The sequence below is a fragment of the Nicotiana attenuata genome, unplaced genomic scaffold (assembly GCF_001879085.1).
Source record: "Nicotiana attenuata strain UT unplaced genomic scaffold, NIATTr2, whole genome shotgun sequence".
Classification (NCBI taxonomy): domain Eukaryota; kingdom Viridiplantae; phylum Streptophyta; class Magnoliopsida; order Solanales; family Solanaceae; genus Nicotiana; species Nicotiana attenuata.
In genome coordinates, this window is record NW_017670254.1 from 535,683 (window position 1) to 601,181 (window position 65,499).

General features: G+C 37.8%; 3 protein-coding genes across 7 annotated transcripts; 1 reads left to right on the plus strand and 2 right to left on the minus strand.

Annotated features, from left to right (window-relative positions):
- The first annotated feature begins 31,661 nt into the window (after positions 1-31,661).
- On the plus strand, positions 31,662-37,793 carry LOC109236758. Its single transcript, XM_019402974.1, has 7 exons — positions 31,662-32,170; positions 34,812-34,858; positions 35,166-35,274; positions 35,364-35,526; positions 36,241-36,370; positions 37,114-37,290; positions 37,379-37,793. The coding sequence occupies exons 1-7, from the start codon at positions 31,987-31,989 to the stop codon at positions 37,538-37,540; spliced, it is 972 nt and encodes a 323-aa protein (XP_019258519.1). The 5' UTR covers positions 31,662-31,986; the 3' UTR covers positions 37,541-37,793.
- Positions 37,794-40,789: 2,996 nt separating this feature from the next.
- On the minus strand, positions 40,790-44,939 carry LOC109236751 (putative Myb family transcription factor At1g14600). Of its 3 annotated transcripts, none has more exons than XM_019402968.1 (6): positions 44,427-44,939; positions 44,230-44,306; positions 44,075-44,111; positions 43,719-43,866; positions 42,691-42,811; positions 40,790-41,112 (listed from the first exon to the last, which is right to left on the minus strand). In XM_019402968.1, exons 1-6 carry the CDS (start codon positions 44,554-44,556, stop codon positions 40,861-40,863), a joined length of 765 nt encoding a protein of 254 aa, XP_019258513.1. In that variant the 5' UTR covers positions 44,557-44,939; the 3' UTR covers positions 40,790-40,860. The 3 variants fall into 3 exon arrangements, with proteins under 3 accessions (XP_019258513.1, XP_019258511.1, XP_019258512.1); XM_019402966.1 differs by having other exon boundaries at positions 42,691-42,937; positions 44,427-44,937; XM_019402967.1 differs by having other exon boundaries at positions 42,691-42,937; positions 43,719-43,863; positions 44,427-44,935.
- A 7,042-nt stretch (positions 44,940-51,981) lies between these two features.
- LOC109236759 (NADH dehydrogenase [ubiquinone] 1 beta subcomplex subunit 7-like) lies at positions 51,982-60,420 on the minus strand. Of its 3 annotated transcripts, XR_002069550.1 has the most exons (3): positions 60,022-60,407; positions 53,289-53,338; positions 51,982-52,242 (listed from the first exon to the last, which is right to left on the minus strand). XR_002069550.1 is itself a non-coding variant. In XM_019402975.1 (2 exons), the coding sequence occupies exon 1, from the start codon at positions 60,330-60,332 to the stop codon at positions 60,045-60,047; it is 288 nt and encodes a 95-aa protein (XP_019258520.1). In that variant the 5' UTR covers positions 60,333-60,420; the 3' UTR covers positions 51,982-52,242; positions 60,022-60,044. The 3 variants fall into 3 exon arrangements, 2 of the variants coding, with proteins under 2 accessions (XP_019258520.1, XP_019258521.1); XM_019402975.1 differs by lacking the exon at positions 53,289-53,338 and having other exon boundaries at positions 60,022-60,420; XM_019402976.1 differs by lacking the exons at positions 51,982-52,242; positions 53,289-53,338 and adding an exon at positions 53,876-55,269.
- Positions 60,421-65,499: the final 5,079 nt, after the last annotated feature.

Genomic DNA, 65,499 nt, shown 5'->3' on the forward strand with positions numbered 1-65,499 from the left:
TGCCCAAAGTTCACCTTCTCAGATTCCATCAGTGCAGTCCGCACAAAATGGTAGTGCGGACCACACAAGGGCACCGCGGACCGCACAGAATTGACCGCGGTCCGCACTCAGTGCGCAGTTTTGGCACCAAACTAGGGTTCGTGAAATTTTTCTTTTAAGTCCAATTTTGCACCTAGTAGGTGTTGCTAAGTGATTACCCAGTCCATTACACTAACTAAGTCTTCATGAATTAAGATTTAAATTAACTTAGCATGGAAATTTAAGAATATAGGGGAGGAAGAAGACCTAAAAGCAAAGAAAAACAAAAATTAACAAAATTAAACAAGTAAAAGGAAGATTGTGGTACCAGATAATGAGATGAATTGAAGCAAATACGTTCCAACAATTAATTATGAGCAAAGGGTGTGATGAACAGTGTTTTACTTAGGTCTGAGAGGAAAAAGTGCAAAAAGAGTAAAAGGAGGCCCCAAGGGTCTATTTATAGAGGGAACCCTAGGGCCCATTCTCACCTACCAGTGCGGACCGCACAACAATGGACCGCGGTCCGCACTGCCCTATTTTGTTCAAGTTTGAGAAGGCAGCCCTCTGCGGTCCGCACAAAATGGAATGCGGCCGCAGAGGCCCACCGCGGACCGTGCAAAATGGATTGCGACCGTGGTGGAAAACTTCAGAGAACTTACTTCTTCACCCTCTGCCAGTGCGGTCCGCACAAAATGGTAGTGCGGCCGCACTGCAAACTTCAGAGACCTGTGTATTTTTTCAATTATGTCCCGCACTGCATCAACTCAACCCTGTAACATCTGACAACCAGTTAGTCCAAAAATCATTCCTATACTACAAAGAAAATCAAAGAAAACAAGAAGAAAAACACACTGATTTAACGTCGCGGCACGACGCATGTTACCATCCAATCATTTGAAATGAACAATAGCCACCACATGGCTATCATCAAACTTTCCAAGATAATGCTTGACACGGTGCCCATTCATTCTAAAGACTTCACCATTTTTGTTTTTCAAATCAAGAGCACCAAAAGGGGTCACACACACTACTTCAAATGGTCCACTCCACTTTGATTTCAGCTTTCCCGGGAACAACCTTAGACGAGAATTGAATAAGAGCACCAAATCTCCTACCTTGAATTCCTTGCCCCGAGTGTATTTGTCATGAAGGTATTTCATTTTATCCTTATACAGGGACAAACTGGAGTAGGCATGGAACCTAAATTCATCAAGCTCATTGAGTTGCTCCACCCAAAGATTAGCAGCTATAACCCAATCATGATTCAACTTCTACAAGGCCCACATGGGCTTATGCTCCAACTCCACTGGTAAATGACATGCTTTTCCAAACACCAACCGGTACGGCGACATACCAATTGGGGTCTTGTAAGCGGTCTGGTAAGCCCATAGAGCATCATCTAACTTTTTAGACCAATCGGTTCTATTGGCATTGACAGTTTTGGACAAAATTCTTTTGATCTCCCTGTTAGACACTTCAACTTGACCACTTGCTCGAGGATGATAAGGCGTAGACACTTTGTGGTTGACACCATACTTGGAAAGCAAGGTATCAAAAGCTCTATTACAAAAATGCGATCCTCCATCACTAATAATTGCCCGAGGTGTACCAAACCTTGTGAAAATGCTCTTCTTCAGAAATGCCACCACACTCCTTGCTTCATTATTGGGCAAGGCCACGGCCTCAACCCATTTTGACACATAATCAACCGCTACAAGAATGTAGGTGTTTCCACACGAGCTTACAAAAGGGCCCATAAAATCGATACCCCATACATCAAAGATATCAACTTCAAGAATGGTGTTTAGAGGCATCTCATCTTTCTTGGAAATCCCGCCCGCTCGTTGAAATTGATCACATCTTTTTACTAGATCACTTGCAACTTTGAACAAGGTTGGCCAATAAAAACCACAACTCAAAACTTTCGAAGCCGTCCTCGCCCCTCCATGATGGCCACCATAGGGGGAGGAATGACAAGCCTCTAGAATGCTAAATTGCTCCTCCTCAGGTACACACCTCCGGATGACTCCGTCGGTGCAAATCTTGAACAAGTATGGCTTGTCCCAATAGAAGTCCAAAAAATCCCGCTTGAGCTTCTTCCTTTGGTTAGAAGAGAGCTCACACGGGATGATGCCAGTCACAAGGAAATTAGCAATGTCCGCAAACCATGGCATATCACACATCGACACAGAAAGTAGTTGCTCATCGGGGAATGTATCGTTGATCTCTAGGCCATCACACAGCCTACCTTCCTCCTCCAAGCGGGACAAATGATCCGCCACTTGGTTTTCACTAGCTTTCCGGTCCACTATCTCCAAATCAAACTCTTGAAGTAATAAGACCCATCGCATCAGTCTAGCTTTGGAGTCTTTCTTTGTCATCAAATATCTAAGAACTGCATGATCGGTGTGCACAATGATTTTGGCTCCCATAAGATATGGCCGAAATTTTTCCATGGCGAACACAATAGCCAATAATTCCTTCTCTGTCACCATGTAGTTCCTTTGAGCCTCATTCATAGTCTTGCTCGCATAATACACTGGATGAAACATTTTGTTCACTCTTTGACCCAAAATTGCCCCAACCGCAACATCACTCGCGTCGCCCATAAGCTCGAAAGGCAAGCTCCAATTGGGTGCGGTAATGATCGGGGTAGTGGTCAACTTAAGCTTGAGAAGCTCAAATGCTTCCATACATCTCTCATCGAACACAAACTTGGTATCCTTTTCTAGCAACTTGCAAAGAGGATTCACTACCTTCGAAAAGTCCTTGATAAATCGCCGGTAGAACCGCACATGCCCAAGAAAACTCCTCACCCCCTTGACAGGAGTGGGGGGGAGGAAGCCTTGAAATCACCTCTATCTTGACTTTGTCGACTTCAATCCCATGCTTTGAAATTTTATGGCCCAACACTATGCCCTCTTCAACCATGAAGTGGCATTTTTCCCAATTTAGCACAAGGTTGGTGTCTTCACACCAGGCCAAAACTCTATCCAAATTTCCCAAACACTCTTCAAAGGAATCACCAACCACACTAAAATCATCCATAAAGACCTCCAAAATGTCTTCCACCATATCGGTGAAAATAGCCATCATGCATCGTTGGAATGTCGCCAAAGCATTGCATAACCCAAACGGCATCCGAGAGAAAGCAAAGGTGCCATATGGACAAGTAAAGGTGGTCTTCTCTTGGTCCTCCGGAGTGATTAAGATTTGATTATACCCCGAATATCCATCCAAAAAGCAATAAAAGGCACGCCCCGCAAGGCGATCAAGCATTTGGTCAAGGAATGGCAAAGGGAAATGATCCTTGCGGGTCACCTTGTTTAGCTTCCGGTAGTCCATGCATACCCTCCATCCAGTAACGGTCCAAGTGGGAATAAGTTCATTGTTGTCATTTGTCACCACAGTCATCCCACCCTTCTTTGGTGCACATTGCACCGGAGAAGTTCACGAGCTATCGGAAATAGGGTACACAACCCCGGCATCCAACCATTTTATCACTTCTTTCTTCACCACCTCTTGCATTGCCTCATTCAATCTTCTTTGATGCTCCAAGAAGGGTTTTGCATCATCCTCCAAAATGATTTTGTGCATGCAGAATGCGGGGCTTATTCCCCGAATGTCGGCCAAAGTCCATCCAATTGCCCTTTTTCGCCTTTGAAGCACCGCCAATGTGGCATCAACCTGCATGTTAGTAAAACAAGAGGAAAGAATAACTGGTAGAGTTGAATTAGAGCCCAAGAATCCATACCTAAGGTGTGGAGGCAGTGGCTTCAACTCCAACACCGGGGGTTCCTCAATTAAAGGTTTTGTTGGTGGAGTTTTCCGGTTTTCAAGATCCAAAGACAATTTTCTAGGCTCATAAGAATAAGAGCCCATCCCATGTAAAGCATTGACACACTCCACTCTGCCCGCATCATCATTGGCATCCATATTCAACAATACGGCTTCCAAAGGATCCTCAACATTAATCATTGCACTTGTGTCATCAATTATCATAGCCGTGACTAAATCCACGAATGAGCACACTTCGGTACAATTGGGCTGCTTCATTGACTTACACACATGAAAGACTACCTTTTCATCACCTACCTTGAAAGTGAGTTCCCTTGCTTCCACATCAATTAGAGCCTTCCCCGTAGCAAGGAAAGGTCTCCCTAATATGATCGGGACCTCATAATTTACCTCACAATCCAATATCACAAAATCAGCTGGCAAGATGAATTTGTCCACCCGGACGAGCACATCATCAACAATACCCAATGGTAGTTTCATAGATCGGTCTGCCATTTGCAATCGCATGGAAGTTGGCCTCGGATACCCAATACCCAAAGTCTTGAAAATTGAGAAGGGCATTAAGTTGATGTTTGCCCCAAGATCACATAAAGCTTCGACAAAGTCTGCACTACCAATAGTACAGGGGATAGTGAACGCACCAGGATCCTCTAATTTCGGGGCCATTGAATGTACTATACCACTAACTTGGTGGGTCATCTTGATAGTTTCACAGTCCATTGATCTTTTCTTTGTAACCAAATCCTTCATGAATTTAGCATAACCAGGCATTTGCTCCAAAGCCTCCACCAAAGGCACGTTGATGGATAAGCTCTTCATCATGTCAATGAAATTTTTGAATTTATTCTCACTTTTCTGCTTGGCTAGCCTCTGAGGATAGGGGGAGGTGGCCTAGGCAAAGGTGCCTTGGCTTTTGGCACAACCGGCTCCGGCATGTCAATTACGTGCTCCCTAGACGGGTTCACGGCCTCTTGAGTTTCCACCTCGGTTTCATTAATGCCAATCCTCACTTCATTGTTCACATTGTCATCAACCACATCTTCAACTACCAAAGGAACCACATCTTCTTGCAACTCAACATCATCTCAACAACTTGCTTTTGTTTCGAGGCATTCACATCACCGCCTCTCCCACTTCTTATTGTAACCGCCATAACATGGTTGTTCCCACCCTTTGGGGTTCACTACCGTATCACTTGGTAGAGCACCCTTCGGGCGAGTATTCAATGATTGAGAGATTTGGCCTATTTGCACCTCCAAGTTTCTGATAGAGGTATTGTGGGAAGCCAACATGAATGAATCCGAATCCGCATATCATTGTTCGCATCATTTCCCATATCATATTGGAAGAACTAGCACCTTGAGAGGAAAGGGGGTGGATTGTTTGGTTGTTGGTACATTGGGGGCCTTTGAAAGCCTTGCCCCCGGTTTCCTTGGTTCCCATTGTTCCATCCACCTTGATTGTTATTGTTGCCCCAATTGTTGTTATTACCATTCCAATTCCCTTGGTTGCCTTGATGGTTGTTCTGATTGCCCCAGTTGTTGTTTTGGTTGTTGTTCCCCCAATTACTACTGTTTTGTTGTTGATTGCCCCAATTGCCCTAGGGTCGCCACTGTTGTTGGTTTGAAGAGTTTCCCTGTTGGCCTTGATAGTTATTCACATATTGAACCTCTTCACTCTGTTCATCATAGCCATCATTTTGAAACCCATCACAATCATCATCAAATTGCTCAGCATTCCCTTGGTTGTGTTGTCTTCTTTGCCTTCTCTTGTTGACAAGCATATTAACACCTTCCATGGCATTCACTTGGCGAGGATTTTGGACTTGTTGCAATTGTGCCTTAGCCAATTGGTTCATAGTAGTTGTCAACTCCGCTATAGCTTGCCCATGGTCATGTAATTCCTTATGCAAATGAATAACCGTAGGGTCACCTTGAGGAACATTGGCCCTACTTTGCCATGCGGAGGATGTATCCGCCATCTCATCAAGAATGGCACAAGCTTCATCATACGTCAATTTCATAAAATTACCCCCAGCGAGTTGATTGACTATGCATTGATTTGTAGTATTGGTGCCCCGGTAGAAAGTTTATTGCAACATATTCTCCGTCATGTCATTATTGGGGCATTCCTTCACCATCATTCTATACCACTCCCAAATCTTATGCAAAGGTTCCGTGGGCTCTTGCTTGAAGGCCAATATCTCATCTCGAAGTGCCACCATGTGCCCGGGTGAGATTAATTTAGCAATAAACTTATCCGCCAACTCATCCCAAGTTGTGATGGAATGGTTGGGGAGTCTCTCTAGCCAATCCAATGCTTTCCCCCGAAGTGAGAATGGGAAAAGCCTCAACCTAAGAGCATCCTCGGACACATTCGTCTGCTTGCTACCCCAACATGTATCCACGAACCCCTTGAGATTTTTGTAGCATTTTGATCTGCAGCGCCCGTGAAATACCCACGCTGCTCAAGTAAGGTCAACATCACATTGGTTATCTGAAAATTGCCCGCCCGGATTCTGGGAGGGACAATAGCACTTGCATAGCCTTGGTTCGGTAGCACCCGAGGAACCGCTCTTGGAGGTGGCGGAGGAGGGTCTGGAACGTTTTCATTAGCATTGGCCTGGCGGCCTCGTCGTGGTCGGGAGGTACAAGAGGCACCTCATCCTCTCCAATTTCATCAACCTCCTCCCCCGCAAGCACATTTCCAAGAGGGTCATTAGCATTTAAAGCCATTTGGTACCTGTAGTATTCACACACACAAATTAGTAACAAAGAAGGAAAGAAGAACAACACACAAAACTAACTAAATAGATAGCCAAAACCGTTAGCTCCCCGGCAACGGCGCCAAAAAGTGATCGCAGCCAACTCCGCACTACTAATAAGTAGCAAGAGAGGGTCGCAATAGCTTTTACCCGATTTTGGGTCGGGATCGAATCCACAGAGAGCTAGGATTGGAATCGAGTATCTATCTAGTTTAGGATTGCGTATGTGCTCTTAATTGGTCTTCTATTCATTTTTGGATTTTCTTTATGATTCTATTTTTATCAAACTACAATTGAAAATGCAACTAGATTAGCTAAGAGTAAATATTGCAAGTTGTATCTAATGGTTTAAAAGGCACTAGGGTAGTGACTTTCACCTAGGTGGCCAATTAACGGGTACTTGCATCCAAGGCACGATTGACATGATTGGGGAATATGTTATAACCGTTGCTCGATACTACCCACTCTACACCTCTCGGTAGAAAGAGTGATTTTGTCCACTTGACTTTCTCAAGACCAATTGGGTTTGCATATTTGTCCAAGCAACTAGGGTTTAAGTCGGGTATTACTCTCTCGAGGTTTAACCCTTTAATTGGGACTATCAAATCTCTTGAGTCCATCCCAATTCCTTGTTGAGTCAATTTTGGAGACTTAGGCTCTTTTTCTCAAGAAGAGCCCAAGTCAACTTAGCACAAACTAGTGTTTGCAACCACTAATTCATAAATTAAACAATAAAATTGACCCAAATAACAAATACCCATAGTCAATCTAACCTTAAATCACAACACCCATCAATTACCCACACTAGGGTTGAGCCACAACCCTAGCTAATGGGTCTAGCTGCTCATGCTTGAAGAGAAAATCAGAGAAATAGATGAAGAGAAAGACATATTAATTAATTACTAAAGTAAATACAACGATTTAGTGATTAAAACTACGTAAAAGTGCCCAAAATGGCTAAGAAAAGTCTTCTCACGAACTCAGCTTACGTAATACAATATCTGATACCCTAACTTGGGCTCCGCGGACCGCACTGGGCTCCGCGGACCGCACTGGGCTCCGCGGACCGCACTGAATGGACCGCGGCCGCGGAGGCTTTAGCGCGGTCCGCACAAAGTTGACCGCGGACCGCGATGGCTCAAAATTCTGAAAACTGATCTCCCTGAATCTTCACACCGCGTACCGTAGAGAATGGACTGCGGCCGCGGTGCCTTCAGTGCGGACCGCACAAAATGGTGTGCGGCCGCACTGCCTTGAATTCTGGAAATCAGCTCTCTGAATCTCCCAGTGCGGACCGCACAAAGTGGTGTGCGGCCGCACTGGGCCTGTTCTGCATGAGATTGCCTTGTTTTTGGTACTTGTGCAAGTTTCACTCCTTTTGAGCCGATCTTTGACATTTTGTCACTTTGTTGATCAAACCGGCAATCAAGCACAACTTGTGGGCCTTTTAGGACTATTTTGTATGAATATTTGATCAAAGCATAAGCAAGAAGGAGTATAAAATGCGTCAAAATCCCTAGTTATCACTCCTTATCAAGAAGCTTACACATCTTAGTACACACATGATCTGCTGAAGACCTCGCATTTACTCATCATAAGCATGATGCAAAATCGAGTTCCTCTGACTCAACTCTTCCACGCAACACACCATCTCTATCATGCAATCATATGAAAAGTACGAGAACTCCATAATCCACTCTAGGTCACAAGCAACTACATACTCAATTAGCCAAGAACCTTCCATTTAATCCCATCCAGGAGAAAAATTGCAATACGCAACATGTTCCGCACACCAATAGGAAATATACACCTCGAACCGTGGTAGAAAGCATTAAGAACTCTTCGAAGCCCATTTGCACATAACCAACCCGACAGAACTGAACCTCTCTAACTCAACCAAGCCACACAGGTGACCAACAACCCAAGGGCATTGCCACAAAACACCTGTAGAGACTGGCTATATCAAAAACACCTAAAGAACCATTCATATTCGTTACCATGCTGATCCAACCTACTACCAAGCTGTCCCATTTCTCCGAGTTCCTTCTGAGTTACCTTCAAATTGATACTTCTCTTCGCCATATAATACCACAATCCTCAACCAAAACTCACCACACGAGACCTTAGCATAGAACCACACCGCCCTAAGGCTCATAAGCCGCTGAATGCTCTCTTAAGCATCCCAAAAGTACCACAACCGAGATACCCACTCTGAAGAGACCTTCTATGAATTTAAAGTTGTTCGTTTTTATCTTCCAGATACCGAAATGTAAAGCCCATAATGATTTAGAAATACTGGGAGTCTCGATACCATCCCATGTAACTCTCAATTTCTAGCTATATACAAACCCGCAAGGTTCTCAATTACCACATATAAATCTTGAATTCATTGGAACCATTCTCGAGAGTCGTCCACTCTGCTCAAACCTCAATTAGACTGACCAAACGGACTGACGACCTGTGCCCCATTAGCGCACTAACACCCAAGGAAGTGACTCCACCTTAATGCAACCAAATAAATTCCTGCTTCAAGCACATTACATCCTTTACCAATAACCACTCAAATCATTCCATGATTCTCATATACCCATAAAGCCTAATACAACCCGTACCCAGAAATTCCTTTAATCGAGTCATCCTCGATCTTACCCTCTGCAGACCATAAATTATTCACAAGTATACCTTAAACCGAAACCAATACAACATATAACCGCGTAATCAACTTATCAATCGAGGACTTCCCACTTGGCTCAAAGCCATAGATCAAAAAACACCATAACTCACAATGCCCATACTTTACTACAGCCATAATACCGCAGTGTGATTCAACTAAATTCCCCATAAGCTCATGTAACACAAGTCATCAAGTATCTCAAATCATCTGCAAATCTCGCATTCTCCCTTGTAACAATCAAGCCAACTCTCATAATGATCCAAACTCAAATTGCAACACATATAATTTACTGGTAAAAAAGAACTCTCAACAAAGCAACATATGGATCACACGACCTCAAGACACCCCGCAGGAGATAACTCGCCTGTTTAGCCTCAAATTGACTTCTTTCTATACACCTCCACAGTCACAACTACTACTCAATCACTTTATCTTCCTGACTCTAAACTCATCAACAAGACATGGAATCTAATTCGTTCCACAATTAAACAACATGAAGGATCCTTCAATACACTCATAACTCGAGACTATACGTCACATCAAGATAAAAATCAGGCCCCCAATAGTTCTTTCTACACCTCAAGCAAATCCTTCTTGTCACATTCAAACCATATGAACATATCAGTCACATAATACTCATCACGTATCCATCCAACCACAAATTCCACTAATAGAGACACTATCGGACATATAAATTCAAAAGCACGTGCCCGCACAATCAACACCTCTATGCTCAAACTACAGTCAAAACCCAGCCTCAAGTCCTTCAGACTGGCCCATCATCAGCTTACCGAAATCACATCTCGCACCCCATCCATGGAATCACAAGCTGTCAATGCACAGCTGATACTGGGCGCTCATGTGCGCATACAAATGCGTGGAAGGAATTCAAGAAGTTACGCTTCAAGCTGAATCAATGTCGCACGATAAGGAAAGAAAGATGGGAAGTATATCCTAAATGTCCTGTAGCCTCTCGAAGATAGGTATGGACGTCATCATACCGATCCGCAAGACTCTACTAGACACTTGCTCATGACTTGTAGAACCTATGAACCTAGGGCTCTAAGACCAATCTGTCACGGCCCAAAAATCCACTAGTCGTGATGGCACCTAACCCAACCCGCTAGGTAAGCCAACTAATAACTATCCAATTTCAATAATATTAATAAGACAATTAGTTCAAGGAATTATCTGAATCTTATACATTTCCCAAGGACTAGTAGTACAAATCATGAGCTTCTACGAATAGAATTTACAAAGCCGATATGAATTAAATACATCTTCTGTTTGAAAAGTACATAAACAGAGTTTCTAAATTGAAGGCTACCATGAATGAGAGGCAGCTACAACAGGGATGCATGTACATCTTCCAATCCATCTCCCATCGAACACAGCAACATCGGCATCCGAAATCTACACGCAATGTTAAGGAAGTGTAGTATGAGTACAACCGACCCCATGTACTCAATAAGTAACAAACCTAACCTTAGGTTGAAAGTAGTGACGAGCTGGAACATAGGTCGGGTCCAACGCCAATAACCAATAGCAGTTCATAATAATCTAAAGCAAGTAAATAAGGAGTAGCTCAGAGATAAAATGTTCAGCCTTTTCATAGTTTTCCGAAAACAGTTCCGCCTTTCAGTATATTAGTGAAAACTCAAATCCTTTACCAAAATTGTTAAACGTATGAGTAAGTTTGAAAACTAAAAATTTCCCAAAAACTTTTCATCGGGTAAATGTTTCATTTCAGATAGCATGAGGAAAGTGCATCTCTATGCCTACATGTCAAGGTACAGGCAAAAATCATGAATGTCACCAAATTCAGGCAGCAAAAAGAAATACATCTCTATGCATGTATATCAAGTACGTATGTCAAATGCAATTCCTCTCAGTGATGAACTCATGTGCTCACACTCTCAGAGTACTCAACCTCACTATCTCGCATTATCTTTTACTGTGCTCAATACTCAGCGCACTCAATCACTTAGCACTCTACAATACTCGTTGCGGCGTGCAACCCGATCCATATATATATATATATATATATATATAGCCATAAGGCTCATTGAGGTGTGCAACCCGATCCGTATACATATAGCCATAAAGCTCGTTGCAGCGTGCAACCTGGTCTATATATATATATATATATATATATATATATATATATATATATATATATATATATATATATATATAGTCGACTGCGCTCACTGTGGGTGTGCAGACTCCGGAGGGGCTGCTTCAGCCCAAGCGCTATATCACTGCAGCGTGCAGCCCGATCCTATAAAAATGTATTCAATATAACATGCTGCAGCATGCAGCCCGATCCCATAATATCACTCTCACTCAGGCCCTTGGCCTCACTCAGTCATCAATCTCTCTAGTCTCACTCACGGGCTCACAATGTCATGAAACTAGCCCGACAACAATGATATGATGTATCAATAAACAACAACTGAGACTGAGATATGATATGAATGCATGAATAAGACTGAGTACGAAATATCAATGAAATCAGTGAGACGACAGCAAGAAACGACCACTATGGGTCCTAACAATATCATCATAAAGCCTAAACACGATATCTAGCATGATTGACAGCTCAGTTAGGTAATCACATGGTAAAAACACGGATATCAATAAAATATGGCCACTAAACAGTGCCATGGAAGCAATGGAGTCACAATTCACAGGGTGCACGCCAACATGCCCGTCACCTAGCATGTGCGTCACCTCAATACCACGTAATTTGGAGTTTCATACCCTCAGCACTAAGTTTAGAAGAGTTACTTATCTTGAACAAGCCAATTCCAACACCGAGCGAGCTAAGCGATGCTCCAAAATGCCATCACGCGCGTAGCGACCTCAGAACGGCTCAAAACTAGCCAAAAGCAACTCAAATACATCAGATAAAGCCCAAGGTACAAATGATAAAGATAGAATCATACATCAAATCCCAAATTCGGCCAAAAATCAAACCCGGGCCCACACCTCGAAACTCGACAAAACTCACAAATCCGACAACCCATTCAATTACGAGTCCAACCATACTAGTTGAACTCAATTCCGACTCCAAATTGATGTTCAAAACTCAAAATCCGTATTATGAAACTTTAGGCCAAAACCCCCAATTTCCTCTTTAAAATTCATCAACCAAAAGCTAAAATCGAAGATAGATTCATGTAATATAACCAAAATCGAGTAAAGAACACTTACCCGAATTCATATGGTGAAAATTGCTTCAAGAATCACCTCAATACGAGCTCCATAGCTCCCAAAATGCAAAAATGACTGAAACCCTCGAAATAGAGTACTTTATAAAGCTGCCCAGGCCTCCTCTTTCGCGAACGCGGCAATACCATCGCGAACGCGAAGACATATCCTCCACTTCCTCAATTTCAGCTCTATGCGAACGCGATTCCCAATCGTGAACGCGGAACCTAATCAACTTACCTTTCGTGAATGCATTCCATATATCGCGTCTATGAAGAACAATTTTGCAGCAGGCCCAATCACACTTCGGGATTGCGGTTGGACCTTCGCGATCGCGAAGAACACCAGAAACACCAGGTAGCAGCAGAAACCAGCAATAACAACATGGAGGAAAATGATCCGAAATAAATATGAAACACGCCCGAGTCCCTCGGAACCACGTCCAAACATACCAACAAGTCCTATAACACAACACGGACTTACTCGAGGCCTCAAAACACATATAACAACATCGAAACGACGAATCACACCTCAATCCAAAAATCAATGAACTTGAAACTTCCACAACCGATGCCGAAGCATATCAAATCCCGTCCGATTGACCTCAAAGTTTGCACACAAGTCACATTTGACATTCACACCTGCTCCAACTTTCAAAATCAAAATCCGACGCTGATATCAAAAAGTTCACTCCCGGTCAAACATTCCGGAATTCTAACTTTCACCATTTCAAGCCAAATTCTACTACGGACCTCCAAATCACAATCCGGACGCTGTCCTAAGTCCAAAATAACCCAAAGGAGCTAACAAAACCATCAGAAATCCAATCCGAGGTCAAATACTAAAAAGTCAAACTTGGTCAAACCTTTCAAATTTAAAGCCTCTAGCTGAGAATCATTCTTCCAAATCAATTCCGATTAACTTGAAAACCAAAACCGACTATTCACATAAGTCATAATACATCATACGGAGCTACTCATGCCCTTAAACAACCGAGCGAAATGCAAATGCTCAAAACGACCGGTCGGGTAGTTATAATTTAAGGCATGAAAGCAGTATATAAAAGACATGAACGAAACATGGAGTAAAGAACTCAACTGAAAGTCTGAACAGCTCTGTGAATCATGAAATATTTAGAATGTCATGCATATGCATATAGATGTCATATCATGTATAGGTATATGCGTACATAACATCATCAAGCCTCTGAGGGCATCCCATCATATCATCTCGGGCTCTATGGGCGAAATTATCATCGTATACTAGCTGATCAGGTGGTGTTTAGTATATAACGCTGTAACCTTCCCCATACCCCATATACATATAGTATACGCATATATAACGTTATCTGGTCATGGGTCATATACATGTATAAATGAATGCAATGCATAATGAAGTAAGTCAATAAGATCTCTCGGGATGTCATAAGATCAATATGCCTTCGATTAATATCACAAAATAAACTTTATCACTTATGTATTTTCTGAGACCCATGAACAGATGATATAATAATAGGACATATGGTGAATAAAGAATATAGGCAACCGTACTACTTCTAAGAATAGAGTCATTTGTGAAAGTTGCATGTTTGCTCGTTTCGTTGTATCATATGGATTGTGCCAAAAGGAAAGAAGGGATAGCCTTAACATACCTTAACTCCGTTGATTCCTTAATACCTTCCAAAAAAATCTTCGAACAACTCAACTCAATCTACCATAGCATAAAGAGATTCAAAATCAGTGCTGAGTAAAGGCTAAGTTCGCAACTTAAACTAGTAGCTCATTTATGTAAATTTGGGCAGCATCTCCCCTGTAACAAGGGCCTCCACCAATACTATATACCAACAACAAAAACCAGAGCAATACAATCAGTAATTCAAAACAACCTAACTACAATTCGTAACCTTTAATACAACAAAAACCCCAAATATACCATAACCACCCCGTCAAAAAGTTATCAAGTAGCCTGAAACTGCAACGACGAGGGACCAGCCCAGTACCCTACCACATGTGGCATTTCTCCATGCCCTTTATCCTTTCAAACCCCATAAATCAGCAGCACAAGAGGCCAACACGAGTGGACTACAAACACAGCCCACTAAAAGTGGAAGAAATTGAACTCACGGCTTTCGATCACCGTCCCGTGAGTTCTAACTATTAGGAAACGAATTTATCAACCTTCCTTGATATTCAAAAGTTTAAGTTCAGAAATTAGGAATTTTAATAACTATAAAGTACCTTCCAAAACTCAAACTACAATGAAAAAGAGAGGTGGTATAATGATGCTTACGTCGTATGGATCGTTCTAATGTTATCGCTTCTTGATTTCGTACCCGGGATGTTAATCTTTTTTGAAACTCTTGTAGAGAGCTTAAGGGTAATTTTATGGGTCTTATCTGTTCGTTTTCTATGTTAAAATGAAGAAAAAGAAGACTTAAGGCATATATATCCACTTTTGAAAAGTCAAAGAGGTGCTAGCTTGGAACCGTAGCATTGGCCCTTCTTCCGACGCTTATATTTTTTTATCCGGATGTCGTATGAACAAACGGTGAAGAGCGTTGGAAACTAAATTCCATGACCTTCCATTTGGTATTTTATGTGTCCCAAAAAGACTTCATGTAACACACGAAATGCATTGCTCAAAAGCTTCAGTAACACACCTACTTGTCACGTATGCAGTCTGCGCAGTCTCGCAAAACTGCAAATATCTCTCTACTACGATGTCGTAGACGAACAATTTAATGTGTTAGAAACTGGACTCGTAGAGTTCAATTGGTAGGTAGATCCTCCCGTAATTCCAAGTAAATTGGGAGAAAAGCCCAGCTATATTTGACCTAATTTTCAGCACATTTATGAATGTAACTTGCGATGACCTTTGCCAACTTTTGTTCTGCAACTCACTTGACTTCAAAATGTAATACACGACTATCATACGACTAAAACACTTATAACATAACCTCCTTATCATGTTAAGAACCCTAATATAACCCCAAAAATACATGTTATTACATTCTCAACTTGTCAACATTCGACGAAAGTTATTTTCTTCAATTCGTTTAGCTTCTGAGCCTTCCAACCCTCTTGGTACTTGGTATTAATGATCTTAAATATTTGTAACCTCCAAATAAACATGATTAACTACTTTATGTACTTTCAAAGACAATCTCATTTCTTGTCACGACCCAAAATCCATTAAGGGTCGTGACGGCACCGGACACCACTGTCAGGAAAGCCAACACCAAGAAGTTAATTAAATTCTCATTTTAGTAATTATTGAAATAATTTCTTTTATACAATAAACAATAAATAATGAAGTTCACTGAAATAACATGATGTCTTTAACAAGCTTGATATTGAATAATCCTATAATCATCCCAGAACCGGTGTCACAAGTGTATGAGCTATTTCTAGGAAATCAAATGAAGTGCAATAACTATCCGGAATATAAATTGGACAGAAGGTAAATACTATACACTGAAAGAGACTATGCCGGCTGCGGGTCGCCTCGAGAGATGCAGCTCACCTAAGTCTCTGTATGATCCATGCTGCTACGCCCATTTGGTCGCTAGACGTAAATGTGCATGTGCAACAAAAATGCACAGCAAGTGTAGCATGAGTACGAAAACAACGTATACTCAGTAAGTATCCCGTCTAATCTCGAAGAAGTAGAGACGAGAGGTCAACTTCGACACTTACTAGTGGTCCAATAATAATATATCAATTGTACAATAAATCAAGGATTTTTATGAACATAGCTATAACTCGATAGAATGAAGCAAGTAAACAATTCTTTTATTCATAGGGAAATTTCCAAATCCATTTTCATCATTTATACATTTATTCTCAATCCGGGAAAGCAATTTCCTCATTTATAAATATCAAGGCAAGCAATACAAGCATGCGCAAATCATGCCGAGGTCGTACGGCCCGATCCAACAATATTTAAACTGTACACTACTAGAGGATCGAATGGCGCGAACCATAGATGCATCTATTACCCCGCTCGCGAATCATACATGCGACGCGGTCAAATATAAATAAACAATCACCCTACTCGCGAATCATACATGTGACATAGGTACACATAGAAACACACATTCAAACAGTCAATCAAGACTTCATCAGGGAAACAATTATTCAAGGAGGTGTAAATTTCTCTTTTACAAGTCAAGAAAATGAAGTTTAACTCTTTTGGAAAGTCATTTGCCACTTCGGTATGATTTAAGCAATTTAAACTATCAATAAGGTTACAATTATTACAAGTAAAGTATGATTTTGGGTCCTAGAGTACCCGGACATAAGCATAATATTAGCCACGCACGGACTCTCGTCACCTCGTGCGTACGTATCCCCCACAAATAGCAACACATATCCAATTAATTCACCTATGGGGGCAATTCCTCTTACAAGGTTAGAAAGGAGACTCACCTCGCTCCGAAGTTCCATGACCGGCATTCCACGCCCTTCTGAAGACTCAAAATGATGCACGACGCTCCAAAAATGGCCAACAATTATGTAAACCCATTAATATATGTTCAGTTACTCATTATAATCCAATTTATAACAATTCCTAACCCCGATCGAAAAGTTGACAAAAACACATGCCCGGATTCTGAAATTTTTCGAAGATAAAGTTTGCCCATAACCTCACGAACTCAAATATATAATTTACTCTCAATTTCATGTCCAAAATCGTGGTCAAAATCCGAAAATACCAATTTTCTAGGTTTTTCCTCAAACCCCAAGTTTCTACCAATTTTCATGCTAAAATCTATACATAATCAATGTATTTAACTCAAAACTAGCATAAACCATTTACCTCAAGATTGGTGGTGAAAATGGCACTCCCAAGTTGCTCCAAATCGGCTCCCATGGAGGAAAAAATGGTGAAAATGAGTCAAACCCTCGCTTTTAAAAGAACACACTGCCCAGCACGCTTCTCGCACCTGCGGTGCATAGACCGCTCTTGCGGCCCCGCTTCTGCGGCGCATGTGCCGCTTCTGCCGCTTCTCCCGGGTTAACAAAATTCCTTACCCGATCTTCTGTGTTAGCAGATCGTAAATAGAGTCGAAATTTCCTTGATGTGAAATTTTAATTAAATGGAAACTTGGGACGCCGTACATAATTATTCCAAGTGACGACTCTTTTTAAAATAAAATAAATTAATCTATTTCAATAATATCATTTAAAGTGAAAAAACTTTTTCCCCGTAAAAAAAGAAGTGTGACAATCACTTGGTTGAATTTATTGAATATTATTTTACGATTCTTGTGAAGATTATGAGTACAAAATATTTTATATTTTTGATTAACAACAAAATGAAATAAAGATAAAGTTAGGACTAGAGTTTGTCTGGAAAAAGTATTTTGAAAATTAGAAAGGATATCATAGGAACAAAGTACTAGAAATCTAGTTGAAATCAAAAGGTACTTATAAGTTCAAAATAATAAGTTTGTTATAAGAAAAAATAAATTATGGCGTATGTCTACACTTCTCCATCATCTCCATAACTCACACTACTCTAATACTTATGGAGTTATAATTATAACTCTATTATCTTCCTCCATGATATTCCTCTCAAATGCTTAATGACATGTTCAATGACATATTTTACAATAGTGATTCTTCACTTTTCATGCCTGTGTAAAGGCCTTGTAATAGATAGGAAAATACACACAATTGAAGAAGAAAATCTCTTTCTTCTCTCTATCTCCATTTCTTGTTCATATTTTACTAAATTACTTTTATTTCATAACAACATTTCTTGTTCATATTTTACTAAATTCGTTTTATTTCATAATACGTTATCAACACGAAGTCTCTGACCTCAAGGTTGAATTCCACTTCTGGTAAGGTATATCTCGATGATCTATTGTCAAATTATCAAGCCTAACAATTCTTTTAGATTTTAATATCAGATATACATATGAGTATATTCCGCCGAATGAATGTTGGTTCCTTCATTTTTGTTTTGCTGTGATATTTCATCATAATATAAACTTGAGCATCTTGTTCATGAATATAGTATTGCTAAACTTTCATGAACTAAATAATAGATGGCATGCGGCAAACTAAATAATCTACAAAATTGAAATTATACTTTATTATGTATGCTTATGGTTTTATCTTATAATACGATTTTATTATGCCTAGTATAATGATTATACATTAGTTTACTGTTAAATATAATATAATAATAATAATGATAATGCTCGTAACTATTTTATTTTAATAAAATAAAATATTAGTACAAGAAGTATGTACTACACCAATTTTTTCATTGATGATAATTCTTATCAAATTAATATGTTGAATCATTTCTACATGGAAAGCATATAGTAGTAGATAGTAGACAAAGATTTGTCCACTATTTTGATTCCCTGATTGACTTAAAGGTTCTACTATGTGTCACGACCCAAAATCCACTAAGGATCGTGGTGGCGCCGGACATCGTTGTCAGGCCATCCAACTCAAATACTTTAAGTTAGTCTCGTTTTAACACTTTTGAAATACAGGATTTTTCCTTCATTATTTAGAAATTTTAAAGAATATATTTTCAAATCAAATTTAAAGGTTAAGCAATTAATACAATACTCCAAACCATCCCAGAAACCCGGTGTCACAAGTGCATGAGCATCTACTGATAAGAGAAATGAAATACAACATCCGCTCGGGATACAGTGGACGGAAAGTAAATACAGTACAAAGGAAGGGACTACTCTAGCTGCGGCCGTCTCGAATGATGCAGCTCACCTAGTCCCAGAATCATCCGTGCTGCTATGCCTAGTAAGCCACTGGAGTCACATATACCTGTGCAACAAAATGCACAGCAAGTGTAGTATGAGTACAAAAACAACGTGTACCCAATGAGTATCCCGCCTAATCCCGAAGGGGTAGAGACGAGATGGTCAACTTTGACACTCTCTAGTGGCCCAATAATTATTCATCCTTAATAAATATATTAAACAGTGGATTTATTTTATAAACATGATTTTAATCCAAATAGAGGAAACAAGTAAACACATAATTCTTTCATAGGAATTTTCCATAGGTCCTCTTTACTATTAACAAATAAATCTCGAGCAGGGTGAGGCAGTGACAACTTAAATAAGTTCAGGACAACAGCACAAACATGCGCAAATCATGCCGAGGTCGACGGCCCGCTCTAACAGAAATGTAAATTGTGCACTGCCGAGGGTCGAGCGGCCTGTACCATAGATGCATCTATTTAATCTGCCGAGGCGTTCGGCCCGTTTCAGAAATAAACACATACCCTGCTCACGAATCATGCATGCGACGCAGGTACACATAAGAATACATGCTCATTCAGTCAAATAAGAGCTTATCGGGGAATATTTATTCAAATAAAACCAATTCTCCTTTAACAATTTTAAGAAATGAAGCTTAATCCCTTTGAAATTCATTTACTAATTTAATGTGATTTAGGCAATTCAATCCATCAATGGGTTCACAAATAATCCAAGTGTAACATGCTTTTGGGTCCTAGACTACCCGGACAATAGCATAATAGTAGCTACGCACGGACTCTCGTCACCTCGTGCATACGTAGCCCCCACAAATAGGAGCACATAACCAATTTAACTCACCTATGGGGTAAATTCCCCCTCACAAGATTAGAAAGGAGACTCACCTCGCTCCGAAGACTCATAACCGGCGTTCTACATCCTTCTGAAGGCTTGGACCAACGCACAATGTACCAAAACTAGCCAATTAATGACAAACTAATGAGAACATGCTCAAATACTTGTTAAAGATTCAGATTGTATAAATTCCCAGCTCCGCTTAGTGAAATGCCCAAAATGCCCTCTGGCCCACGTGCCCGGAATCCATAATTTCTCGAAGATAAAGATTACACATAACCTTAGGAACTCAAATATATAATTTTCTCCTAATTCCATGCTCAAAATCGTGGCTAAATGCCAAGAATATGATTTTCTAGGTTTTTCCACCAAAACCCCAATTTTAATGCTAATTTTCATGTCTAATTCCATGGTATAGTCTTGTATTTAACTTGAAAATAATTAGGAGTAACTTACCTTAATATTGATGATGAAATCTCTCCTTGAAGCTCTCCAAAAATCGCCCCCAAGCCATGCAAAATGGGTGAAATGAACCAAAATCCCGATTTAAAACAAGTCTCTGCCTCCAGTCACTTCCGCTTCTGCGGGAATATAGCCGCTTATGCGGTTCCGCTTTTGCGGACAGTAGGCCGCTTCTGCGGCTTCCCTGGCTTAGCCCTTTTCGCTTCTGCGAACATACCACCGCAGATGTGGTTCCGCTTCTGCGGGACCTTGACCGCATCTGCGGTCCTCCCCAAAATCCTCTCTTCCACTTCTGCGTCTCCCTTTCCGCTTCTGCGGCTCCGCATCCGCGGATCAAGGGCCGCTTCTGCGGTCCTGGCTGCCCCCACGCCCAACCGCTTCTGCGGCTTCGTCCTCGCTTCTGCGGGGCCGCTTCTGCGGTCCCATTTCCGCAGAAGCGGAAATACCAGATACCAGATCCCTTCAGCTGTTCTTCATCTTCCAAATTTGATCCGTTAACCACCCGGAATTCACCCGAGGCCCCCCGAACCCCAAACAATCATATCAATAAATCCCAAAACAAATTACGGACTTGCTCGAGGCTTCAAATCATATCAAACAACACTAAAATCATGGATTACACCCCAATTCAAGCTTTATGAACTCTAAAATTTCAAACTTCTATTTCCGATGTTTAAACCTATCAAATCACGTCCGATTGAGCTCAAATTTTGCACACAAGTCATATTTGACATTACGGACCTACTCCAACTTTCGAAATTGGATTCCGACCCCGATATCAAAAAGTCAACCTCCGGTCAAACTCCTCAAAACCTTCAAATTTCTATCTTTAGCCAAATGGCTTCAAAATGGTCTACGGACCTCCGAATTCACTTCCGATCGCGCTCCAAACTCCAGAATCACCATGCGGAGCTACTCCCAGTCTCAGAATACCAAACGGACATTGATAACACCGAAATGCTCTTCAAACCAACTTATGAAATTCCTTCTAAAATGCTAACTTCCACAATAGGCGCCAAAACACTCCTGGGTTATCCAAAACCCGAACCGGGCATACGCCCAAGTCTGAAATCATCATACGAACCTACTGGAACCTTCGAATCCTGATTCGTTTACACAAAATTCCAATCCTAGTTCATTCTTTCAACTTTAAGCTTCTGAAATGAGAATTCTCTTTCTAGATTAACTTTGAACTTCCTGAAACTTAATTCCGACCACGCGTACAAGTCAAAATACCTGAAATGAAGCTGTTCATGGCCTCCGACTGCTGAACGGAGCGCTAGGACTCAAAACGACCGGTCGGGTCGTTACATTCTCTCCCACTTAAACAAATGTTCGTCCTCGAACGTGCTCAGAACTACACGGAAGTAGTCTGAAATCACTGTTTAGCACCTCATGCACCTTCCCGTGCTACCACAACTTAGCTGAGCACATTGGCTCGATAAATTTTGAAGATATTCCTTAGAGCCCGATTCCAACATCCGGAATCGTATGCTAGGCCTGTCTCCAATATACAATCACCAGTTCAGTCACTACACGCTGTACTCAAACACGATTGCACAACTTTGTTGATTTCACACTTTGCATTTCCCACTCATAGGACCACCATAACCCTTAGTCAAAATCCTACTAATCGGATGCTCCCATTGCACCCTACGACATATACAGGCCCCACTCTAACCTTTACCATACCGCCCTGACGGAAGTGATGCACCAACATTTATAATCAATCGCCGAGTCAACAAAACATTAGGTCTACACTCCTAATAAGGCCTTCACCTCATTCTGAACCCAATAATGGTCTTATCTCCATAACATACCTCATATAGCTGGATTGCACAGATATGGGCTTATTTTATGGTAATGATTGCAATACCGATCTTGTTGGTTATGCCGATGCTGGGTATTTATCTGACGCACACAAGGCTCGATCTCAAATATGCTATGTGTTTACATGTGGAGGCTGTCACGACCCTAAACCCGGACCCGGTCGTGATGGTGCCTCTCGTGAAGACAAAGCCAGACGACACATTCCCATTCCAATCTTAAGCAGCAAAATAATAAGTATTAAGTCGTAAACATGGTAAAATCTCAAAATGTAAGCAGTTAACAGTATAATTTGCGGAAAAACAAACCCAACACAGCCCGATACCGGGGTGTCACTAGTCATAAACATCTACTAAGGTCCGAATACAACTATAGTCAAAAATGTACTAAATACTGTCTAATGAAATCGAGAGGGAGAAAAGCAGTGCTGCGAACGTCGGGCAACTACCTTGCTAAACTCCGATGACTCTGCCTCTGAGCAACCAATACCCGCTACAGGGTTCAGAAATACCTGGATCTGCATACAAGGTGCAGGGAGTAAAGTGAGTACTTCCAACTCAGTGAGTAACAAAAATAAATGAAGACTGAGTGATAGAAAATCATGAAGAGTACATCAACATGCTGTATAGAAGTAGTACAAAACCAGTAAGAAAGCAGTGAAGCTGTGAAATCTCTTAAGCACCTTAGCTCAGTTTAAACTTCTTCAAAAATGGCTTTTCAACAGTTAAGCAATTGAATGCAAGCAATTAGAACAGATAAGCATAGAAAATCCGCCCCTCGGGCACAATTACACAATTAAACAGGTATATGACAGGTAATAAGAAAGATAAGTACATAAAGGTTCGCCCCTCGGGCACAATGTCAATAAATCCGCCCCCGGGCAATATCTCAGAACAATACCAGCCCCTCGGGCTATATCTTAGAACCATACCAGCCCCTCGGGCTATATCTCAGAACCATATCAGCCCCTCGGGCTATATCTCACATCACAATAGTTACTCGCACTCACTGGGGGTGTGCAGACTCCTGGAGGGGCCCCTTACGGCCCAAGCGCAATATCAAGCCATCTCGTGGCATCATAAATAGGCTCTCGCCCTCATATCAATATCAAGCCACCTCATGGCGCACAATCTCAGGCCCTCGGCCTCATTATCATAATCAGTATATCACTACTGCAGCGTGCAGCCCGACCCAAAAGTATCCTCACAATACAGGCCTTCGGCCTTACTCAGTCAGAATCTCATAAGCCCCTCGGGCATCAATAAAATATGAAGCTTAGCTCAAATATCTTTGAAAATATCAATTAATGTGTTTAAAACAGAATAACATAGCTGAGTTTTTAAAATAGTGAAAATATAGCATGACTGAGCACAAGTATGAAATCAAACAGTGAGGAAAATATCATTAACAATCCCCTAAGGGTTCAAACAGTTGGCACGAAGCCCAAATATGGTATTTAGCCCAAAGTATAATAATATCAAACAATTAGTTGCCCATTATACAGAAAATAGTCATTCGGGATGGACTAAGTCACAATCCCCAACGGTGCACGACCCCACGCTCGTCATCTAGCGTGTGTTTCACCTCAATATAGCACGACGATGTGCAATCCGGGGTTTCATAACCTCAGAACAGCATTTAAAATCATTACACACCTCGAACTAGCCCGAAAAGCTACTCTGCAACACGCTTGCATCTCGATCCAACTTCCGAGTGCTCCAAATCTACCAAGTTCAGATTTTTATCATCAAATTATGCTAAACGAATGAATTCCAATTAAAAAATATCAATTTTAAGCACAAAACCCGAAATTAGTCAAAACCCGACCCCCGGGCCCGCGTCCCGGAACTGGACAAACTTTATATCAAAATGTTCTTCATCATCTCACGAGTTCGTACATATAAAGAACCCGAAATCGGAGTTCGTTTGACCCCTCAAATCATCCTTGAAAGGTCTCATAATCTCAAGCCCTAACTCCACCTTTTTCTACTGATTTTCATGAATTTACACTGATATTTTCGTTCCTTAATCATAAATAATCAAGTTTTAGGGTCCAGAATACTTACCTCAATGAAGAACAATGATTTCCTCTCTTCAAAAGTCGCCTCAAAGCTCTTTTCCCGTTAAAAATGAAGAAACCCTCTAAAAATCGCGAAGGAGGAATTAATATATTCTGACGCAGGCATTTCCGCATCTGCGGTGCTTCTACCGCTTATGCGGTACCGCATATGCGATTCTTCCTCCGTTCTGCGAAAATCATCAACTGACCAACAATCGCATCTGCGACCACATCCCCGCATCTGCGACATCGCAGATGCGGCCCCTCTAACCGCTTCTGTGGTTTCTGCCCATCAGGCCTATTTCGCTTCTGCGACTAATCAACCGCACATGAAGCGCCGCACTTGCGGTCCCAAATCCGCAGGTGCGAAAATACCAGAAGCAGCAATTCAACAGCTGCAACAAAAATCCAAACTTCTCCGTTATCCATCCGAAATTACCCCGAGGCCCCCGAGACCTCAACTAAAAGCACAAACATATTCTAGTACCTTATTCAAACTTGTTCTAATCATCAAAACACCTCAAACAACATCCAATCACCCAAAACACATCGGATTCATGCCAAACTTTCTAAAATCTTCCGAATTCCGCTTTTGATCAAAAACCCAACCAAACCACGTCCGAATGACCTGAAGTTTTGCACACACATCCGAAATGACATAACGAAGCTACTGCAACTTCCGAAATTCCATTCCGACCCCTATATCAAAATCTCACCTATCAACCGGAAAACGCCAAAAACTAACTTTCGCCAATTGAAGCCTAATTCTACACCGGACCTCCAAAACACATTCCGATCACGCTCCTAAGTCGCAAATCACCTAACGGAGCTAACCAATTCATAAAACTTCCGATCCGAGATCATATACAAGCAAGTCAAATATTGGTCAAACCTTTCGAATTTCAAGCTTCAAACTGGGAGCTGTTCTTCTAACTTCATTCCGATTACCCTGAAAACCAAAATCAATGATTTACATGAGTCGTAATACATCACACGGGGCAAGTCATGCCCGGGAACTGACGAACAAAGTGTAAAAGCTCAAAACGACCGATCGGGTAGTTACATCCTCCCCCACTTAAACATACGTTCGTCCTCGAACGTGCCTATAGTTGTTCCAAAAGCCAACCACTCGCTGAATAGCCTTACCATGCATATACCCGGGGGTGATCCCACGTCACCCTATCTCATATAGGTCCGATAACACATAGAAACTGAAATTTTCACAATCCAATCTAGCCCATAAACCATAGAACCACATTTCCACTTCTATAAATCATCAATGCGATCAGAATCTCACATTTATACTGGGAATAGGCCGAACAAGCTGTAATAAGTAATAACACATACCTGCAACCTCAGGTGCAATTACATGACGTACCACATAACTCACGCTTGCAGCGATAACTTCTAATCACAGCAATTGCACACAACAACCGAATCCCGATAGAAAACCTCTTATCAACTAAAGCCTCATTCCAAGACTTTCATGCACTGCCAATGATAAATGAAACACGCAATAAACATAACTGTTTCTCAGATCAACCATTCATGAAGCCACTTCTCCTTTGGCAAGGACCATAGCAAATTTCTGAGCCGAACCTCGATATTACCCTTCTAACATGCTGAAATCGAATCAGTTTATACTCATTTCAGATCCCGACGGTCTCATCTAATCCAACACCACTACTCTGGTGACATGACACATCAATACAATCTAAAGCCACAACCCCGTGCAATCTGTGCACCAATAAGCAATAATTTGAATGTAATCCGATCATGAAGACGACTCGAACGAAAGGGCTGTACCACCAACTCACCAGTACCACCACAACAAAAATGCTGAGAACCCATCACATGTCGTAGAAACAGAATACGCGAATCCAACCCAAAGGGTCACACCCCCACATAACTTCTCTGCAATGCGCGGCCCTATCCAAACACTGGTCCACATGAAACACTTCAAGTCACTATGCTCGAAATCGACAACCACGCGCAATTTGATGTCTGGAACCAAAGCAAATCATCATACCCACGGTGAAGCAAATAACATACACCACACAAACCAAAAAAGACATGACCGATACGCCATTCACCGAGCAACACCCAATTACTCTTCCCGCTCGACTTCCGCTATGAAACCCCAATAGAACCGCACCATGTGTGCCTATAACCAACAAATCACAACGCCTCACAACACAGAAAGGTAACTCATAGATCTCCCCAGATTACTGATAAGCTCAATAACAATCGAACCAACATATCCCTCAACATTACAACTCGGAGCCAACCAAGCCAACTCAAGTTAGAACACACATCCACATTGGCCTGCCAACGGACCCCTTATCAAGGAAACCCTAAAGCTACTCCTTTAACTCTGCCGGTGCCATACGATATGGTGCCCGACACCAAATCAATACCAAAATCAACAACCCGGTCCGGCGACATGCCCGGCAGTAAGAAACACATCTGGAAGAATCCCTCATCACCGAAACTGAATCAATGGTAGGAGTCTCTACACTGACATCCATCCCGAAAACCCAAGTAAGAAAAATAGTCCTTCCTAGCCATCCGCTGAATCTTCGAAATATAAAACCACCCTACTAGACCATAATCCGTCGAACTTCGCCACTCAGTCCGTGGCATTCTCGGCATAGCCAACATCGTCTCCTTAGCGCAATAGTCCAGAATAATACGACAAGGAAACAACCAGTCTATACCCAATATCCCTCAAATCCTAACTTACCAAGCAGCAAAAGATCCACTCGGGTCTCCAAACCCTGATAGTCACTACATAGTGCCAATACACGCGACCCACAACCACAACATAACCTGTTTATGAGAACTCCCAGTCTCCAACTCCATATAGCACACGAAACGCCATATCCGATCCCATCTATCCGAGTTCCTCTGATTTCACCTTCAACTTGATACTCCTTCTTGCTATAGCATCATAATTCCTCAACACAGACTCACCACACGAGACCCAAGCATAATACTGCACAGTCTAAGGCTCACAACCCGCTGAATACTCTTTTAAATGTTCCCAAAAGCACCACGTTCAAAATACCTACCCTGAAAAGACTTCCTGCGAATCTGAAGCCATTACCTTCCTAATACTGATGTATAGAATCCCATAATTGATATAGAAATGACACAAGTCTTGACACCCTCCAGCGCAAACCTCAGTTCCTAGCCAAATCATACACTTGAAAATTTTCTAATTATTACATGTACAATCTTGATCACATTAGAACCATTCTCGAAAGTCATTCACTCTACCCAAACTGCAATTAGCCTGATCAAACGGACCGAACAACCAGTGCCTCAATAGCACTCCGACACCGCAGAATGTAACCTCATTCCAAAACAACCAAGCAACTTCCTGCTCTATGCACCGAGCATCCTTTACCAACAACAACTCAAGACATTCCGTGATTCTCACACACCTATGAAGCATACTATAACCTTTGTCAAGAATTTTCCTTTACTCGAGCCATTCTCTGTCTCAATCTCCGTAGGCCATAACTGATTCACCCGTACGCCTCAACTCGAACCAACATAGCACATAACCGTGCAGTCAACTAATCAATAGCAGACTCCCTCACTCGGCTCGAAGCCATATATCAAAACACACACAATAACTCATAATGCTTATACTCTACTACTGCCATAATACCATAGTGAGATTAAACTCGATCCTTCATAAACTCGTGAAACACCGACCATCTAGTACTTTAAATCTTCTGCAAATCTCGTATTTACCCTCGTAACAGTTATATCCACTCTCTTGAGCGACTCAAAATTTGAATTTCAACACGTATATTTCACTTGTAAATGAGATCTCCAAACAGACAACATAAGGATCACACAACTTCATAACACTCCGCATGAGATAACCCACCTGTTTTGCCTCAAACTAACATTTCTGTATACATTCTACCGTCATAAACATTACGCAGTCGCTTGATCTTCCTAAGTCTGAACTCATACCGCAACATGAAATTTACTTCACTCCCAACTAGGAAACATGAAAAGATTCTTCACACGCCCATAACTCAGGGCTATACCTCCAATAACGAAGGAAATCAAACACCAAATAGTTCTTGCTGCCCCAAAGCATACCCTTCTCGCCTCATCCGATTCATATAAACATATCTCGCAGTCACATCACCCTCATCACGTAACTATCCAGTCATTACTTCCTTAATAGGGACACAACAGAACATATAGATCTAGAAACACGCGCTCACGCAATCAACAACTCAGGGCTCAAGCTATAGGTAAAAATCTGGCCTCAAGTCCTCCAAACTGGCCCAACATCAACACACAGAGATCACATCTCGCCCCTCGATCAGGGAATCACAAGCCATCGACGCATATCTGATACTGAGCGCTCATGCGCGCATACGAACGCGTGGAAGGAATTTCAAGAGTTACTTTTCAAGCTGAATCAAGGACGCACGATAAGAATTCAAGAATGTGATGTTTTTCCTAAAGGTTCTGCAGCCTCTCGAGGATAAGCACAGACGTCTCCGTACCGATCCGCGAGACTCTACTAAACCTGCTCATGACTCGTGAGACCTATGTAACCTAGGCTCTGATACCAACTTGTCACGACCCTAAACCCGGACCCGGTCGTGATGGCGCCTCTCGTGAAGTCAAGGCCAGCCGACACATTCCCATTCCAATCTTAAGCAGCAAAATAATAAGTATTAAGTCGTTAACATGGTAAAATCTCAAAACGTAAGCAGTTAACAGTATAATTTGCGGAAAAACAAACCCAACACAGCCCGATACCGGGGTGTCACTAGTCATGAGCATCTACTAAGGTCCGAATACAACTAGAGTAAAAAATGTACTAAATACAATCTAATGAAATCGAGAGGTAGAAAAGCAGTGCTGCGAACGTCGGGCAGCTACCTTGCTAAACTCCGATGACTCTGCCTCTGAGCAACCAATACCCGCTACAGGGTTCAGAAATACCTGGATCTGCACACAAGGTGCAAGGAGTAAAGTGAGTACTTCCAATTCAGTGAGTAATAAAAATAAATGAAGACTGAGTGATAGGAAATCACGAAGAGTACATCAACATGCTGTATAGAAGTAGTACAAAACCAGTAAGAAAGCAATGAAGCGGTGAAATCTCTTAAGCACCTTAGCTCAGTTTAAACTTCTTCAAAAATGGCTTTTCAACAGTTAAGCAATTGAATGCAAGCAATTAGAACAGATAAGCATAGAAGATCCGCCCCTCGGGCACAATTACACAATTAAACAGGTACATGACAGGTAAATAAGAAAGATAAGTACATAAAGGTTCGCCCCTCGGGCATAATGTCAACAAATCCGCCCCTCGGGCAATATCTCAGAACAATACCAGCCCCTCGGGCTATATCTCAGAACCATACCAGCCCCTCGGGCTATATCTCAGAACCATATCAGCCCCTCGGGCTATATCTCACATCACAATGGGTACCCGCGCTTTACATGACGGTTCTTCCTCCGCTTCTGCGGAAATCACCTACTGACCAACAATCGCATCTGCGACCACATCCCCGCATCTGCGACATTGCAGATGCGGCCCCTCTAACCGCTTCTGCGGTTTCTGCCCATCAGGCCTATTTCGCTTCTGCGACTAACCAACCGCACACGCGGCGCCGCACCTGCGGTCCCCAATCCGCAAGTGCAAAAATACCAGAAGCAGCAATTCAACAGCTGCAACAAAAATCCAAACTTCTCCATTAACCATCCGAAATCACCCCGAGGCCCCCGGGACCTCAACCAAAAGCACATACATATTCTAATACCTTATTCAAACTTGTTCTAATCATCAAAACACCTCAAACAACATCCAATCACCCAAAACACATCGGATTCAAGCCAAACTTTCTAAAATCTTCCGAATTCGCTTTTGATCAAAAACCCAACCAAACCACGTCCGAATGACCTGAAATTTTGCATACACATCCCAAATGACATAACGAAGCTACTGCAACTTCCGAAATTCCATTCCGACCCCTATATCAAAATCTCACCTATCAACCGAAAAATGCCAAAAACTAACTTTCGCCAATTCAAGCCTAATTCTACACCGGACCTCCAAAACACATTCCGATCACGCTCCTAAGTCCCAAATCACCTAACAGAGCTAACCAAATCATAAAAATTCCGATCCGAGATCATATACAAGCAAATCAAATATTGGTCAAACCTTTCGAATTTCAAGCTTCAAACTGGGAGCTGTTCTTCCAAATTCATTCCGATTACCCTGAAAACTAAAATCAATGATTTACATGAGTCGTAATACATCACACGGGTCAAGTCATGCCCGGGAACTGACGAACAAAGTGTAAAAGCTCAAAACGACCGTTCGGGTCGTTATAGAGGCACTATCATATCTTGGCGATCGACTAAGCAATCAATTGTGGCTACTTCATCTAATCATGCTGAGATCATTGCTATTCATGAAGCAAGTCGAGAATGTGTATGGTTGAGGTCTATAATACATCTTATTCGAAACAAATGCGGTTTGAAGCGTGACAAACTACCCATAATTTTGTATGAAGACAATGCAACATGCATAGCCTAATTGAAGGGAGGATTCATAAAAGGAGATAGGACAAAGCACATTCACCAAACTTATTTTTCACACAAGATCTTCAAAATATTGGTGATATCAATGTGCAACATATTAGTTCAAGTGATAATATGGCTGATTTGTTCACCAAATCTCTACCGATGTCAACCTTCAAGAAACTAGTGTATAAGAATGGGATGCGAAGGCTCAATGATGTTAATTGATGCTATCATCAAGGGGAGTTAATACGCGTTGTACTCTTTTTCCCTTACAAGGTTTTGTCCCACTGGGTTTTCCTTGCAAGGTTTTTAACGAGGCAACCAAAAGGCATATTTCTAAACATGTGTACTCTTTTTCCTTCACTAGGATTTTTTACCATAGGGTTTTTTTCCTAATATGGTTTTAACGAGGCACATTATCTATGGACATCCAAGGGGAGTGTTATAAGAAAAATTGAATTATGGTGGATGTCCACTCTTCTCCGTTAGTTTCATAACTCACACTACTCTAATACTTATGGAGTTATGATTGTAACTCCGTGATCTTCCTCTCAAATGCTTAATGACATGTTCAATGACATATTTACAATAATGATTCTTCAGTTTTCATGCCTATATACAGGCTTTGTAATAGATAGAAAAATACACACAACTGAAGAAGAAAATCCCTTCCTTCTCTATATTCATTTCTTGTTCATGTTTTTCTAAATTGCTTTTATTTCCTAACAATATTTTTTGTTCATGTTTCACTAAATTATTTTTATTTCATAGCAAAGTTGAGATAGTCACAATATCTTGCTATACGCGGAGTTCATGGACAGGCCGGATCACCACGGTCTCCTTTGGCCGGAAGATTTGTATAAAACTTTTTTAGTTACCAATTGGGAAAAGAAACAGCAGAATTAAAATTTTCTCAATTTCCCTTAGGTCCAAAGGGTTTAACCTTTCCCCTAGCAGACAGCCCCAAGGGAAGGCCTTCCTCTTCTCTCAGCAAAATGGCCGAAGATGAACGCAAGGAGGAAGTGGGAACCACAATCGTAGAAGCAACAGTGGAAGGAGAAGAGATGAAGCCGTGGGAACAGCACTCAGCAGTGATAAGCATCCCTCGTTTTGATTACAAGGCTTCTTCTTCCCTCCTCAGCCATTCCCATTCTGCCTTCCTCATCACTTGCCCCATCAGTCAGCTTACTTCCCTCCTTTAATCTCTCAACATTTTGCTCACTTTTCCATCTGTTTTTCCCCCTCTTATTCTTGACTATTTATGTACTAGTATGAAAACGGGCTCGAATTTGGATACTTAGGATTAGTTTAGGGTTGAGGAATAGTTAATTGAATGAAACTTGATTTAGCTTTTCAAGTATATAAGCTAGGGAACGGATATTGTGTGGCAAATGGTGTTCTTTTGAATAAAGATTCAGTAGATTCCTCCGCGTAATTGGAAAAAAAGAAGTTGTAAGCTTGCTAGCTAAAATGTGTGCCAATTTTCTTTCTTTTACTGGTTTGTAGCAGATGCTTAAACTTTGAAAAGAATTATTTGGTATTATTTTTTTGTTGGAATTTGGACACCATTAGGGAACCTTTTTCTGCTAGTTAGTGTAAATTTCTTTCTGAAGCAGATGTTAGTTGGGTAATGTTTCGTGCAAAGTTTGCTCTGGGCAGCATATAGAAAAAGCAAGAAGGTTACAATATCATAAACTCAGGTAGTTAAGCTACTTCTGGAGTTTGTTATTTACACTGTTATGTTGGCGTGCTTTTGCTAATTAGTTTGAAGTTCATTGAAAATCAGCTACTCTACTCAAGGAGAAAGATTTAAAATGTTCTTTGTAATCTGATGCATCATTCCTATTATACGTTTTCTGGGCGGGTTTCATATTTGCTACTGCATATGTCATAATCCATCTGTTTACGTTGAAATATTTAACCTCACACAATTAACTTGAATTTGGAGCCGAAGCATCTTATTCACCAAGGGCAACTGTTTGGGACAGTGGAAGTAATTTTGGATCAAAATCTGGACAAATGTATTGATTAAACTTCAATATACATAAAGCAGGACAGAAGGACTAGAATCTACTGTGCCGGGAAAAGTGGGTTACAAGAATATAGCACATTTCATTCTTGAGAAGTTTATTAATCAATAGGAAGGAGTTAGAAATGAGTTTTGAGCTATAGAGAACAGAACCGTACAAGAAAAGAGCTTAGCAAAAAGATAAGTAGATAACCACAAGTAGGAAATATCAGCATAGGAGGGTAAGAGGTAGAAATAGGATAACTAGATAAAAATGTGTTTATAAGTTCTCCACCAGAAAAAGATGAAAGTGAAAAAGAATACCTTCTTAATTTTGGTCTTTTATGTAGAGTATATTGGAGACTACGTACAACATTCAAATAGTGAAGCTAGTTCTTTTCTGTCTTTACTCGTGAACTCAGGACATCGTGTATAATAAAATAAAACTACTTTTGAAATGTGCATGACTGTTCAAGGCTCTTAGTTTGAAAATTTGGAGTTATTCTGCTCCTCATACCAGTCTTTTGGGTAGAAAAAGAATATGTTAAAGCTTCAAGATTATTCTGCTGCTTTGTTTCGCCAGTTTCTATTAATAATATCAGTTATATTTTGCTTTAGTTTCTACTGTATTTAGATAAGGAATGTGTTTTTAGTGCCCTACAACTAAAAAAGTTAAGGCTTTTGCTAAGGATAGGGTTTTAGTGAAAGCTAGGAATCTATTCTAGTACTTTGAACTTTTCTATGATAATGGATAATGTGAATAACTCCATTACTTTGCTTGATCATTTAGCTGCTATTTATAGTATTGCGTGTCATAATGCAAAAAGCATTGCATGTCATAATGCAAAAAAGCATTGCATGTCATAACGCAAAATAGTTTGTTATTCTTTTGTGACGGTGGCGTCCATGCCATCTTGGGCGCACCTCGACTATTCCACCGGTTACTTGCTATCTCCACAAGCACAACTACCAGGTAGCCGACCAAGGCACAGACAGATGGGAAGAAATCAGCTAGTGTTGTTTGCCACCGTTTGATTTGAACTTAAGATCTTATGGTATTCCTCCTACTTCGTTGATCGTTAGGCCACACCTTTGGGTGCAGAATAGCTTTTATTTAAAATTTTATCATTTTCAAGCTTCTTATGCTTTTGATATTCAACATTTGGACATGGCGGAGGCTTTCCCCTCTTTTCACTCTTACCACATCTTACTACTACTACTACATTGCCTCAATCCCAAGCTTGTTGGGGGTAACATATGAGTCCTCACTATCCACTTCGCTTTATTTGGACCCATTTCATTTCAACATTAAAATTCTTGGGCTTCATAAACACGGTAGATTGTCTACGTTTGTTACTTGTATACAAATTTCTAAACATAGTGAAATGGCTCCTAGTTGTTGTTACTGTTTCTCTTTCTATAGTTCTCTTTGTCATAACTGCTGTAATTTTGTTTTCATTGAGCCAAGGGTCTACCAGAAACAACCTCTCTACCTTCACAAGGTAGGGGTAAGGTCTGTGCACATACTATCCTCTCCAGACCTAAAGGTCTGTGTGCAGACTATCCTCCCAAAAACCCACCTGTGGGAATACACTGGGTATGTTATTGTTGTAGTGAAATGACTCTAGTAACATTGGTCCCTAATATAAGCATAGTATCATGACTAAGCCTTAATCCCACTAGTCAGTGGCACCTATACGGATCTTTTGCTTCTATTATTTTCTACTCCTATTTCTTTTTATTCTTGCTTATTGGTTCTCATAGTTTAAGTCGGTACTCTATTTTCCTAAGAATTCTTTACTTTTTCCTCAGAGAGGGAGAAAAGTGCAACAAAAGAAGCTATAGCTATCCTTGAAAAGGTTATATTTTACTCTTTGGTATACTCAATTTATTTATTTATTTTTAAAAAAAAAAGAAGTTCTGGATAAGTGACCTTTTATATTGTTTGTCCAGTGGAGCTGTAATATGCACTTTTCTTGAGGACTTGAAGCTGGCTATGGAAAACATAATTTTCTTATTGATTCATTCTATGCAAATGATGTTATTTTCGCATTAAAGAATCCATGTTATTTTGTATTGCACCTATAAGTTAGATTTGGATTACCCATGTGACCCTTGTGTTGGAAAGAATACTAAAAATAGTTGGGTTTTTTGTTTTCCTTTCAGTATATTGTTTCGAATCCTGATGCTAAGAGAAGGAAAATATGCATGGAAGATGCTACTAAAGAAAGCAATGTTTCAGGAGAAGATGCAGTTAATGAGCATGAAAATTCTGGTATTAATTCTTCTTCAACATTTTAATGTCTGTGTGGACATAATGGTTTACTAGGAATAGTGTCAAAACAATTTTGTTTCCTCTTGCAGAATCCGGTACTTCTATAGAGAAAAGTGACATTCTCTCACTTGTTAAGTTAACTAGAAGCGGATTGCTTCTCTTTACATTTCCATTCGGCAAGTCCCCAGCAGTTGTTGACATCGTTTCGCAGATTTTTCAATCCCTAGAATCTGGAATATTGAAGTCTCCTCTGTGAGTTGCTCTCTTTCTTGGATTGCTCTCACAATAAACTTTTAGCTTTTATCTATATGTTATACTGCTTTATTTGACCAAGGGAAACCCGTGAAACTTAACTGACCCAAGGGAAATAAAAGCTCCAAATAAAATTGTAATAGTAAAAAGATTAGGAACCATGTCCTAATTTTGGCAGATGAGAGAATTAAGCAAGTTTAAAAACTACCCTAAATAAGTATAAGAACTGAACTGTGGAGACCTACGCAGAGTTGCAACATTTGTAATGGTTCGCTTTCAATCCATTGTATTATTTCTATAAATGATTCGTGTGTAGGTGTCGCGATGGCAAGTTATACTGCTATATGATTTACTGAAAGAATATGTTAGATATGGTATATTTTTCAAGCATAATGCTAAGATTTCTAACCTTATCTCTGCAGTAAAGGTAGCCAAATTGTATGTAATGAGTTAGGGAATTTTGCACGTATTATCTTGATAGCTTACCCTTTCTTCATCCATTTACTCATTTTGCTCCCTCTATGGCCATGTTGACTGTTGTGCTAGAAGATGAATTCTCCATGATGGTCCCGCGATTGCGTGATTATGTTTCTTTGGCGTAATCGTTTTCATTATAGTAGGGAGGATTGTCCTTTCTTCTTATTCACCACTCTAGGAGATTATTTCTAATACCAAAGAAACTAATATGATTAAGACTTTAATCATGTCATGCAGTTGGTGCAATCGGATATTACCAATTCAAGATACATGCCGTTTAGAGGAGAAGGAACTTAAGAAGATTGTGACTAGGCTCGTTGATCAGTTTATGACCAATAGGCAGAAGGAGACTGGAAATACTGTTAAGGTAAACCTTGGCTTTCTTAAGAAATATCATTCACTCAGGGTCAAAAGACTCGCGTTGCTTTCTTTTTCTGCTTTACGTTGCCTTTTTTTCTTTTGTTGGCCGCCCTAAGAAGTCATCTTGGTTCATATAAACTATCATCAGTATGTCCTCTATCAGTAAACCCAATGACAAGTTGAATATTTTCTTTTTTCAGTTGAAAGTATTAGTTCAAAATGTATTGGTCAAATATGTTCACGCAAAGTGCGTCACTTTCGTTGTCCCCTGTTTTTATCCCTTGCTCCTTTTTTATTTTTAGTTTTTGGTTTTAAAGGGTAGTAGGGGTGGAGGAGGGTGGCAGGATATTGGATAAAGATGGTCTCTGTATCATTTGGACTATTTGGTTGGAGAGGAATAGGAGATGATTTGAAGATCAAAAGCGTCATATTTCCTTTGTAAAGAACAGATGCCTACTGAATTTAAATTTTTGGTGTAGTAGTAGTATGGTAATATGACTCTGTATTTTAATTTCTCGACTTTTTGGGAGTGTAATTGTAACAAGCAATGCTGTAACCTTTTCTTTTTGAAGTACCTTCTTGGTACTTTATTAATGAAATTTATCTTACCTTATAAAAAAAAACAAGTTCTCTTACATGACTATTATGTCCAGTAGCTGCATTTCCTTTACTAGTACGGTGAATTTGAGCAGTTCTCTCTATGTTGGCCGAACCAGATAAGATAACCTGTAGAAACTAATGACATTATAGTTTGCAGTTGGGTATAACAGGAGAGGGATTGAGGAGACTGAGATGAAGAATCTGAGAAAAGCTTCTAGCGATCCTGATGTATTTGCTTTGTTGGACCGCAACAAATGCTTTAGCGTCGTGGCAGCAGCAGTGAAAGAAGTTGTCCCAGATTCGACTGTGGATTTGAAAGATCCAGAGGTCAAATGATTTATTGCAGTGAGAATTTCTAAGCTTTTTGCTTCCTCTGTATCTTTTTAATATACTGAATGTAGCTTCTCTTTTGCAGCTGTCTGTGCTTGTTGAGGTACTTCCACTTTCTAGAGTACCTGATAAGACAGCCATAGTTGGTGTGTCGGTTCTTCCACGAACACTTGTTAGTACAAAGCCTCGGCTCTGCATCAAGGCCTTAGTCTCAGATACAAAAGAGATGAAAGGGAAGAAAAGATAACAATATCTCTATGAACAGGAATGTTTCTTAGTCCCAAATACTTAAGAGATGAATAGGAAGAAAAGATAAAATATTTCCATAAACAGGATGCACACCTTCAATTTTATGTCGATTACCTGCTGTTATGTTGCTACAATTGAGGGTATGGCCAGATTGGAGCTGCTAGTTGATTCTGCACTATTATGAACCAGTAAATGATGCATTTGGCCTTTATCAGATTTAAATATTTTTGATGTGTTGTATTGGCAATGTACATTCTGAGCAGATAGTTAATTGCAGTAACTAGGAAAGTAAGTTGTGTTCCATATATTCAAATAGAACTTGGAATTAAAACCAATGAATTAGACTCATATTTTGGCAATATTACCACACGTAGAAATTAGTGATTTGCATCGAGTTACACCCTTTTTGTTTAATTCATACCAAACTAGTACGTACATTTTTTGCTTATGTGAAGTTTATAAAGGGTTGAAAAAGAAGAAGTGTATAAAGGGAAATTATTCCATAAAGAAAGGTATTACCTAAGATGGTTCGGGCATGTTAAAAGGAGAAGCACAGATGTCCCAGTCAGGAGGTGTGAGAAGTTGACCTTGGGGGTAAGAGGAAGGGTAGAAGTAGGCTAAAGAAGTCTTGGGAAGGGGTGGTCAGGCAAGACATGGCACAACTAGAGCTAACCGATCGAGAACATTACCCCTTGGTAGGGGGTATAAAGGTTGAGAATTAGGGTAGAAGGTACTAGAGTATTAGTATTAGTTTGGTATTTCTTTTATTCTTAGTTTGCTAGTACCACATATTTTGTACTGTTGTTACTTGCCTTCCGAACGCTCTTAGTTTGCTATCATTTCATTTCTTGTATTGTTATTACTGACTATTAGTACTTCTTTCATACTTTCTTTTGTTATCTTGGGTTTTGTTTTCTAATACCTTGTATTGATATTACTTGTTTCAGTGGTTCTTCCCTCTTTCTTTAGCCGAAGGTCTATCAGAACAGTCTCTCTGCTCTTCTAGTGTTGGGGTAAGGCTGCATACATCCTACCCTCTCCAGACCCTACTTATGGGATTACAGGGAGAATTTCAAAAATAGCCAAATTTATAAGTGGTTATTCAAAAATAGCCACAGTTTCAAAAGTCATCGAAATTTAGCTAATTTTCATGTAAAGATAAATCTGAACGAAAACACTGTTCGAAATTCGGAAAAATACTCCAGCATAATATTCTGGAACTCCAGTATGTATTGTACTGGAGTTTGGAGTTCCAGCAAAGTTTACTGGAACTCCAGTATATTAACAGGAGCCTCAAGTATACCGGTCCAGCATAATATGCTGGAAGTTCATACACAGGTGCACCGAACTCCAGTAGATTATGTTAGACCGGTCTCTGTTGTAACAAAATAGTGGCTATTTTTCAATGACTTGGCAAACGTTGGCTATTTTTGAATGACCAGTCCGAAAACTGGCTAGCCCGTGCTATTTTAACGGGATTACAGTGGATTGTTGTTATTGTTGTTGTTTTATCTACGAGGATAAATGTCTAACTTGGCCAAAGTGTAGGTTAATTTCACACTGCAAAGTTTCACTATCTTTGAAACTTGAGTACTTAATTGATTATAAAAATAAAAGCAACCCTTTCGAGTGTGGTAGGATAGTACTGCTACCTTGTTGGAATTCTATGGAGCAAATATGGTTCACCAAATTGTTGAAATTTGAAAAGAAGACCATTGGATCCCCAAGAACCAGGTCTAATAATTCATGTAGGGCCTTAGACTATAATTTGGAAATGGTGTTTCATGTGAAAATATATCTTTGGTTTTTGACTAATTGCAAGTATTTGAGGGCAAATCTACCTAAAAGGTTTTAATTAGAGCTTTTCTAATCTCGAGGTAACGTTCTCTCTTTCTTTGATTAATATCCAAACTTCTTTGTGCATATGTTTTCTTCCTTTCCTATGGTACTTGCCCCTTTTGGCCATGTGTTGGCTTCCTAGTTTTTCAAAATAAGTCCTCTTACTCCGTCTCAAATTATTAGTCGTAATTTCTAAAAATAGTGGTCTAAAATTATTTATCATTTTAGAAGTTCAAAACATAATCATTTTCTCATTTTACCCTTAGTAGTAGTATAGTTGTTCTTGAAGATGGAGATAGCACACAAGTAGAGTAAAATATTCAATGAATAGAGACCATATCTTAAGACATAAATAAGGGTAATATAGTCAAAAATTCCTCCTATTTAAGGTTTTCTTAATGAGCGCTTAAAAGAAATACACAACAGATAATTTGAGACGGGGGAGTAAATGGGTTGTAATTTTCTCGTATTAAAGATGACAAAAGAATTCATTTTAAAATGTTAGAAGAAGTTCAATTAAATTTGAATCCTAACTCCTAAGCTAAAAGTGTCGAGCATTTTGGGACAACGGGAGTAAGTTTAAAACAATAGTCAATCTATAAATGCTACTCCCTCCGGTCCAAAATAAGTGATTTTTTGGCCTTTTTCTTGTGGTCCAAAATAAGTAATTTTTTCAGATTTCAAGAATGAATTAATTATTTTTTTCCTACATTGTCCTTGGAGTAAATAGTGTTGGAATATGTGTTAGGAGTGTTTATGTGAGATAGTAAAGGTTAATATGGTCAATTCAATTGGTAATTAATGCTAAAAGGTGAATTTCTTAATCTGTGTGAAAACATCCAAAAAAATCACTTATTTTGGACCGAAGGGAGTACTAATTACATAGTACTATTAATTAAATATAGTAATTAGTATGCGCTTCATTCTGCTTTTTGACAGCCACATATATACACTTTCATTCGACCTACTTTTTTTAAAAAATGTGTCTACTAACATCAATACATGTTTATAATATCACAATGACGTCTCATTCTGATTTAAAAATCAGAAGTCCTGGTTTCGTATAAATTTTTATGATTCAAATTGTTGGAAAAGTTTACCCTCGAGTAATAAATTGGTTAAAAGTTTCATTTAATTACGCATTGAAAATATATTGTATATACAAACTTATTCATAGAATTAAATTGGTATATTTCATTAGACGTGGAATTGAATCTTATTAAACTGGCAAGTTACTAGATAGAAGCCTACAAGTCCGAAAACAAAGAAGAAGAGATAAATGTGGTAAAGTAAGCATAATTAAGAAGCTAAAATATGAAAAAGGGTAGAATTTGCAAGTTAAGAGATTTTATTTTGTATGCAAGTTAAGAGATTATTGATGAAACTTTAAACGACAATAAGCAAAATGTAACCAACTAATTAGAGTTAATACTTTAATAATCGAGAAAGAGGATTCTGCATGTAATTAGTCTCATTCACTCACGACAAGGCAATAGATAGGTCAAGATTGAGACTATGCTTTTCTGAGGAAGAATTCCAGTAGTTACAGTCTGAGTATGAAGAGATTGCCTCATTTGTAGAAGCTGAAGTAGTGCTTCTTTGAGCACAAGGATGGTGCAATGAGAGAGACAATGACAATCTACAACTATCTTCTTCTTCTTCTCCATTCCTCAAGCTTTCAAATTTACGCTTCTTTGATGATTTCCAGTTCTCATCCTCTTGCATGGACAACTGAATAACAAAATTATCCATCAAATTTATGAAAAATGCACATGTTAAAGTGGCGTAGCCGAATGAAAGATATTCAGTTGAACACCCTTCGTCTGAAAATTACACTGAGCATACAAAAAATTATACTATGTATGCTGGTCAAAAATCAGTTTTTATAGATATATATAATTATCAGTCAAAAGGTTTCTACTAAAATAAGGTTATGTATCATTAAATGGCTGTATTTTGATCTGTAACCTAGCAGAAAAGTACAGTAGTACCATATAGGTTTCACTCATTACTTCTTTAAATGAGGTGGCCCATTGTTATAAAGTCACTGCTGTTGCTATTCCACTCCACTGCTCCAAAATGCATTAATATCCATTTGGGATTTAGTCAAGAGAATTTCAAGTCCAACCATCAGGAATTTTCTTTACCCAAAACATGACCAAATTAAAGCATAGTTTTTGCCATAAATAAAATATAGAAATTTAGGTAAAAAGACTATACTGCAGCATTGAATTCCTCTTCAACATGTTTGTTCATGTCGAAAACTGACCAACACATTATAAATATGATATCGACACACACTTGAACAGAAAAAGCAAAGACCAACGGCAAGAATCACAGTAGAAAAGAAAGCAGTCGGTGTACTGACCAAGAGAAGATTAGGGAAATATAACTTCTGTCAGAATACTCATAGAAGTATTAGAGTATATGCTTTCTTTTTAATATACCTAATACCTCATGAGAAATAAGACTGTTACGGGCTTGCCAGTTGTGCCCCAAGACCAAGAATCAGGACCTCTATATGTAGTAGTATCAGATATATAGTCAATGCTCACGCAAGTATTCGCGGGCAAATTAATATAGAAAAAGAATGAAAGGAAATCACAAACTTATGCTCAAGTTAAAGAGAAAAAAAAAAGCTCAACTTATATATACTGATATTGTAAAAAAATATTTTACAATATCATGTCAACTAAACTATAACATTATTGAACTGTGTAATCATCTCATCTAAAAGTTTATAAAGAGAATATCTAGTTAAGTACTTATAAAAGTGTATTTTTCTCTAACACCTTAAACTTTTAAATTAGATGAGCACGTACTTCTATTTGAGCAGGTAGAACAGAGGCGGACCTATGCAATAGGTAGAGGGGTCACCGGCACCCGTAAAGTTCGGCAAAAATTTCATGTATACATACATATATATGTCTTAGAAAATAGTTATACATATTAATAGTAGACACCCTATATACAAAGTAAATTTTAATTGAATCAAAAAGTGTACCCGCGATCTTCAAATCCTGAATCTGGCTCTGAAGTAGAAGGTCTAAGTTCGAACTTATTATCCAAAAAAAAATTATTCATGTGCTTTGCCAATGAAAAAAATCAGGTCACACGCACGTGAAGGGATACATTTGGAAGACATAATAAAACATGTACTCCCTATAACAAGTTAAATTTTTAGAAGAGAAGGTCACACTATAATATAATTCTTCATAGTAGTGAGTAATAAATAAGATTAATAAGCTTATAAAACATAAGGCAAGAAACATAGGTTGAAGTAGAGTTAAAATGGGAGGGGTAATGTACCTTAAAATCTTGAGATTGTTGAAACGCAGCATTAGAAGTCTGAAAAAAATGGAGTGAGAAAGAGGCCGTATGGGACAGGTGATCTACTGCTTCTCTTTGTGTATCACAAATCTGTTGCCATCTGAAACCAGTAATTCCTTTCTTCTCAGCATTATTTACCCCACTTTTCTTAGTATAATTAATACTAGTCTGCATGTAATCATCACCACTATACGGATAATTGGCTACTGCTTCACGTAGTCTGTCCCTGCAGTTTTGCAGGCTCTTTGGTTTACAACTTGTGGTCTCCGATCGAGATATCGCAGTTCATCATTAAACAAATACTCCATATATAAAGACAAGATACATGTATAAATACTAGTATAATTTATTATAACAGGTTATTAATATTTTATTGAGTTTTTAATTTTGAAAACTTTACTTTAATTACCTTAAGAGCCCGTTTGGACGTAAGTAATTTTTCCCTTTTTTCAAAAAATTTTCACTTTTTGTCGAAATCAACGTTTGTTTATAAAATATCTAATTTTCACTTGAAGATGCATTTTGGAAATTTTCAAGAATTTGAAATACTCCAAAAAGCTGTTTTTCAAAATTTTCACTCACAAAACTTCAAAACAACCCAAAATTATATTCATGTCCAAACACAACTCTAAATTTTAAATACCATTTTCACTTAAAAAAAAATTCACCTTTTTTTGAAATTTTACAATTCTTATGTCCAAACGCCCACTAAGTAATCTAATTAGGTAAATAAAAATTAAAACTTTAAGGGCTCATTTGGTTAAAAACCAGGTTATCCTATAGTCATAGGATAGATTCCCCCTTCAATATGGGATAAATAATCCCATGATTTAGGCATAAATTTTATCGTGATTTTAACTAATACCCACAACAATAAAATAAAAAAAAAACAATGAACAAATGTAATCCCAAAATTTATATAGGGATAAACGGGTCCTAAAGAGAATGAAAGGAAAAGAAGAAGCCGTACGTTTCTATGTACAAATGTAAATCCTTTTTTTGGTCACCTTTTAGTGGGCAGAGGATTGTAAATTGGGAATGGAGATTCTGATGTTTCAATGGTGGGGTTACAACATGAATGGTATACTTCTTCTTGTTGATGATGAGAATGATCATCTTCTACCCACTCTTTTCCTTTGCTTCTTTCTCCTCCTGCTTCAGAATCAAAGTCAACCAACCAAAAAACACAATTGTTTCTAAATACAACTATATATATATATATGCCAAATTTAAAGGCATATACTGTAGCTTTTTTTTATTATGGATTTTAATCGTAAAAAGAACTTCAAATAAAGTTGAGGTGTATGCATTGTGGGATCATCAAATCGTTTTTCTTTTCTCCACAAACTCATAGAGATCTTACCTTGCCAGTTGACATCACTCTTCATGCTTCTATACATCTGTTCGACAAGTACAAATATACATAAACGATGAATAATATAAGAACATTCACATATATAATAACTTAGAAAACAGAAAAGGAATGTTCATTCTTGGAATAAATAGTACTATTTATACCTGGAGATGACTTTTGACATGAGATATTGTAAGTCCTCTCACATCCATCATCTGAAGTACAAGCTTAGGTGTAGCTTCTACACATTAATTAGACAGATCAAAAAACATTAAAAAGAAAAGGCAACCAAAAAAATTAAATGGCTAGAAAAACAACATTACTATATTATAGTTATGAAGAGGAAGAGGAAGGAACTTACTGTCGTGGCCTCCAAGTTTTTGAATAGCAAGAAGAAAACATTGATGAAGATGAGGTGTCCATCTCAAACGAGGAACTTTTGATCTTCTATATTGCCTCACTCCACCATTATTCCTTTCACAGTTTCCCATTATATATTTTCCTATAAATTCTTTCTTCCACTTCCAACACCTCTATATTTATGCATAAGACTCCTCTATATATCCTACAGTTTAATTTTCACCTGAAGTTGTAAGTAAAACTTAAAGCAAAGTTTCCTTATGCAACTTCAACAGGAGAATAATGTATTGGCCTTTGAAAAGAGCTGTTTTTTAGTTGGCAGTGTCTAGGTCTAAAGAAACAACGTGGCGTAGGTATAATTAATTATGAGTAGGCAGAGATATCACGAGAAAAGAAAAAAGGGTAAATTCTTCTGTAAATTCAGTCTCTCCTCTCTAATTCTGCAATCACGAGTTCGTTTCTGATACTCCTTTCTCTCTCTATCTTGAAATGATTACACCATACAAATACTACCAACTGCTGGGCTAAGCTACTTCTCTACTGCTTCTTTGACTTTTCTTCCCTTCCTTTTTACAGTTTCTCTCTCTAAAATCTTAGTTGGCGTTTGGACATAAGAATTGCAAATTCCAAAAAAAAGGTGAAAAAAAATGGTATTTAAAATTTAGAGTTGTGTTCATGAATAATTTTGGGTTATTTTTTAAGTTTTGTGTGTGATAATTTTGAAAAACAGCTTTTTGCAGTTTTTCAAATTTTTGAAAATTTCTAGAATGCATCTTCAAGTGAAAATTGAAAAAATTTTATGAACAAATCATGATTTCGGAAAAAAAGTAAAAAAAATTTGAAAAAAAGGGAAAAATTTCTTATGTTCAAACGGGCTCTTAATATGCCAATTTTCGTCACATCACTAAATCCCACGACTACCTATTTACTATATGGCAATATTATGATGACCTAACATGATCAAGACCAAAAAATATAAGAGTATTTTTAGTATGTTACCTCCTCCGGTCGAGGGAAGTAGGCAGGGACGTGATGCTTGGATCACAGGTCATCCCCAAGAAAGATAGCTTCAAGTACCTTGGGTCGATAATTCAGGGGGACGGAGAGATCGACGAAGACGTCACTCACCGTATAGGAGCGGGCTGGATGAAATGGAGGCTTGCATCTGGAGTCTTGTGTGACAAGAAAGTGCCACTACTACTCAAAGGTAAGTTTTATAGAGCTGTGGTTAGACCGGCCATGTTGTATGGGGCAGAGTGTTGGCCGGTTAAAAACTCCCATATCTAGAGGACGAAGGTAGCAGAGATGAGGATGTTGAGGTGGATATGCGGGCACACTAGGATAGACAAGATTATGAATGAAGATATTCGGAAAAAGGTGGGCGTGGCACCTGTGGATGACAAGATGCGGGAAGCGAGGCTCAGATGGTTCGGGCACGTGCGGAGGAGAAGTTTTGATGCTCCGGTGAGGAGGTGTGAGCGGTTGGCCGTGGTGGGTACGAGAAGAGCTAGAGGGAGGCTTAAGAAGTATTGGGTGGAGGTGATCAGGCAGGACATGATACGACTGCAGATTTTCGAGGACATGACCCTTGATAGAAAGGTCTGGAGGTCAAGCATTAGGGTTGTAGGTTAGGGGGTAGTAAAGCTCCCCTTACTTCATACTCGGGGTGAGGCGGGGTTGGATTAGGGTTGAGCTTAGATGGCTTGCAGTTTATGTTGAGTCCACACTATCCTTGTTGTTTATCTTAGCCCCGGGCCTTAGATTCTGGTTACTGTTATTGCATGTCATTTATCTTTTGGTTGTTATGCTTCTGTTACTATTACGGTTTCTACTGGAGTTACTAATGAATTGTCTTTTCTTGTTTTATTTTCGTCTTTCTGAGCCGAGGGTCTATTAGAAACAGTCTCTCTGCCCTATCGGGGTAGGGGTAAGGTCTGCGTACACATTACCCTCCCCAGACCCCACTTTGTGGGATTTTACTAGGTAGTTGTTGTTGTTGTTGTTGTTGTTACCTCCTCCGGTCCATAATAAGTGACCAATTTGCTTTGGGCACACCCATTAAGAAAATACTAAATTCTAGACAAAAATAGTTAGTATGACTAAACTATCCTTAATTAAATGTTGCAGCATAATTAATGCGAGGAGTGAAAGACTTTTTAGGGATTCGTACATAAGGGTAATTTTGGAAAAACAAATTAAATTTTGTCTTGATTATATAAATGGACACTTATTTTGGACCAAAATAAAAAAACAAATTGGTCACTTATTGTGGACCAGGGATATATACTATATACTCTATTTTATGTGGTAAACGTCTTTTTTTATTTAAATTTTGTATCAATCAAACATCGTTATTTCATCCATCAAAAATTTTATGGCGGTATTTGATTGAGAATAGTGTTTAAGGGGGAGAAAAGATTTTTAAAATCTATTGTCTAAAACAAATCTTAGATACTATATTATCTTATTAATGATAAAAGAAAAAATTTAAAATTAAATTATTTCTAAAGAAAAAGTGAAGAAGTATGACATTCTTCTTTCTTGATAAATTAGAAAGGAAAATGTGCCACATCAATTAGGAAAAATGAAGTATATAAAATGTAATGGAGGAAATAACATCTTTTGAAAGTAAATTGCCATCTAAAGATATTGTACATAGGGTAGTACAAGTTTAGGTGATCAAATTTTTTAATTAAGTTATATTTCGATACAAGTTTTAATGTTTTCAAAAGTTCTAAAATATTGGTCGGACTATTGTTTCTCAAATCACAATATCATCTTCATCCTACAAACTACTCTCTATTTTAGCATATTTTTATTTTCTAGAAAGAAATAAAAACGTGTTTAACTTTTTACTAAGCAGAAGTAAAAATCTAGTAGTTAACGAAAGTGTATATAATTTCTAAATTATTAATTAAAAAATGTATACGTTACAAGTCAAAAAAAAAAAAAAAAAGCTTTTATGAGCATAGCAAAACATAATATAATCAAGTATAAAAGAAGCATTACAACAATAAACAATTAATTTAGAAAAGTAGAAAGAAAAATTCTTGATTATTGAAGTGTCGGGGAGGTAGGGGAAGAGAGTGTAAAAATTACTCATAACGTATGTGTATTATCTGTTCGACTTTAGGTAATATCCACCAACATTATAATTACCTCACAGTGTAAATTTTTTATATTATTGGTATATAAAAATAATAAATTCATATAAAATAATAGTAATATTTTAAGAACAAACCAAAAAGGAAGAGTGCAGGAAATCCCTTTATTTATTTAGTCAAATTGAATTTTAATTAAAGAAGTGAACAATTAATTTGAAAACACATATAGTAGCATAGAACAAATACTAGATGTAATAAGTTGAGACGAAAGAGTACCATATATTCTTTCTTCTTCGATGTGTATGTATTCAGAAAAGGAAAGTTCTTTTTGTTCTTTCCCACTTCCGTCAGAGTATACAAAAACGTTGGCTACAGTTATCTCTTTGGAAAAGTTAGTGAAAATGTATCCACCAAAAGTACAAGAGAAAATCAAAAAGTCTCTATTTTGGTTTTAATTATGTCCATTATGTGAAGTTGCACCCACCATTGGACAGAGGAGATAAAAATATTTATTCAAACCAAAACTAGGAAGATATTTCACAAGTCACTGGCTACTCAAACGTACCTAATTTGCTTTAGCTTTATTTGGCAAGACTAAAAAAATCAATATGTTCTTCAATTAGACTCATTTTAGTAAAATATAATGATAATACTTGGTAATGCTAAGCTCTGTTTGGCCATAAATTACAGTAACCTTTTTTTCAAAAATAATTTGAAAATATTGTTTGTTCATGGATATGATTAATTATTTTTAAAAAAAGTTGATTTTTTTAAACTTTCCAGAATCTGATTTAGGGCTTTTGGGTGAAATTTTTTCTTCCACTCACAAAATTTTAATTTTTTTTTTTTCAAATAAAATGCATGTCCAAACAACTTTCAGATATTATTTTTTAACACAACTTCAAAAACTCTCTTTTTCAAGTTTCAATTAAATCTATGTCCAAACGCTAACTTAATATGGGTGATTATTTTGGAGGATCCTATTTTTGTTTCATTGCTACAGTCACCTTAATCTTATTCATTGTTATTTATAATACACTAATCTCCTAGTTTTTTCATGATCACGAGTTAATTAAGATGTAATAAGTTCAAATATTGTTACTTTGGGATGTGCAGTGTTTTACCTAATTTTCGCTTGTTAAAGAACATAATTCTTTAACCTAAGTAATTTCAAATAGAAAGTGAAGTGCAAAAATTATATTACACAGTAATTTTATGTGAAAAACTTCACTTTTCAAGAGAGTAAAACCACCACTACCCTCATAGAATTTGCCTCAAACTTCACTAACTTCAACGAGCAATTTTTTGGGAGTCTATTACTTAGATGATCACCCAACTATTCAATTATGGAGTAAAGTCATTTTTCTTTTGTTTGTAACGAAAAGATACTCAACTATTCCGATTGCACACAAATGATCATTCAACCAGAATTATCGAACTTTACGGTGAAAAATATGATGTGGCAGTCCGTATGGACTTTTATATTTCTAGACCACATAAAATAATTAACACCCAATCAAACATAAAAATTCACCCATACATTCAACTGGACATGCTAAAAATAAAAATCTACCTACTAAATAAAATCAAACGCGTGCTAAAATGCATTCCTGTTGCAAATGCATCTCTCATCTTATTAAAAAAAATGCTATCTTTCTTCTTCTTTTTTTATGGTTTTACTCTAGTCCTTAATCTCGTAACATTGTTTTATAAAAAGTAAAAGAAAAACCGTGAAAATAAGGATACATGTCATTGAGAAAAAAGAAGAATACAGGTCACTCTATTCCTTAGTCCTTAACCTCGTACCCAATATTATTTTGTAAAATTAACTAGAGTAAAACCATCAAACAAAAAAGGAAAAAAAAAAGAGAGAGATGCATTTGCAATATGAATGCATTTTGACGTTTGATTTTATTTAGTGTTGGATTTTTATTTTTAGCGGGTCAGGTTGGGTGCATGGGTGGATTTTCTATGTTTTATTTGGGGTTAATTATTTTATTTGGTTCAAAAGTATGAAAGTCCATGTGGACTGCCATGTCATATTTTTTCACAGAAAAGTTTGTAATTCCGGTTGAGTTACAATTTGTGTGCAATAGGAATAATTGAGTGATTTTGCTATTACAAACGAAAGAAAAGTGATTTTAGTCTATAATTTTGGATAGTTGGGTGATCATTTGAGTAGTGGATTCTGATTTTAGGTTACAACTGAATAACCAAATGGACTAACTCTAGTACCTTAACCTCTACAATCAACTCAATTGTAGCTACCCCTTTCAAAACTAACTCTAACTTAGAAAGTGATTAAACAAACTCTCAAGAATTATTTACCTATAATTTCACTTCTAAATAAACAGAATAAGTTACAAGTAAAGAATAATTGACTCAACCGTAACCGACTAAATAACTTCAACATCTTCGTCTTCATGAACATGTTCTTCACTTGAACAACTTGAATCCTTAAAAGTATTTTTTGCTATGAATTGCTATTTTCCTTGAATAGTTTCTTGAAACTGTGTGAATATCGTGTGTCTTCAATGGCAGCAATATGATGCTTTATACAGGAGCGACGCTGATCGAATTCTTTTCCAGTTTTAACTTCAAGACCTAAAATAAATCTGCCACCTCTTATGGAAATAAATCCTAAAAAAAATTCTATTTTTTTCTTAAAAGACTCCTTTAGCATCTTCCTTTCCATACAAGTATTTTCATAATTAATTAATTCATATTGAACACAAATTCACTCAACTATTATTTCCTTGTTGCCCACAAATAGTGTCTTTTCATTTATTAAGAAGAGTCATTTTTCTAGCTCAAATCAACTTGCTCTAGAAACCAGTCTTCAACTTTTGAGACGTCAAATAACCTGGTTCTTCAGCAAAATATTTGTTAATCATTAAAATAATTTACGCTCATCTCAACAAATGGCTCTCCTATTTTAAAGTTAATGTTTTCTCGGGGAAAAAAACGGAGCATATCCGTGTTATTTTTATATATTGAAGCTTTTTCTTTTTTTTTTTTTTTTTTTTTGCTTAATAATGAAGTCTAGTTAAAATTGGAAGACTTGAAATGAAGCCACTATAGGGCTGTTATTGAGAAAGGAAATTCAACCAATGTCTCATGTCAAGTTGACTTTGTCCTGTCAACTGCCAAAAGTAAAAACAGAAGTCAATTTTGCAAGTATAAAAGATAAAAAAGAGAACTGAGCAAAGAAAATAGGTCAAAAGGCAGAGAGACTCTGGACCATTGAGATCAACTATGAGAAGGAAGAGCAAGAGAGGGTATACAAAATTCCTCTCAGCAATATCTTATTGACAATATTCAAGGGTAATTACTTATAAATTTTTATGATCATTATTTATTTGCACGTACTCTATTAAAAATGATGATTTTAATATCACATGTTAAACTACACATATAGTGTAAAATATATTTTACATTGTAAATACAGGGGCTTACATAGTTAAAAATGATAACTTTAAGTTGACATTTTGCTCTATTGACATCAATTGTATAGCCACAAAAGTATGATTAAGATACGATGTTTAAAAAAAATCCTTTTTTTGTCCAATCAAACACCTGAAATGAAATCGGATTAAATCCTTGATTTCAGATAAAGCAAATAAAATAGTACTAGTATATGTTTGAAATGCACAGCAAAATGGCACAGTAAGGACAGGGGATAAGGGAAGAGTTTCTTTGGGATTGGGAAAGGCAAAAGAGTGAGTGTTTAAGAAGGGAATGATGAAATTCCTGCATAAACCTGTTAGGGTGAGTCAATAAGAGAGCAGTCAGAAAAAGGCTTTCAATAAATCCAAAAGCCATGCACAGTAGAGTATTTATTACTTGAGGCCTTTTGTCTTATTACTATAGGTGATTCCACGCAGCAATGGATAATCAAACACTCTTCTTGGCCAACTCACGTGATATATAGATCTGTACCTCAATTCCATTTTTTTTAACTTTTCGATTTGATCTTCCATATTAATATATCAGTCTTGAGTAATTTTGCATCACTACTAGGCCATTCCTCATCCTCCCTAGCTTGGTTTTCTTGGGATTGTTAAAATGAAATTACAATGTTATATTAGTAAATACTACTCCTATCAGGCTTTGGTAGAATTATAGGAAGATCGAACCCCCAAAGCTCAAGGATCTAGGGAGCTTCACCACATGTTGACTTTCGAGACGTTTTAAAGAACCAAGTGTTATTTTAACTGTACTAACAAGTCATATTTCTGGCTGATTTTATGGTTCTCGATTATTAGGAGGATAGATACTACTGGCAAGACCCTTATTGATGAGCGGAGTCAGAAGTTTGACTATGTGAGTTCAATATGAACATGTTCAAGTTTAATGCGTTTAAAAACTTTCATCTCATTTGAGGTATGTGTATTTGGGTAATTCTTTGACCTTGTTATATATACCTCAGCCGTCATATAGATAAGCAGGTGCTTAGGGAATTCAAACGGCCATAGTTGATAATGAAAGCACAATTAATCAGCAACATAGCTGTTTTATCAGTTTGATTTAAATCTCTTATCACATGTTTTATGGATAGCATCAAATGGGGAAGAACATTATTGGACCAGTAAGATGTGCAAAGAGTGCGCTATAAAAATTTCACTCAACAGATGTCAGTTCTAAATGGAAAATGCCCACCAAGTTGTAGTGACAATGCTCTGGTGTTCTGGAAGCCTTGGTATTTTCTGCTTCCTGTCAAAACAGTCAACATATCGGAGTTCAGCTGATGACACATGAAGTCGAAACCAAAGAGCAAGTGGCTTGAACAACTCATCAGAAATGAAACAAAAGTAACTCAATAACCATGACAACCACCACAAACAGACATTAGCAAAAGAATGTTAAGTTGCTATCTCCATGCTGCAAGTAACTTAGAAAACATTGAAATCAATTAAGTAGTTAAATGCAAGAGTATGCAAAGAAGATGCCAATGTCAAATGTGCCCTTATTTAGCATCTTTGAGCTGAGCTTAGCCCTCTTCCTATCCTAAATCCCTAGAATCATAAGGATCGACTGATGGTTGAAAAAAAAAGATAAAAAGCAATCAAGCCTGGGAGCCCACATGCGCCCAACTAAACGCTTCCTTGAACCATATAAACACAATTCCAGCATTTGTTCTGAGACTTTTGATGCACCCCGCGCATTTTGCTCTTTCCATTACATAATCAATTGGTTGTCTTATGTCTATATTACACTGAAGTCAACAGCATCAACTTCTAGTCTTAAAAAATGACAGGTCGGACATAAAGTTAATGATACCTCATAGTGCCAAAAGAAGATTAAAGAAAGAGATGTTGGATGGCCAAAAATTAAGAATGGAATTGAAGAGTGCTCAAGGATTAACATTAAACATAGGACAAGTTGAATCCCCTAGTAAAGAGTAAACTAAATGAAGATGACACTGTCCAATTGGCCGCATGGAAGATCGACATGAGAAGGTGATGTTCTTGGCAGAGAAACCCACACAGATTTCTTAATTGTTTTGTTAGGCAATGGCATGAGTGCTCTTTGTACAAGCAAGCAAAGATCTAATGAGGGTCGGAATGGAAAATCGAACGTAATGCAAAATCCAATCTGAAGCTCTTTCGAACAAGCAAGGAACGAGTGACCACAAGCTCCAGTGAAGCGCTCAACATGTAGTTAGCTTAAAACATGTTCGATAAATGTATTTCATTATAGATTCTGTTTTTGCTCTATTTAACTTATCAAGAAAGAGGTGAAACAGAAGAAGGGGTAACCTGCTTTCCAAAGTAGTCAGTCACCATAACATCGAAAGCTATCAAGAGCACTGTTGCAAAAGTGAAAAGTGGAAAAGAGCATAAGACTTTTGAAACTGCAAAGATTCGAAGCACATGCTTCTTCGAAATATAGCGCATAATTTACCAAAAGCAGAAACATCACCTACTAACATATAGAAATTTAGTACTTGTAATATCAAAATTGCAATTAGGATTTCCCTTTCAGTATCCAACATTATGACAATTTGAATTCCAAACAAATTCAAGTTAAATATCGTTAAGATGTATTTCAACAAACTGACGAAAAAGATAGCCTCAATTACAAATTTGTTTTCCAATTTTCAATTATTTACCAAAAAAATCAATTTGCAGTATCTATTCATATTTAGCTGCTTTATTTAACGTTAATAATAATAAGCTTTGGTTGCAAAAGACCATGTTATTATTGTCCAGTCCTAATATTTATCCTATATATGAAGCATTAGAGAATAGAAAAAGAAATTGAAAACAATAAGAGAAGGAGAAAATGAATCATTGACAGCAAGAGAGTAGAAAAGAAAAGGAGAAGACAAGCCCAACAAGAAGAATGCTTGAAGAAGAAAAACACTACTAACAAAGAAGCAAATCAAGAAAAGCAAAGAATAGTAGACCAGTTCTTCGTGAACCATAGAAGAAGAAAAAGATAAAAAGGACACCAAGAATATCTGGAGAGGAATCCATGGCAAAAGGCAATTCTATCCTATTTTCCTCTCTTTTCTCGAATCTTTTAAAGTCAAATTCAAAGAGGCAACCGCTTCTGCCTCGTGCCTTTTTGTACTTAACAATTCGAAGCTCATGATTCTCCGAAGCTGCTCTGCTTCACGCATGGGAAACTAGGACCCCTTGCTACGGTATTGTTCTGCCGCTCAAGGGGCATAAGCACCCTCTTGCTAGAATCGTTTGTCTTTCGTGACCACGATCGCTTCCAGACCTGTCGCGTTCACACTTCTTCGAAGTTGCTTCCTTTTTTACCCATGTGAACCGAGGACCCTTGTTTTTCATCGCTTCATCACCTTAAACAATGAGTGATCCTCAAAATTCACATAAATTTCCCATACAATTAACCAATTAAAAAGGCTCAGTTGTTAAACATAGACCCAAGGTCAAATCACCAATCCAATCCTCGTGGCCACAAGCATTCTTATCCTTCCTTCTGACCCCTCTCATCTTTTATAGACAAGTGAAATAATATTATAATATTATACACCAATCCAATCCTCGTGGCCACAAGCATTCTTATCCTTCCTTCTGACCCCACTCATCTTTTATAGACAAGTGAAATAATATTATAATATTATACACCAAGATGTGAATTAATAAAGAAGTTTAATAGAAGAATGCTTTAGGCTACCAAGAAAATATAGCCAGTTATCCATACAAGGAATTTCTTTCTTACACAAAAAAACATGGTAAGAAGTTTATTACTTAGGGGTCGTTCGGTACGCGGGATAAGGTGGGATAAAGTGTGGTACTAAATTTATATTATATTTGGTTAATAGTATAAATTTATTCCGCAATAACTTTATACTGTCAATCAAACATAGCATAAACTTAGTCCCAGACTTAATCCTTAATATCCCATCTTATCCCATGAAATTTGGTATTATTTTATCCCACCTCTCAGGTGGGATAAAGTGTGGTACTAAATGGCATGAGCGCGCTTTGTACAAGCAAGCAAAGAGCTAATGAGGGTCGGAATGGAAAACCGAACGTAATGCAAAATCCTATCTGAAGCTCTTTCGAACAAGCAAGGAACGAGTGACCACAAGCTCCAGTGAAGCACTCAACATGCAGTTAGCTTAAAACATGTTTGATAAATGTATTTCATTACAGATTCTGTTTTTGCTCTTTTTAACTTATCAAGAAAGAGGTGAAACAGAGGAAGGGGTAACCTGCTTTCCAAAGTAGTCAGTCACCATAAAATCTAAAGCTATCAAGAGCACTGTTGCAAAAGTGAAAAGCGGAAAAGAGCATAAGAGTTTTGAAACTTCAAGTTTGAAGAAAGATTCGAAGCACATGCTTCTTCGAAATATAGCGCACAATTTACCAAAAGCAGAGAAATTACCTACTAACATATAGAAATTTATACTTGTAATATCAAAATTGCAATTAGGATTTCCCTTTCAGTATCCAACATACGACAATATGAATTCCAAACAAAATTCAAGTTAAATAATGTTAAGATGCAATTTCAACAAACTGACAAAAAAGATAGCCTCAATTACAAATTTGTATTCAAATTTTCAATTATTTGCCACAAAAATCAATTTGCAATATCTATTCATATTTACCTGCTTTAGTTAACGTTAATAATAATGAGCTTTGGTTGCAAAAACCCACGTTATTATTGTCCAGTCCTAACGCTCATCCTATATATGAAGCATTAGAGAATAGAAAAAGAAATAGAAAACAAATAAGAGAAGGAGAAAATGAATCATTGACAGCAAGAGAGTAGCAAAGAAAAGGAGAAGACAACCCAACAAGAAGAATGAGTCATCTTGAAGAAGAAAAACACTACTAACAAAGAAGCAAATCAAGAAAAGCAAGAATAGTAGACCAGTTCTTTGCAAACCGTAGAAGAAAAAAAAAAGGACACCAAGCATATCTGGAGAGGAATCCATGGCAAAAGGCTATTCTATCCTATTTTCCTCTCTTTTCTCGAATAAATTAAAGTCAAATTCAAAGAGGCAACCGCTTCTGCCTCGCGCCTTTTTGTACCTAACAATTCGAAGTTCACGCTTCTCCGAAGTTGCTTTGCTTCACGCATGGGAAATAAGGACCCCTTGCTACGGTATTGTTCTGCCGCTTAAGGCAGCATAAGCACCCTCTTGCTAGCATCGTTTGTCTTTCGTGACCACGATCACTTCCACGCCTGTAGCGTTCACGTTTCTTCGAAGTTGCTTCCTTTTACCCATGTGAACCGAGGACCCCTTGTTTTCATTGCTTCATCACCTTAAGCAATGAGCGATCCTCAAAATTCATATAACTTTCCCATACAATTAACCAATTAAAAAGGCTAAGTTGTTAAACATAGACCCAAGGTCAAATAATCACCAACCCACCATCGTAATCTCTATCTAATCACCAAACCAATCCTCGTGGCCACAGACATTCTTATCCTTCCTTCTTACTCCACTCATCTTTTATAGACAAGTGAAATAATATTATAATATTATACACTAAGATGTGAGTTAATAAAGTAGTTTAATAGAAGAAGACTTTAGGCTACTAAGAAAATGTAGCCAGTTATCCATACAAGGAATTTCTTTTCACTAACTACCTAGGAGGGGGATCATGCTCCTAGGGGTCGTTTCCCACGTGAGATAAATTAGTCTAGGGATTATAATCCCAGGACTATAATTCCGTGATAATTTATTTTGCGTACCAAACGATCCCTTAGGGTCTTCTGGTTTAGACAGAAAGTTATGCAGGGAATAATAGTGCATGGATTATAATGTAGGAATTTGTAATATGGGGATTATAATGCAGGGATTGGTAATGCATGAATTATAAGGTATCATTTTAAAAGATTGTTAATACATGAAGGTTATTTTGATCATATTAGTTATTTCAATCCATGTATTCTAATTCCACCTTCTATCCAGCATAGAATAATACATCGATTCCTGTATAACTTATGCGGGAAACAAAACCAGCCACCACACAATGTATTGTACATTTCTAGAATATATGCAAGTTTAGAAAGGCAATCAGACACTGTATTACTAAAGCAAGGTTTTATGCAACCGGTCACTCTTTGTCATAGTGGTTGAGGTCGTTTTCTTCACAACACTAGGTCAAGAGTTCAAGGCTTGTAAGTTGCAAAGCAAAAAATGCAGGGTTTTATGCAGGTATTATAAGAGTTTATACATGCAACCAAACGGGCTCTCAGTATCCAAGTCTAAATTCCTTAGAAAATTCTCATATTCCTCTCTCGCTATATTAGCCGAAAATTATTTAATGGATGGTCTTTCATATCTTCCTTCTAGCATCCGATTTGTTGGTTTTCAAGCTTGCTAATGTATCTCCCCCGCTCTAGGGAGTTCCATCAAAAATGAAATTTTTATTCTCCATTCTATTGAATATTTTAGGCTTTTAGCAACCATGGCCTCCCCCGTCTAGAATGGGGGCCTGAGGAAATATGTCTTTCACAATAGTATCACCATACCAAACATCAAGTTACAATATACGATTTTTATTCTTCACTAATAATCCTCTCTCAACTGACCAAGATATTTTGTTTGTTCACTTATTCCATCGCACACGAAATCTCTCATTAATTTCTCCAAAGTAGTTTAGCAACTACAACAATGGAACTGAATATGAGTATGGACAAAGACATGAAGTATTAAGAATGTTGGAGAGTGCTATTTTTGTCATATTGACTTTCCTCCTGTAGACATAATCGTCCACATTTTCAATCTTCTCTTAAACTCTTAAGCTTTTCTCTAGCTAGTGGTCATAGCTCAGTCTCTTTGAACTTACCACTTCTTGGAAGTCCGAGATATTATATAGTAGGTACTTTAGCTACTTTACATCCTCCGTTCAAAGCAAGTTCATACATGTTATGGACTTTCTCAACAGTTATCTGCTCCGACATTTTCATGTTGATACAAAGGACAAAGTCCAAACACTTTCTAGAGTCATAACGATGTTAATGGGTTCACAATTAAAGCTTTTACTAGCTAACAGGTGTGATTTAGAGATCTTCCCACCTTGGCTTCATAGATTATAAATTCACCCCCGACAAGATGACCTATTAAGTGACTTGCGAAGGGTATACATAATAAGTTAATAACACAAGAAGCAACAATGATAGGGGATCCTCCTACCCGAGTTCATCTGAGACTCCCAGAATATCCAATGGGGAGCTGTTGGCACTAAAACTTTCCAACTCAATAAATGACTCAAGCATTTCCTACACTGCCATATCACATCTATGATGTTCATGTTTTGTAACTTTTTCAGACCTATTTTCGCACTAAACCTTTTGTAAAGGTTTTCTCTCTTTTCTCCTGCCAATTTAGCTATCAACATATCCATGATTTTTTTCATTATCTTTTTTACCTCCTTACATAATTGTTACATTCGAACAATATATCAAAATGAAGCTACAACAGACTAACATCCAAACTCATTGCCAGCTATTCAAACTCGCAAGACATCTTTTTAACCATCAGCCAGCTGACTGCTATTCCTAATTCCATTAACACAAACGATAAAAAAGCAAACTATGATGGCAAAAGCTCAACTTGGAAAACGTTCAGATAAATTCCATTTGCAATCCTATTTTAAATAATATTGTGATGTTGAGGTTTGTATTTACCCAAAAGAGAAAATTGGTGGGTTGAAAGGGAACTAGGCTTGAGGTTTTCTGTTGTAAGACTACCCTCAATAAACCAAACTACCCAAAATCACTATCGCATATTAGAACTTAAAGATCCTCATTTTGTTTTAGTTTATTCAATCTTGTGCTCGATTCGTTAATTAATAGGAAACCAATTAGATTTATTTAGTAACCCAAGACGAACTTGACAAAGAGAATCTAGGTTTGACTAGACTTGAGTATCGCAATGTTAAATTACTTAGCTCAACAGTTGAATTAGTCTGTAATTAAGATGGACAACCACTGCCTTATGCAACAATTGTTAGGGCTGGAAACTAATGCACCTTCATTATCATTATTCTCATACACATACAAGAGTGAAGAATGAATTAAGGAAGATAGGGTCATAACAACTCAAAAAGGGTACTTATCATTATAACTGGCACCCTAGGTTAATAACTCAATTCATTAGAGTATGGTTAAAAACACGCAATCAGTTGAATGAAGTTTGGGGGAAGCCATATTCTTAGGCTTTAAACTCAAGTGAAGTCTATAAGCTGTTGTCTTTTTCAGTTAATCCAATTAGGCAGTAGTCAATGAAGCACTTGTATGCAAAAATCATACTTGTGTTAATTCTGGCAATTAACAAGTAATTAATCACAATTCCATAACCGTGCACGTACAAGTCCAATGATACACAATCATGATTATTATTGATGCCACATGTCCCAAAATCGGTTAAAGCTGTAACTGATTTTCATTTCATATGTAGATTGGCAACATACCATGTACTTGGAGACAGCGATGCCTAACGAATTTATACAAATATGTACTTGCGGACAACGGTGGAGCCTGACAACTTTACACAAATAAGGCATAGACATGGAACCAATAACATTTTGTACACCAATATTACTACCTATATCAATCGTCAGCAACTCCTTCATTTTATCTGATGACAACGGTATCCAGGAAAACTTGTTAGCACCTCGACTATTGTAGGTGCACCTCCTACCTCCCACCAAAACATGTACCGGGTAACTAGATTGTCTTTAAATCCTTTACAATTATAGTTAAACATTGTAGGTAATTTCAAGTAAGTGATATAGGAGAGCCAAGTCAGTCTATGTCTTACCACCTAAAGTCAAATAACAAGGAGCTACCCAACAATTTGACAGTATAAGTCATAACAGAAAAAAATCAAGAAATCTAATAAATATTTTTTGGCAAAAGAGAAAATAAAACCTCAATATGTTGGAGTCTAAAGTGAACAAGCCATAACATATCTTATTTTAAAAGTAAATGAAAAGGGCAATATCTTTTTGTTTCAAATAAAATTAGCAGTAGGTCAAATAAGCAAGCACTGACCGATTAGATAGATGATGGATTGACTAGGCATTGGCAGTCTTAGGGAAAAGGGGAATTGACTGCTGTCCTTTTTGCTGCTGACGGATCTTCTGCATTTGAAGCATCCGTTCCATGACAAGCTCATACTCGCACTTCTCGTACGAGTGACGCTCGTCTTCGCACTTCCAGGGCAAGTAGAACTCCGACTGCCGGCACTTGTTAAGAGGGATCAACAGATGGGCGCACTGATCCCTGTATGATAATGGTACTTTCGCTTCCACCATCTCTGCTTGCGTTGCTATCATCTTCTTCGATGATCCTGGCACCTCCATTTTCTCCCGATTGAATTCCCTCTGATTCGCTTCTCTTTCTGTTCGCCTCTTTGTTCTGTTAGCTCTGTTGGGTTTGGGCTGTCGAAATGTCTCGGATTTTCAGCGGGCAAATATCATTTTTAGCCCATGGATCTTTTTCCCTTTTAGCCCGCGCCAGAAACTATTTATATTTTATAGCCGAAAAAGTACATAAAATTTATATAATTTTAATATATAACATATATATATATATATATACACAAATAATATACAAAATAATATATAATTTTTCGACTATTATTTTGAGAACGGATATACAATGTCATTTTTCCAAACTATTATTTATATTTGGTGGCCTCAAAAGTGTGTGTGTGTATATAGCTATTATTTTCACATTGGGTATACAATATCATTTCCATTTCAGCGAAGGGCCTTCCAACAAGCCCTAAGTAGGAAAAACTACACAGTTGAGCACTTTCTAAATATTATTTTAAGACGATGATAGCACTTCTTTATATTCCACAAATAACACAATTTTTTTTATAATACTCACCCCTCTTAAATTATCTGTCGTAATTTCTAAAAATAGTCGTCTCAAATTATTTATTATTTTAGAAGTTCAACACAAAATTGATTATTTTTTTCTCGTTTTACCCTTATTAGCTGAGGGTCTATCGGAAACAGTCTCTTTTCCTGTCCCACAAACCAAACAACCCATAAAAGAATAAATTATAGGTGTCAAGTGGACCGCGTAGGTTTTAGGAATTTTTACCTCCTATAGCAAAGGTTAACCCCCTATTTATTTAAAATAAATACCATTTAAATAAATTATATTCTATAGATACCTTATATGGTTTATAGCAAAATTTCTAATTTTGGTTATCTCCTACACTTAAGCCACTATACATGCTATATTTTATTTTCCTCTCTCCATTCTCAGATTTTTCTCTCTCATAGTTACCGTTTTTCATACAATTTCTCAATACACGTTCACCCTCTCTCTCTATTTTGATACAATTTATTTTTCTTTCCAATTCCCTGTAAGCACGCTCAAAATCAGAAAATCCTCCTCACTCACACCGCTGCTTCCTCCTTCCCCAATCTCGGGTAAACCCTAGTCTCCTCTAGATTTTACTCAATTGTTTCTATAATTAGTGTGGTAAGTATTTAACTTTTTTGATTTTCGCCATTTTTGCTTATTCTCAACATCTCTTCTCACCAAATTTTCTCTAATCAACAGTACCCCAGCGTATTCTCACAATGTCTGAGAATACACCCCGCAAGTTGATTACTAGAAGTATACCCACTAAAATTCTCAATTTCGATGGGCCCTCTTTTTCCTTGCAAATCACTCAAGGGGAAATGGATGCAGGTTTAGCCAAGAATATGGCATTGGAGAAGAGAACAAAATCTCGACATGAAAACTTCAAAGAAACCCAAGTCGAGAAATCATTGAAGGAAACAAGACTTCCCATACTGGAAAAGAGGAAAAAATATATTTCTGAAGCTTCATCTGTCAAGGGGAAGGAGGTTGAAGCAAGTAAAAGCTCGGATACACTCGAAGAAAAGGTAATTTCTGATGTATTCATCTGTATTATTGATGTATTCATCTGTATTTATATGTATAAACCTGTTGAATTATCTCTTCAAAAAGGATATTCAATGTATTTTTATACTTTTAGAAAATAATGATTCAGCTATGTATATGTATTCTGATGTATTATTATAGTTGTATTTATAAGGATTTTCAAAGTTCTCTTCACTGTTTTATTCTAATTTCAATGTATTTATTTGTTGTATGCGTATGTATTATATTAGTACATATATTTCTATCACTGATATCTCACTCCAGTTTAATTTTTCAGTCTGTATTTAGTTGTATTCATATGTATTCTTGTTAGTTGTATTATGAAATATATGTTGTATTCAGTTATATTTATATGTATTTTTTCTTGTCAGTGTATTTAGTTGTATTCATATGTATTCATGTCAGTTGTACTATGAAATATGTGTTGTATTCGGTTGTATTTATATGTATTTATACTTGTCAGTGTATTTACTTGTATTCATATGTATTCATGTCAGTTGTACTATGAAATATGTGTTGTATTCAGTTGTATTTATATGTATTTATTCTTGTTAAATGCAGGGAATTAAGCTGTTTGTAAAAAACAACCAATATTTGCACCGCATATCAGTGTATATACTAACACTGACATAGTCTCCGAGCTAAAAGAGAATCTTACTCCAGAGCAGTACAAACAACTGGTAATACTTGTTTTGAAAATTTCCTTCAAATGAAGCATTGTGAAGTCCAACATCAACTCTTCAGATGCTTCATGGGTCTCCAGTTAGAAGGAAGTCCTAACAATGTATTTGCAATACACGTCAATGGTACTTCATTATATTTTTCAATAAGGGAGTTTGCGCTTGTGACTGGCCTCAAATGTGTTGGTAACGATGTTGATTTTGAGTTCAGTGAAAAGGTTCCTAACCGGCTTATGAGACTTACTTTGGAGGTGCCAATCTTGTCAAGAAGAAACATTTGATGAAATGCTTTGCTGACAAGAACTGGGGTCACGACAACGACGGTGATGCCTTGAAGATAGCTTTGTTGTATTTCATACACACCTTCATTTTTTCATCCGAGAAGAACAGCACAACCATCCCAAGGCTACATTTTGACTTGGTAGAGAGTGGGCGCTATTCTGAATATCCATGGGGTTTAAAAGCATTTGAAACGCTGACAAAATCTATTAGCAAGAAGATGGATGCTCAGAAGAAGTATTACAGGATAGTTGGGATGCCCCTAGCTATGCAGGTGTAGTTTTATAAGTGTTGTTCAGATGTTGATCCTAAAATTGCACTCCGAGTTGATAACGTGGTCCCTAGAATACTCAATTGGAGAACCACTGGAAATCATCCAAACTTTGCTTATCTGATGAACAGCATGTTCAATGACAAGGAAAATATGGTAATATACAATTTGTATCGTGGCTAGTTTACAATTTACTAATCATTAATGCTGCATACATTTGCATACAGTTATTGCTGCATACAGATGCATACAGTTGAATACATTTGCTGCCGCCTTCATTATTACTGCTTCATACAGTTGCATATAATTTACTAATCATTACTGCTGCCTTCATTTGAATACAAATTACAGTTTGATTCCAGATTTGCATACATCTATTCGTAGTAAGAATTTGATTGTATTTCGTTTTTCAGATTGTTTACAAGGACATCCATCCAACCGATATAGAGCTTGCCGTTATTCAAATTCCTCCAGTAGGCGTTGCTGTTGAGAACAATCCTACTCCTACTCATTCAGACAAGTCGGCAGAGGATTCGGATGAGTTTTCTCCTACACCTGATCTTCAATGTAAGAAGAAACATGCTGCAAGTGTTGGTCCATCTTCATCACCGCCCCATAAAAAGCGCAAGGAACACGTTATTCATCCCTCAAATACAAAGTATCAATCCAAGATTCCTCCTGTTGGTGTATCTGAAATTGCACAAAATGTTTTGCATCACAATCAGCTGGCAGATTCCAAAAATGATAAAGTATCTTCTTTGAGGAAAGACCTAAATTCATTCAAAGAATACGTGAGTTTTTATCCACATATTAAACATTACAGTTTAGTGCTTACCATTCATATATTTTTGGCGCAATTTTCTAATTATTTCTGTCTTGCTAAGGTTGTGGGCGAGTTGAGAACATTGATCAATGATAACTTTAAGATGCTTTCTGACCATCTTCAAGACAATCAGCAAAAAGAAAGTTTACACCAGAGAAAGGAACCCATAGGGAGACGTGATGATGGTATTGAAATGCCATATGATGCCAACTTGCAAGATATTCCAAAAGGCCACAGACTGACTGACACAGTTGTCGGGAATAATGTTGAGGTTTAACATTTTTAACATCTTTAGCATATGTTTATATCTCCTGTTTGCTATTATTCGGATTAATCATATATAAAATAATTTTGTAACATTGTGAAATACAACTATATACAGAATAATTCGATATTGTTAAAAATCTTAATCCTATATGCATTTATATTTTCTTGAATTTATTTCTACATTATTATTGTGCTCTTCGCATGTTGTATCTACATGTATTCATATATATTACAACATGATACTTGTATAAGATTAAGCTGTATTTTACTATATTCAGATGTATTCTAAATGGCATCATTATTCTTAAATAATTGCAGTTTTTTAATGTATTCAGATGTATTTTAAAAGTTCTCGTAATTGTAACTAACAGATGTATATCAGTACTAGGTATTTAACTGCCTCATTAGTATTGAATAACAACATGTACTTAAATGTATTCAGATGTATTTTAACATTAATATGTAGTTGGAATTAACTGCTGTATTTAAATGTATTCAGCCGTATTTAATGTATTCAGATTTGTTATTCTTGAATGTGTGTGATGTATTTAACTGAGTTTTCCCTTACCAAATTCAGCTTCCTTATTGTATTTATATGTATTTAAGTGTATTCATACAATCATTTACTAAATTAACAATGATGCATAAGTCTAACAGAATACAGTGGTTAATGCTCTATGTGTGGAGTCAAGAGTGGAGGGAAATACTACATCAGAGGTGCCGTGCAACATGCCACCTACAGTTCAAGAGGGTGTATCTACAGATTACTATGTATCTCAATTTGAGCTGGACGATAAGTTTCTTCCCAGTCAAATTCCAAAAACTAGAATTGTGATACACAACGGTGCAAAAAGTTGAATCAACCCCAGTACCATCTCATAGGAATCGGTGACCAAGTAGATGGTATTCTTCGCCTTACGAGTCTAACTTCGACTCCGCAGGTTAGTGTTTTATAAACTAATGATCTATTTTCCCATGGTTTTTATAATTAAAAGTCTCTATTCACGAATTCAATGAACAACAGGTAACTCAGTAAAGTTGACCCCCATTTTTCAAAAAAGACACCCCTTTGAGGATGATTCAATAACGGGGCCACTCCTACATTAATCATTCAAGAATACGACAAATGGGTTCGTGATGGTCTTCTCGCTAGACATGAACAGAAGTGAGTTTTTTTCCCGGTATGTCTATTAAGTATTTATATTTTTAAAAATAGTATATAAATATTTTTTTTAATGTTCATACTTGTTAGAAGTAATTTGGAAGACCATTACAAGAAG

What these genes read in the sequence shown, in the direction of transcription:
- LOC109236758 (XM_019402974.1), top strand. Translation starts at nt 31,987, where the DNA reads ATGGCCGAAGATGAACGCAAGGAGGAAGTGGGAACCACAATCGTAGAA. An exon ending in CCTCATCACTTGCCCCATCA is followed by an intron (nt 32,171 to 34,811) that starts GTCAGCTTACTT and finishes CTTTTTCCTCAG; the next exon opens with AGAGGGAGAAAAGTGCAACA. An exon ending in AGACTGGAAATACTGTTAAG is followed by an intron (nt 36,371 to 37,113) that starts GTAAACCTTGGC and finishes ATGACATTATAG; the next exon opens with TTTGCAGTTGGGTATAACAG.
- LOC109236751 (XM_019402966.1), bottom strand. Translation starts at nt 44,556, where the DNA reads ATGGGAAACTGTGAAAGGAATAATGGTGGAGTGAGGCAATATAGAAGA. An exon ending in GAGTGATGTCAACTGGCAAG is followed by an intron (nt 43,867 to 44,074) that starts GTAAGATCTCTA and finishes TTGATTCTGAAG; the next exon opens with CAGGAGGAGAAAGAAGCAAA. An exon ending in AACAATCTCAAGATTTTAAG is followed by an intron (nt 41,113 to 42,690) that starts GTACATTACCCC and finishes TTTGTTATTCAG; the next exon opens with TTGTCCATGCAAGAGGATGA.
- LOC109236759 (XM_019402975.1), bottom strand. Translation starts at nt 60,332, where the DNA reads ATGGAGGTGCCAGGATCATCGAAGAAGATGATAGCAACGCAAGCAGAG.